A 56750-nucleotide genomic window follows, 5' to 3' on the forward strand; every position below is an offset into this window, starting at 1 on the left:
AACTTCAATCAAAGACACGAGTGGAGGATGTCTTATGTCATTTCTTCCACATGTCAAGGCAGAATCAAGCAGATAGATAGAAGCCACAGTAGTACACTAAGACTAAGAAAGCATCAATCAACATACTTCCTGGATGACCAGTAGTCCTGATTTACCCAGAAATGAAGCCTTTCCCAGGATATGGGACTTTCAGTGATATAACTGGAGCAGTTTGGGAAAACCAGGATGAGGTGACATGACAGCATCCTTCCTTCCTTCCTTCCTTCCTTCCTTCCTTCCTTCCTTCCTTCCTTCCTTCCTTCTTCTTCCTTCTTTCTTCTTTCCTTCCTTCTTTCTCTCTCACTCTACCTTCCTCTCTCCCTGCCTATCTCCTCCTCCTCTTTTACCTCTTCTCTTTTCCTCCTCTGTCTTCTCCTTATAAAAATTGTATCTGTCCACCATCCTTCAGAGTAAATATTGGGTGTGAGGGAAGAAAACTGTAGACTACAGATGATGTCTTGAATATGCCATCATTATAACTTGTATATTAGTGTGTTTGGGACAATTTCTACACACCAGATCTGTATCTCTATGTCTAAGGGCTCTTTTCATGACAGTAGAATGTCATGCTGCCTGTGGGTGCCACACTGAGAAAACACTTAGCCCTTGTTCTGGAGATTTGGCTTATGCGACTTCAGGTCTCTTGCTCCTGAAATAGGGGAATCCCTACATGGGTGTTTGACATTATTTCTGATATATTTCTCAGGATTAAGCTTCATTTGAAAACTGTGACACTGGCCTCCTCTCCATGTCACTGCCTCACACTCTTACCTGTGTGATCTGACCTCCCCAAAGAAACTACATTCACTGGATCTTTTCTTCAGAGTAGCTTCTGGGAGAAACCAAACTCTGACATTACTTTACCCTGCTCAGTCTCAATTTCCTGATCTATACAATGGGAGACTTAACCTACTGTGACATTTCCTTCAAGAATTAAAATTAATGTAAATGAAGCATTTGGTCAATACCTAGCAAGTAGTAGGCAACATGAGTCATGTCAGTTCTTCAGCTGGTCATGGAAACACCCAGTTCTTAAGAACCAGTAGTAGGCAAGTTTGGTCTTAGCAGTCCCTTCAGAGCATCCTGGATACCTAGTCTCCAACATTGACATGTGTCCTGGACATGAGGCTTTACAGCTCATCAGAGGTCCCTCCACTGCTCCCAGGAGGTGATCCAGGGCATAGTCTCATATTCCTCTCAGAGCCTGAATCAAGAATCACATTCCTGAGTGCTGAGGTAGCACCATTAGTTCAGGAACAGAAGCACCAGCCTTCTGTCTAAATGACTTCTATGAATACCCACCTTTTTTTCTCTTTCTCCTTCCTCACATTCTTCTCCCCCCTGCAATAGGCATCTTTATTTTCCTCAAATGCTTCATAGTTCCTTCACAAAATAATGGAGGGTGTTCTGTTCCTTTAGATGGTTCAGAGCTCATGGATTACTCAAAGTCATACATGCCCATTGCATGGTCTCTCAGTCCTTGATTCATCCTTCCTTAATTGTCTGGGTAACATTTTGATCATGATGACAAATTGCCTTATAGTTGGGAAGCATAATATGTTTGGCAGAAAATTACCTCATACCTTTGTACTCTGCAATTAGGTCCTGAAGACCCAAGGAGTCATATAAGAATGTGATTTCCACAATCCAAAAACAAGTGTGTTCAGCTATGTCTCTTTCTCATGAGGATGCCACATCCTCACCTGTATGTGATGCAGAGGAGTGCTGAGGGGCTGGACGGCACCCAAGGCAACAAAGGATCCTATGATCATAAGAGCTGTAAAGGGCAGGTCCCACTGCCCTCACATTGGCTGCTGAAGGCTGATCTGTAGGACATTGATGTCTGCAACTAAGTTCCAGACATCACCTGCATATATAGGAGAACAATACTTCCATGGTCAAAGAAGACACTCGAATGAACATCTTGCTGGTTTTAACACTCAAGGTGTTTTCTAAATCATCTGGAGTTATGAATGTAAGTGCACTTAAGCAAGGTTATAAGACGCAGTCTGAGATAGAAGTCTGTCCATATCAACATATGATATTCCCTGTGAAATACATTCATCTGAAAATGGAGATTAAAATGTGTGGGCGCCTGTATCAGACTCCAACGGACACTGCATGTGATATGCAGTCTATGTATGAATCCCTATATTGGGAACACTGCACAATAAAACAAAGACAATATGGGATGCCGTATGGTATAGGATTTATTAAGAAATATAAGTGAGACTCCCTGCATCTAAGGAGACATTGAAAGAGACCATGACAGGAAGAAAGCAGCATACAAGAACCAAGAGTACACTGAGAAAGAAAACATATTAGAGTAGACTTTTCATAGTTGCAAAAACCTGTATGTCAATTATGAGGATTTGTTTCTCTAAGGTACTTCGAGGGACAGGATGAAGATCTTGACTATGCACTCAAAACAGGCCTCATGACAGGATCAGAATGCATGAAGCTGGCAGGTGACCCATAAGAGGATGGAAGAAGAGAATCAGGGAGAGGGAGTCCACACTTTATCAAGCTGATTCACAAGCTTGTAAAAAAGAGAGATAAATAACAGAGATATTGGGTATTGCATGCTGGCTTTCTGCAACGTTGAGCAGTGACTATTTCCCAAATGGTAAATCAGATGGTGGTTCTTGGCGAGGCAATCAGCAGCAGGAAGGCTGGCAGCAGGATCCAGAGCCCTGGGCTAGGCACCCAGGCAGGCAGCAGCAGGTGGGGTGGTAGCAGGTTCTCGTGCAGTACACAGGGGTACAGCAAACTGGCTGGCAGCAGTGGGACCCACAGCAGTTTTGTCCACAGCCGCTGGACCCACAACAGCTGGGCTGGCAGCAGTTGGTCCTGCAGCAGGTGGTTTGACAGCAAGTTGGGCGGCAGCAAGGCTGGCAGCAGCTGGAACCACAGCCGCTAGACCCACCGCAGTTGTGTCCACAGCCGCTGGACCCACAGCAGCTGGGCTGACAGCAGGTGGTCCGGCAGCAGGTGGTGTGACAACAAGTTGGGCGGCAGCAAGGCTGGCAGCAGCTCGACCCACAGCCGCTAGACCCACCGCAGTTGTGTCCACAGCCGCTGGACCCACAGCAGCTGGGCTGGCAGCAGGTGGTCCGGCAGCAGGTGGTTTGACAGCAAGTTGGGCGGCAGCAAGGCTGGCAGCAGCTCGACCCACAGCCGCTGGACCCACAGCTGCTGGGCTGGCAGCAGGTGGTCCGGCAACAGGTGGTCCTGCAGCACGTAGGCTGGCAGCAAGAGGAGCAGCACGAGTGGGTCATGGTGTCAGGAGTGGAGGGTGGGCAGGTCCTGTCCAGAGGTGAGGTTGTCAGATTTTGGTGCCTCCTCCGGATCTGGGGCTTTTATGGCTGGACCCCCGAAGGTTAGACCAATGGGAAGGACTTTCCTTGTTGGTGTTTACGTTGTTTTCCATAGTCACTGGGGGCAATCATAAACGAGGAAGCTGTTTCCTAAATGTTAGGAATTGTTACAAAATAAGTGTTTAATGTGTTTCCTATTTGAGAATAACAAATAGAAACATTTTCAGATTAAAGGAAATTTGTCACATCAGCAGCATCATTCTTGCTTCAATGATCATTGCATCCATCATGTGATCAAGTTCTGCTGGTCTGGGTAGGGTCAGAGCAGTGTTCCCTCCCCAGCCTTGGTCTTTATATTATATTTGGTTTGGGAGTATCCCCAAGGTGAGGGGCATGATGCTGATATGCTCACTGGGACAGATTTAGTAGATCCCTGAGCCCAGGTTGGTTTCCCCACAGAAGCCTGATTCAAGACTCCCACAGGCATATCTGTCTCTTGTAACACTCTACCCCACCTGTGTATCCCAGTTCAATCAAAGACTCTTGGGTGAGATGTCTGGCATCATCTCTTTCATATGGCAAGGTATAACCAAAGTAGGTGGGTAGAAGCAGCAGCAGTTTACTGGGACCAAGTAAGCATCAGTTAATGTATCTCCTCATGACCAGTAATTTTGATTTATCTTGGAACAAATGGTTTCCCAGGATTTGCAGACTTCAGTTAAATAACTGGGTCAGTGAGCCAACCAGGATGAGTTGGCAACTTTACTTCTAACCTTGTTAACCAGCAGAGTGTGTGGCCTCACCTCACTGATAGCACATTTTCAGTTAATATTTGTTGTTTACATTTCTTTTTTATTTGCTTTCATTTGATATGGGAATTGGATTAGTTAAGGTGATACTTATTTTATCTTTTGGATCTAATATGTTTAAAAATTTTTAGGTATACCATTCATTTAAAAAGTGTGCAAGTTATTAATCCATCTTGATAGATTATCACAAAATGAACACACCCATATCAATATGACCAGAGTAAGAAATAGAAATTAAATTCAGTCTCTCTAATTTATACTTCTTCACTTATCCCCAAAGGTGACTAATCACTGTGTTGACTTGTAACCGTATAGGTCAGTTTGGGCTTTTTAAAACCTTCATATGTATGAAATAGTATAGAATTGGCTCCCTTTACATTATGATTGAGAGACTACCAATGTAATTATTTGTTGTTTATTCTTTGTCATTGCTGTTTCTTTCACTGAATGAATATGACATAATTAATTTCTTGACTTTCCTGTTGATAAACATGTAAGTTTTTTGAAGTTCGGGACTATTAAAAAATAGTGCTTCTATGAATGTTTCTTTGCAGGTTGTTTGGTAAGCATATACAAACATATCTTTGGAATCCACCTAGGAGCAGATTGCAGATAGAATTGCTTGGTCAAAATATTTATCTCATTTCTGTTTCATGTGCATGTCAATCTTTTGATTTTTCTGGAAATTTTTCTTATTTCTTTCCCATTATGGATGGGCCAAGTTGAAGGCAGAAACCTTCTTTAAAAGACCACAATTATTATATTTGCAAGTTTTACCACAAAACACATTGAATCCATTGTGCTTATTTTTAGTAGAGAGTAGTTTCTTTTCCCTTCATTCTTCCTGTGATAATCTGGCATTTTGTCTGTGTTGTTTAACTCTATATCCCTGACTCAACATAAATTGTACTTCAAATTTACAAATTATAAGCCTACATGTTCTCATTCTCCCTCCCAAAGTCCATATATTATAGAGAAAGGATAACAGTATGTGAAAACAATAGTCATTCATATGTCATTGACCATAACATTTTTCCCCTTGGCCTTTTTATGGCATTATATGTAAGCAAGTGCCGAGGTTAACCTCACTAGATAAGGTGTTTTCTAGAAATGCAGTGTTTTGTAGTGGCCTACAGAACATGAACTGAGGATTCTAGAATTGCCTGGTAGACTACTGTGAATAGAGTCAAAAGGTTCAGAGAAACATGAATGGTAGAATGCATTTATTTCATATCAGCCCACAAACTAATCATGTTCCCTGAGAGGTCCCAAAAGAGATTCCTTCACAGAAGCAGTAAAACATATGCATCATTGAAAAGGTCAGTGGTGGTAGTCATCTGTGCCCAGGATTGATGGTATAAACTGATGATGGGGAACTGGGAAATGGGGAATGACAGAGAGCAGAGTTGTAGTAGATATAATTACTAACATAGGAAGAAATGTCAATCAGTGGTCCTTGACTCACAGAGATCTGACTAATAGACTATGGCTTCCTTAAGGGTGAGGTAATTATGCAGCCAACAAGAGTATTACCCTGACACCAGCATATACACTGGAAAAGGGCCAAGGACAGGTGAATCAGAGGCTGCTGTTAGTGACTTCAATAGAAAATGATGACCTCCCATTCAGTTTCCAGACCCAAGTCAGTTCTCAGACTAGAGCCCTTCAATTGAAGGAGAGGGTTAGTCTTCTTGAGAAAGATACTGCAAGAATGAAGTGTGTGTGTGTGTGTGTGTGTGTGTAGCATTGTTTCCCCCTGTCCTTCCACAACGGATTTATAATCATATGCCAAAGTAACTGTACACTTGGGAAAGGTGAGAACCCAGATATATCTAAAGGTGTTGGATTCAGAGTTTGAGCAAACACTGATACCAGGACTCCTTGTGTTAAAATGCATGCATATGGAGGCCAGGTAATAAATGGAGTTCTGATTCATGTCCATCTCATGTGGGTCTAATTAGTATTAAGGTCCACTTTATACTCATTTCCCTTCTACTTGAGTAGGTAGTGAGTGACAGAATCCTTCCATTGTGTATCATTTGTGTCCTCTGAGAATTAGACACTGAAACAGTGGTAAGAATGTAAGAAATTCACTGGGGAGTGATGCCTATGAAAGGTTTAAAAAGAATGGGGGAAATAAGGTGGATTAGACAGCAAAAACCTACAGACTGCCATGTAGATGTAACATCTTTCAAAAAAAGTACGAAAGAGGCAGCATTAGGCAAGGAGGATATAAGACTGCCATGCAGGTCTAACAAAACATTGGTCAACCCAATGGAGATATCCAGAGCAAAGATAGCCATTAACAAGTCTCACGTTGGGAAGAAAATGCTAGGCCCTAGTACCTTCATGGTGTGCAATTATCCAGGAGTTTACAGAAAGAACAGGGCCTTATCTGTAAAGCTGATGTAGATCCTGAAGTTGCTAACAGTTGGAAACTCAGCTACCTGCACTCTTTGCAGCAGAAGTACATCTCCAGACATGTGAAATGAAAACCATAATAGAAACAAAGGTGAAATAAGAGCCCCTAAAAACTCCTCACTTCCTGATCAATGTATTAACCAGAAGCAATAGCAATCCATGGAGTTTAGTGCTTCCCCAAAGACTTAAAGAATACAGGGATGGTAGCTCCCAGCACAACTGTATTTGATTGCATGTCTGGCCCCTGCAAAAACCTAAAGGATCATGGTATATAATTATGGAATACCTTAAATTAAATCAATTGATAGACCCATTAATAGCTATTTTTTTCTACAATAGTTCACCTTCTAACTTATGAGGATAAGGCCCCAATAATAGTGTTGATACTCTTTTAATAAGAGACAGAGACCAAAGCCCTCTCACTCTCTCCTTGCCATTTGAAAATACAGACATAAAGCAGCCATCAGCAAACCAGGAAGAAGGTCCAACCAAACATGTAATCAGCCAGCACTTTGATCTTTGACTTATCAGCCTCCAGAATTGTGGCATATAAATATTACTGTGTGATCCAACCAGTCTATGGAAGTTCATTATAGCACCTGAAACTGACTGGCACAACTAATCATGTATCTTTGATCTCAGTGTGCTCAAGCCAACTTCCAGTTGCCACATATACATCTCTGTGTCTAAGGGGTTCTCTTCATGCAACAGCAGAAAGTCATGCTGTCTGTGCATACCATGTTGAGAAAAACACAACCAATGATTCTGGAGAGTTGTCTATGAAGATTCCATCTCCATTTTCATCAGGTAGGGTAACTCTAAAATGTATATTTTACATCATTTCTGATAATTTTCACTCAGGTATAATCAGTTGCAAACAGCGATAGTAGATTCATGTGCACCCTTACTCACCCCATTTCTTCAATTCTCTGTTAGTGTGCAGTGCACATCCTAAACAAACTGTATTTTATTCTTTTTCTCAAAATATATTCTCTGAGGTTACAAACTATGACTTTAATTTACCTCTCTTGGTCTTAATTTCTTCTTTTCTAAAATATTTAGAATATTTACACTTCCTTGAAAGTTTAATCAGAATTAAAGATAATGTACATAGAGCATTTGTTTAATACCTAACAAGTAGTAGACAACACACGTTGTGTCATTTCCTCATCCCATAACCTAAACACCTAGCTCTTAAGACCCATCGGTAGATACGTTTCACTTTGTCAGTCTTGTCAGAGCATCCCGGATACCTAGAACTCAAACATTGGCATGTGCCCTGGATATGAGGCTTCACAGCTCATCAGAGATCCCTCAACTGCTCCCAGGAGGTGACTCAGGGATTAAGTTACCTATTCTTCTTAGAGCCTCAATCAAGCCTCACATCCCTGTGTGCTGAGGCAGCACCATTAGTTCAGGACCAGAAATGCCAGCCTTCTATCACAACCCCTATGAATGTCCACATCATTTTCTCTTTATCCTTCTTCACATTCTTCTCACTTCCCTGGAGCAGGCATCTTTTTCTCCCCTCAAGTGCTTCACAGTGCCTTCACAAAATACCGGAGGTTGTTCTGTTCCCTTAGGTGGTTCAGAGCTCATGGATTACTCGAAGTCTACATCCCCAAGCATGACCTCTCAATCCCTGATGTCGTCCTTCCTTAATTGTTTTGGTAGCATTTTTTTAAATATGAAATTTATTGTCAAATTGGTTTCCATACAACACCCAGTGCTCATCCCAACAGGTGCCCTCCTCAATACTCATCACCCACCCTCCCCTCCCTCCCACCCCCCATCAACCCTCAGATTGTTCTCAGTTTTTAAGAGTCTCTTATGGTTTGGCAGCATTTTGATCACAATGACAAATTGCTTTACCGTTGGGGAGCAAAATATGTTTGGCATAAAATTACCTGATACATTTTTACTCTGCCATTAGGTCCTGAGGACCAGGAAGTCATACAAGAATGTGATTTCCATGACCCAAACACAATTGTGCTCAGCTGTGTCTCTTTCTCGTGAGGACACTGGATGCTCACAAGTATCTGATGCAGAGGAGTGCAGAGGGGCTGGACAGCACCCAAGGAAACAAAAGGATCCTGTATTCACAAGAGCTCTAAAGGGCAGGTCCCGCTGCTCTGACACGTGGCTGCTATTGGATGATTTGTAGGGAACTGATGTCTACAACTTAGTGCTAGATGTCACCTGCATATATAGGAAAACAGTACTTTCGTGGTCAAAGAAGACACTCAGATGAACATCTTGCTAGTGCTTAGTCCCAGGGTTTTTCTAACTCATCTGGAGATATGAATGTAAGTGCACCTCAGCAAGGGCCAAAGACAGAGTCTGGGATCTTAGTCTGTCCATATCGCTTATGACATTCCACTGTGAAATTTCATCACCTGAAAATGGAGATCATGATTTGTGGAGGACTGTATGAGGCTCTAATTAGACATTGCATGTGATATTCCACCTATGTATAAATCCTTACGTTGGGAACACTATGCAAAAAAAAAAAAAAAAAGACAAGTGGCGCCTTGGTGGCTCAGTAAGTTGAACATCCAACTCTTGATTTAGGCTCAGGTCATGATCTCATGCTCAGCATGGACCCTACTTCGGATTCTCTTTCTCCCTCTCTCTCTGCCCCTCCCTCGGTCTCTCTCTCTCTATCAAAATAAATAAACGTTTAAAAAAAAGACTTGAAAAAATAAAATAAATTTTAAAAATTAAAAAAAAGACATTATGAGATGACAAATGGATTTATTAAAAAATATACGTGAGGCACCTAGGGAGACAATCAAAGGGATCATGACAGGAAGAAAGCAGCATACAAGAACCATCAGTACACCAAGAAAGAAAACATATTAGTGCACACTTCCCATTTTTGCAAAAACTTAAGCATCAGTTATGTGGATTTGTTTCTCCAAAGTACTTGGAGGGACAGGATAAAGATCTTGACTATAGAGTTAGGCAGAAATCATGGCTGTATGAGGATGTGTAAAGCTGGCATGTGAGCCTTAAAGAGGAAGGAAGAAGATAATCAGGGAGAAGTGGTTGACTTTCATCAAGCTGATTCACAAGCTTGTAAACAGGCAGATGAGTAACAGAAATGTTTGTGATTGCATGCTAGTTTTCAGCAATGTTTGACAGTGACTTTGTTTCCCAAACAAAAATCAGTGTTGTGACCAGATGGTGGCTCTTGGTGAGGCAATCAGCAGCAGGAGGGCTGGCAGCAGGATCCACAGCCTTGGGCTAGGCACCCAGGCAGGCAGCAACAGGTGGGGTGGTAGCAGGTTCTCGTGCAGTACACGGGGGTACAGCAAACTGGCTGGCAGCAGTGGGACCCACAGCAGTTTTGTCCACAGCCGCTGGACCCACAGCAGCTGGACCCACAGCAGCTGGGCTGGCAGCAGGTGGTCCGGCAGCAGGTGGTGTGACAGCAAGTTGGGCGGCAGCAAGGCTGGCAGCAGCTGGACCCACAGCTGCTAGACCCACCGCAGTTGTGTCCGCAGCCGCTGGACCCACAGCAGCTGGGCTGGCAGCAGGTGGTCCGGCAGCAGGTGGTCCTGCAGCACGTAGGCTGGCAGCAAGAGGAGCAGCACGAGTGGGTCATGGTGTCAGGGGTGGAGGGTGGGCAGGTCCTGTCCAGAGGTGAGGTTGTCAGATTCTGGTGCCTCCTCTGGATCTGGGGCTTTTATGCGCTGGACCCCCGAAGTTTAGACCAATGGGCAGGACTTTCCTAGTTGGTGTTTACATTTTGTCCACAGTCACTGGGGGAATCATAAACGAGGAAGCTGTTTCCTAAATGTTAGGAATCATTACAAAATAAGTGTTTAATGTGTTTCCTACTTGAGAATAACTCATACAAACATTTTCAGATGAAAGGAAAGTGATCACATCAGCAGCATTGTTCTTGCTTCAATGATCATCACATCATGTGATCTAGTTTCTGCTGGTCTGGGTAGGGTCAGAGCAGCTGTCCCTCCCCAGCTTTGATCCTAGGTTATATGTGGATTAGGAGTATCCCTGAGGTGAGGGGCATGATGCTGATATGCTCACTGGGACAAATTTAGTAGATGTGTGAGCCCAGGCCTGTTTCCCCCCAAAAGCCTGATTCAAGACTCCCACAGGCATATCTATCTCCTGTAACACCCTACCCCACTTGTATGCCAGTTCAATCAAAGACATTTGGGTAGCAGATATCTGACCTCATCTTCTCCATATGGCAAGGCATAACCAAAGCAAGTGGGAAGAGGCATCAGCAGTACACTGGGACTTAGCAAACATCAGTTAGTGTACCTCCTATTGACCAGTAGTCCTGATTTACCTAGGCTTGAGTGTTTTCTCAGAATAAGGGAATTTCAGTGGTATAACTAAGGAAGTATGGGCATACCAGGGTGATTTGGTGACTCTAGTCCTAACCTTGTTAACTAGCCTGCACAGTGCCTTCACTGATGTAACAGATTACATCTTTATTTATGTCAGTTCTTTTTCTTTCTTCCTCCCTTTGTCCTTCACTTGTTTGTTTGTTCCTTTCTTCCTTCCTTCCTTTCTTCCTTCCTTCTTCCTTCCTTCATTCCTCTCATATCTTCCTTCTTCCTTTCTTCCTTCCTTCATTCCTCTCATATCTTCCTTCTTCCTTTCTTTTGTTCTTTTGTTCTTGCTTTTTTATTTCTTTTCTTTCTTTCTTTCTTTCTTTCTTTCTTTCTTTCTTTCTTTCTTTCTTTCTTTCTTTCCCTTTCTTTTCCTTCCTTCCTCCCTGGCTCCCTCTCTCCCTCCCTTCATCACTCTCTTTCCCTCCATTCCTTTCCTTCCTTCAAACTGTTATTTCCTTTCTCCAATTTTCCTTTTATACCTTTCATTCCTTCTTTCTTTTTTGTCTTTCTTCCTTTTCCTCTCTTTTCTTTTCTTTTCTTTTCTGCCCTCCTTCCTTTTCCTGTGTTTCCTCTTGATGCCTCACTACTCCTGTTTCTCCCCTCCATCTTCTATTGTCTTATTGTTCTGTATCTTCAAGAAATTGCATCTGCCCACCAATAGAATTAACAAAATGTTGAACTGAGTGGTGAAAACGATAGATTGCCAAAGGTGTCTTGACTACACCAGGGCTATGTCTTGGATATTAGTATGTTTAGGATAATGTACCTACCATATCTGCACCTCTATGCCTAAGTGCTCTTTTCATGCACAGCAGAATGTCAGGCTGCCTGAGCATGCCACATGGAGAAAAACACTCCACCTGTGCTTCTGGAGAGTTGGTTTATAAAGACTCCTGCTCCCTCATTGCTGAAATAGGAGAATCTCAACGTGTGTGTGTGTGTGTGTGTGTGTGTGTGTGTGTGTGTGTGATTTCTGAGATATCTTTCAGGTTATAGCTTTAGTTGCAAACTGTGATGCTAGTCTCAGAGTGCTTCTTCCCTGTGACACTTCGCTACACTCGGACCAGTGTGATATGACCTCCCCAAAGAATCCACATTCCTGGACTCTTTACTTAAGAGGAGCTTCTGGAAAACCAAACTCTGACATTCCTTTACCCCACTCAGTCTCAATTTCCTCACCTCTACAATGGGAACCTTAATACCTACTTTGCAAATCCCTCCAAGAATTGAAGGGAATGCTCATGAAGGATTTAGTCAACATCCAGCAAATATTCGGAAACATGGGTCGCGTCAGGTTTTCATCTCAGTTTGCCAACACGGCGCTCTTGAGAACCAGCAGCGGTAGGCACGTTTGGCCTTGGCAGTCTCTCCAGAGCATCCTGGGTACCTAGTCTCCAATGGTGGCATGTGTCCTGCATAGGGGCCTTCGAAGCTCATCAGAGGTCCCTCCACTGCTCCCAGGAAGGGACCCGGGGCCCTGTCTCCTATTCCTCTCAGAGCCTGAATCGGCCTCACAGCCCTGAGTGCTGACGCGGCACCAGTGGCTCTGGACCAGGAGCACCAGCCTTCGTCCTCGACTCCTAGGAATGCACACGTTGTTGTCTCTTTTCTCTTCCTCACATTCTCCTCACCCCCATGGAGCAGGCATCGTTTTTTCCCCCCTCGGTTGCTCACACTTCCTCCACAATATACCAGAGCTTATTCTGTTTCCTTAGGTGGTTCAGAGCTCATGGAGTACTCAAAGTCCTACGTGCCCATTGCACGATCTCTCTGGCCCTGACACCATGCTTCATCAACTCTCTGGGCAACATTTTGATCACCATGACAAACTGCCTTACGGGAGGGGAGATACATAGGTTTGGCAGAAAATCACATGATGCCATTTTACTATACCATTAGGTCCTGGGGACGAGGAGGCCAAACAAGAATGTGATATGCACGACCCAAACACAAGCGTGTTCAGCGGCCTCTGTTGCTCACGAGGACACCGCAGGCTCACCTGTATGTGAGGCAGAAGAGTGCTGAGGGGCCGGATGCCACCCAAGGCAACAGGAGCATCCCGTGTTCCCCAGGGCTCTAAGGGGCAGGTCCCGCCGTCCTCACATATGGCTGCTGTGGCTGAGTTGTAGGACACTGATGTCTACAACGTAGTGCCAGTGATGGCCCGCCTGGACAGGAGAGTAACACTTGTGCGGTCAAAGCAGGCCTCGGATGGACACGTTGCTGGTGCTGAGACTAAGGGTGTCTGCTACCACGTCTGGAGATCTGAACGTAAGTGCGCTTCAGCAAGCGCCCGAACCACAGTCTTGGATCCGAGTGTGTCCATGCCAGCTGTGGGACATTCCACCGTGAAATCTCCTCAGCTGAAAATGCGCATAATGACTTGTGGAGGACCGTGTATGGCTCCACATGGACACTGCATGTGATGTAAAATGTACGTACAAAACCTTGCAGTGGAAACAGGGTACAAAAACACAAAGACACTGGATTATCTGTTTTTCGGATGTTGAGTTTGGTAAGTTCTTCATAGATTTTGGATACTAGCCCTTTATCCAATATGTCATTTGCAAATATCTTTTCCCATTCCATCGGTCGTCTTTCAGTTTTGTTGATTGTTCCCTTTGCGGTGCATATGGGTTTTATCTTGATGAGGTCCCAATAGTTCATTTTCGCTTTGAATTCCCATGCCTTTGGAGATGCTTTGAATAAGAAATTGCTGTGGCTGAGGTTGAAGAGGTTGTTGTTGCCTGTTTTCTCCTCTAGGGTTTTGATGTTTTCCGGTCTCATATTTAGGTCTTTCATCCATTTTGAGTTTGTTTTTGTGTATGGTAAAAGAAAGTGGTCTAGTTTCATTCTTTTGCATGTTGCTTTCCAGTTCTCCCAGCACCATTTGCCAAAGAGACTGTCTGTTTCCCATTGAATACTCTTCCCTGCTTTGTCAAAGATTAGTTGGCCATACATTTGTGGGTCCAATTCTGGATTCTCTATTCTGTTCCATTGGTCTCTGTGTCTGTTTTTGTGCCAATACCATAGTGTCTTGATGATTACAGCTTTGTAGTAGAAGCTAAAGTCTGGGATTGTGATGCCTCCCGCTTTGGTTTTCAGTATTTCTTTTCAGTATTACTTTGGCTCTTCAGGGTCTTTTGTGGTTCCATACAAATTGTAGGACTGTTTCTTCTAGCTTTGAAAAGAGTGCTGGTGCAATTTTGATTGGGATTGCATTGAATGTGAAGATTGCTTTGTGTAGTATTGACATTTTAACAATATTTATTCTTCCAACCCATGAGCATGGAATGCTTTTCCATTTCTTTGCATCTTCTTCAATTTCCTTCATAAGCTTTCTCTAGTTTTCAGCATACAGATCTTTTACCTCTTTGGTTAGGTTTATTCCTAGGGATTTTATCATTCTTGGTGCAGTTGTAAGTGGGATCAGTTTCTTTATTTCTCTTTATGTTGCTTCACTATTGGTGTCTAAAAATTCAATGGATTTCTGTACATTGATTTTGTACCCTGCGACTTTGCTGAATTCATGTATCAGTTCTAGGGGGTCTTCTTTTGGAGTCTTTTGGGTTGTCCATGTAGAGTACCATGTCGTCTGCAAAAAGGGAAAGTTTGACTTCCTCTTTGCCAATTTTCATGCCTTTTATTTCATTTTTGCTGTCCGATTGCTAATGCTAGGGCTTCCAACACTATGTTAAACAACAGTGGTTAGAGTGGACATGCCTGTCGTGTTCCTGCTCTCACGGGGAACACTCTCAGTTTTTCCCCATGGAGGATGATATTAGCTGTGGGCTTTTCATATATGGCTTTTATGATGTTTAAGTATGCTCTTGACACAATGGACAGAAGACACAAATAGACACTTTTCCAAAGAAGACATTCAGATGGCCAACAGACACATGAAAAGATGCTCAGCATCACTCCTCATAAGGGAAATACACATCAAACTACACTGAGATACCACCCCACACCGGTCAGAGTGGCTAAAGTGAACAAATCAGGAAACTACACATGCTGGCAAGGATGTGGAGAAACGGAACCCTCTTGCACTGTTGGTGGAAATGCAAAGTGGGGCAGCCACTCTGGAAAACAGTGTGGAGGTTCCTCCAAAACTTAAACATAGAACTACCCTATGACCTAGCAGTAACACTTCTAGGAATTTACCAGTGGGATACAGGAGTGCTGATGCTGGGGGCACATGACCCCAATGTTTCTAGCAACGCTTTCAACAATAGCCAAAATATGGAAAGAGCCTACATGTTAATCAACTGATGAATGGATAAAGAAGATGTGATTTATATATACAATGGAATACCACTTGGCAATGAGAAGAATGAAATCTGGCCATTTGCAGCAACATGAATGCAACTGGATGCATTACGCTGAGTGAAATCAGTCAGTCAAAGAAGGACAGATCTCCTACATTATCACTCATATGTGGATCTTGAGAAACTGAACAGAAGTCTGTGGGGGAAGGCAAGGGCAAAAACAATAGTTACAAACAGAGAGAGAGGGAAGCAAACCACAAGAGACTCTGAAATACAGAGAACAAACTGAGGATGGATGGCAGGGGTGAGGGAGAGGGGAAAATGGGTGATGGGCATTGAGGAGGGCCCTTGTTGGGATGAGCACTGGGTGTTGTATGTTAGCCAATTGGAAAATAAACTATATTAAAATAATAAAATAAAATAAAATAAAATAAAATAAAATAAAATAAAAAACAAAGACAATAGGTGATTCCAAATGATAGAGAATTTATTAAGAGATACAGGTGAGACTCCCCACGTCTAGGGAGACATTGAAAGGGAACATGACAGGCAGCAAGAGGCATACAAGCTTCTCGAGTACACCGAGAAAGAAAACATACCCGTGTGGGCTTTCAGCAGTTTCCACGAGTTATAGGTCATTCCTGAGGAGTTGTTTTGCTAACGTATTTAGAGGGACAGGATAAAGTTCTTGACTATGGAGACCAAACAGAGATCCTAACTCTGTGTCAGGATGGGTGAAGCTGGCACATGACCCAGAGGAAGGAAAGAAGAAGCGAATCAGGGAGAAGCGGTCCACAACTTGATCCGGGCCGGTTCACAAGATGGTAGACAGGCAGGCGACTAACCGAGATGTTGGGGATTGCGGGCCGGCTTTCCGCAACGCTTGGCGGTGACCAATTCCCAAGTGGCAAGTCAGATGGTGGTTCTTGGCGAGGCAATCAGCAGCAGGAAGGCTGGCAGCAGGATCCAGAGCCCTGGGCTAGGCACCCAGGCAGGCAGCAGCAGGTGGGGTGGTAGCAGGTTCTCGTGCAGTACACGGGGGTACAGCAAACTGGCTGGCAGCAGTGGGACCCACAGCAGTTTTGTCCACAGCCGCTGGACCCACAACAGCTGGGCTGGCAGCAGGTGGTCCTGCAGCAGGTGGTTTGACAGCAAGTTGGGCGGCAGCAAGGCTGGCAGCAGCTGGAGCCACAGCTGCTAGACCCACCGCAGTTGTGTCCACAGCCGCTGGACCCACAGCAGCTGGGCTGGCAGCAGGTGGTCCTACAGCAGGTGGTCCTGCAGCAGGTGGTGTGACAACAAGTTGGGCAGCAGCAAGGCTGGCAGCAGCTGGACCCACAGCCGCTGGACCCACAGCATGTGGGCTGGCAGCAGGTGGTCCGGCAGCAGGTGGTCCTGCAGCACGTAGGCTGGCAGCAAGAGGAGCAGCACGAGTGGGTCATGGTGTCAGGAGTGGAGGGTGGGCAGGTCTTGTCCGGAGGTGAGGTTGTCAGATTCTGGTGCCTTCTCCGGTTCTGGGGCTTTTATGCGCTGGACCCCCGAGGTTTAGACCAATGGGCAAAACTTTCCTTGTTGGTGTTTACATCGTTTTCCGTAGTCACTGGGGAATCATAAATGAGGAAGTTGTTTCCTAAATGTTAGGAATCGTTACAAATAAGTGTTTAATGGTTTCCTATTTGAGAATAACTCACAGAAACATTTTCAGGTGAAAGGGAGGTGGTCACAACAGCAGCATCATTCTCATTTCAATGACCATTGCATCATGTGATCTAGTTCCTGCTAGTTAGGGTTAGAGCAGTGGTCCCTCCCCAGCTTTTATCTTTAGGTTGTATGTGGATTGGGAGTATCCTTGAGGTGATGGGCATGATGCTGGTATGTTCACAGGGACAAATTTAGTAGCTGCATGAGCCCAGGTCTGTTTCCCCACAAAAACCTGATTCAAGACTCCCACAGGCAAATCTGTCTCCCATAGCACCCTACTCAACTTGTATCCCAGTTCAACCAAAGTCTCTTGGGTAGAGGATGTCTGGCATCATCTCTTCCATGTGGCAAGACAGAACCAAAGCAGGTGGGTAGATGCAGCAGCACTACACTGGGACTAAGCAAGCATCAGTAAGTGTGAGTCCTTTTTGACCAGTACTCCTAATTTACCTAGATTGAATGCTTTCACAGGATGTGGGTCTTTCAGGTGTTATAAGTGGGGCAGTATGGGCAAACCAGGGTGAACTGGTGACTTAGTCCTTACCTTGTTAGCTAGCCTTGTCAGTGTCTTCACGTAGCTGATTACACTTTTATGTACATTTGCTCTCTTTCCTTCCTTCCCTTCCCTTCCCTTCCCTTCCCTTCCCTTCCCTTCCCTTCCCTTCCTTTCCCCCTCCTCTCCTCTCCTCTCCTCTCCTCTGTTCTGAAGTTTCTTTCCTTTTCTTTTTCCTTTTCCTTTCCTTTTTTCTTTTCTTTTCTGTCTCCTTCCTTCATTTCTTCCTCTCTCCTTGCCTCCTTACTCCTCCTCCTCCCCTTCCCATTCATCCTCCTCCATCTTCTCTTTGTTTCATCCAGAAAATGTATCAGCTTATTAATCAAATTAAGAAAATGTTGGAAAGAATGATGAAAACCATAGATTGTCCAAGATGTATTGAATACACCAACCATATATCTCAGAAATTTGTGTGTTTAGGACAATTTCTACCCACCAGATCTGCATCTCTGTGCCTATGGGCTCTTTTCATGGACAGCACAATGTCATGCTACCTGTGTGTGCCACACTAAGAAAATACTCAACTCTTGCTTCTGGAGATTTGGTTTATAAAGACTCCAGCTCTGGGGGTGCCTGGGTGGCTCAGTCAGTTAAGTGTCTGACTTCAGCTCAGGTCATGATTTCATGACTCGTGGGTTCGAGTCCCACATCTGGTTCTGTTCTGACATCTCAGAGCCTGGAGCCTGCTTCAGATTCTGTGTCTTCCTCTCTCTCTCTACTCCTCCCCCACTTGCACCCTGTCTCTCTCTCTCTCAAAAAATAAACATTAAAAAAAAAAGAACCAGCAGTAGGCAAGTTTGCCCTTGACAGTCTCTCCAGAGGATCCTGGATGCCTAAGCTCCAACGTTGGCATGTGTCCCAGACATGACCCTTTGTAGCTCATCAGAGGTCCTTCCACTGCTCCCAGGAGGTGACCTGGAGCATAGTCTCATATTCCTCTCAGAACTCGAATCAAGCCCCACTCTCTGAATGCTGAGGGAGCACCATTATTTCAGGACCAGAAGCACCAGCCTTCTGTCCATCATGACTCCTATGAATGCCCACATTTTTTTCTCTTTCTTCTTTCTCACATTCTTCTCAATTCCCTGGAACAGGCATCTTTTTCCCATCAAATGCTTCATGGTTCCTTCACAAAAAAAATGGAAGGTGTTCTGTTCCTTAGATGGTCCAAAGCTCATGGATTTCTCAAAGTCATACATGCCCATTGCATGGTTTCTCAGTCTCTGACATTGTTTTTCCTTAATTGTCTTGGTAACATTTTGATCATGATAACAAATTGCCTTACAGTTGGGAAGCATAATATGTTTGGCAGAAAACTAACTAATACCTTTTTACTCTGCCATTAGGTCCTGAGGACTAGGAAGCCATACAAGAATGTGATTTCTTGCATGTGATTTTTGCTTCACATGCAAAAACAAGTGTGTTCAGATGTGTCTCTTTCCCATGAGGACACCGCCTGCTCACCTATATCTGATGCAGAGGTGTGCTGAGGGCCTGGGCAGCGCCCAAGGCAACAAAGCAATCTTGTGTTCACAAGAGCTCTACAGGGCAGGTCCCGCTGCCCTCATATGTGGCTTCTGATGTCTGAATTGTAGAACACTGATGTCTACAACTTTGACCCAGAGTCACCTGTATATACAGGAAAACAATACTTATGTGGTCAAAGAAGACACTCAAATGAACATCTTGCTGGTGCTCAGACCCAGGGTGTTTTCTTTTTTTAATGTTTTTATTTTTTTTTTTTAATTTACACCCAACTTAGTTAGCATATAGTGCAACAATGATTTCAGGAGTAGATTCCTTAATGCTCCTTATCCATTTATCCCATCCCATCTCCCACAACCCCTCCAGTAACCCTCTGTTTGTTCTTCATATTTAAGAGTCTCTTAAATTTTGTCCCTCCCTGTTTTTGTATTATTTTTGTTTCCCTTCCTTTATGTTCATCTGTTTTGTCTCTTAAAGTCCTCATATGAGTGAAGTCATATGATTTTTGTCTTTCTCTGACTAATTTCACTTAGCATAATACCCTCCAGTTCCATCCACGTAGTTACAAATGGCAAGATTTCATTCTTTTTGATTGGCAAGTAATACTCCATTGTATATGTATACCACATCTTCTTTATCCAGTCATCCATCGATGGACATTTGGGCTCTTTCCAAATGACTTTGGCTATTGTTGATAGTGCTGCTATAAACATTGGGATGCATATGTCCCTTCAAAATAGCACACCTATATCCCTGGGATAAATGCCTAGTAGGGCAATTGCTGGGTCATAGGGTAGTTCTATTTTTAAGTTGTTGAGGAATCTCTATACTGTTTTCCAGAGTGGCTGCACCAGCTTGCATTCCCACCAGCAGTGCAAAAGGGTACCTCTTTCTCCGCATCCTCGCCAACATCTGTTTTTGCCTGAGTTGTTAATGTTTGCCGTTCTGACAGGTGTAAGGTGGTATCTCATGGTGGTTTTGATTTGTATTTCCCTGATGGTGAGTGATGTTGAGCATTTTTTCATGTGTCGGTTGGCCATCTGAATGTCTTCTTTGGGGAAGTGTCTATTCATGTCATTTGCCCATTTCTTCACTGGATTATTTGTTTTGGGGGTGTTGAGTTTGATAAGTTCTTTATAGATTTTGGATACTAACCCTTTATTTGATATGTCATTTGCAAATATCTTCTCCCATTCCATGGGTTGCCTTTTAGTTTTGTTGATTGTTTCCTTTGCTGTGCAGAAGCTTATTTTGATGAGGTCCCAGTAGTTCATTTTTGCTTTTGTTTCCCTTGCCTCCGGAGACGTGTTGAGTAAGAAGTTGCTGTGGGCAAGATCAAAGAGGTTTTTGCCTGTTTTCTCCTCAAGGATTTTGATGGCTTCTTGTCTTACATTTAGGTCTTTCATCCATTTTGAGTTTATTTTTGTGTACGATGTAAGAAAGTGGTCCAGGGTCATTTTTTCTGCATGTTGCTATCCAGTTTTCCCAGCACCACTTGCTGACGAGACTGTCTTTATTCCACTGGATATTCTTTCCTGCTTTGTCAAAGATTAGTTGGCTATACGTTTGTGGCTCCATTTCTGGATTCTCCATTCTGTTCTGTTGATCTGAATGTCTGTTCTTGTGCCAGTACCATACTGTTTTGATGATTACAGCTTTGTAGTATAGCTTGAAGTCTGGGATTGTGATGCCCCCTGCTTTGGTTTTCTTTTTCAAGATTGCTTTGGCTTTTCAGGATCTTTTCTGGTTCCATACAAATTTGAGGATTACTTGTTCTAGCTCTGTGAAGAATGCTGGTGTTATTTTGATAGGGATTGCATTGAATATGTAGATTGCTTTGGGTAGTATTGACATTTTAACAATATTTGTTCTACCTACCCAGGAGCATGGAATCTTTTTCCATTTTTTTTTTTGTGTCTTCTTCAATTTCTTTCATAACCTTTATATAGTTTCCATTGTATAGTTTTTTCACCTCTTTGGTTAGATTTATTCCTAGGTATTTTATGGTTTTGGGGGCAATTTTAAATGGGATCAATTCCTTGATTTCTCTTTCTGTTGCTTCATTGTTGGTGTATAGGAATGCAACCAATTTCTGTGCATTGATTTTATATCCTGCAACTTTGCTGGATTCATGAATCAGTTCTAGCAGTTTTTTGGTGGAATCTTTTGGGTTTTCCATATAGAGTATCATGTCATCTGCAAAGAGTGAAAGTTTGGCTCCCTCCTGGCCGATTTGGATGCCTTTTATTCCTTTGTGTTGTCTGATTGCTGAGGCTAAGACTTCCAATACTATGTTGAATAACAGTGGTGAGAGTGGACATCCCTGTCGTGTTCCTGACGTTATGGGGAAAGCTCTCAGATTTTCCCCATTGAGGATGATATTAGTGTTGGGTCATTCATATATGGCTTTTAAGATCTCAAGGTATGATCCTTCTATCCCTACTTTCTTGAGGGTTTTTATCAAGAAAGGATGCTGTATTTTGTCAAATGCTTTCTCTGCATCTATTGAGAGGATGATATGGTTCTTGAACTTTCTTTTATGATGAACTTTAATATGATGAATCACATTAATTGTTTTACAGATATTGAACCAGCCCTGCATCCCAGGTATAAATCCCACTTGGTCGTGGTGAATAATTTTTTTAAGTATTGTTGGATCCAGTTGGCTAATATCTTGTTGAGGATTTTTGCATCCATGTTCATTAGGTAAATTGGTCTATAGTTCTCCTTTTTAGTTGGGTTGGTTTTGGAATCAAGGTAATGCTGGTTTCATAGAAAGGGTATGAAAGTTTCCCTTTCATTTCTATTTTTTGGAACAGCTTCATGAGAATAGGTGTTAACTCTTCCTTAAATGTTTGGTAGAATTCCCCTGGAAAGCCATCTGGCCCTGGACTCTTGTTTTTTGGGAGATTTTGATTATTAATTCAATTTCTTTACTGGTTATGGGTCTGTTCAAATTTTGTTTCTTCCTGTTTCAGTTTTGGTAGTGTATATGTTTCTAGTAGTTTGTCCATTTCTTCCAGATTGCCCATTTTATTGGCATATAATTGCTCATAGTATTCTCTTATTAATGTTTTTATTTCTGCTTTGTTGGTTGTGATCTCTCCTCTTTAATTCATGATTTTATTTATTTGGGTCCTTTCCTTTTTCTTTTTGATAAAACTGGCTAGGGGTTTATCAATTTTGTTAATTCTTTCAAAGAACCAGCTTCTGGTTTCATTGATCTCTTCTGCTTTTTGATTGCTATAGCATTAATTTGTGCTCTAATCTTTATTATTTCCTGTCTTCTTCTGGTTTTGGGTTTTATTTGCTGTTCTTTTTTCAGCACTTTAAAGTGTAAGGTTAGGTTGTGTATCTGAGACCTTTCTTCCTTCTTTAGGAAGGCCTGGATTGCTATATACTTTCCTCTTATGACCATCTTTGCTGCATCCCAGAGGTTTTGGGTTGTGGTATTATCATTTTCATTGGATTCCATATACTTTTTAATTTCCTCTTTAACTTCTTGGTTAGCCCATTCATTCTTTAGTAGGATGTTCTTTAGTCTCCAAGTATTTGTTACCTTTCCAAATCTTTTCTTGTGGTTGATTTCGAGTTTCATAGTGTTGTGGTCTGAAAATATGCACGGTATGATCTCGATCTTTTTGTGCTTGCTGAGGGATGATTTATGTCCCATTATGTGGTCTCTTCTAGAGAACATTCCATGTGCACTGGAGAAGAATGTATATTCCACTGCTTTAGGATGAAATGTTCTGAATATATCTGTTAAGTCCATCTGGTCCAGTGTGTCATTCAAAGCCATTGTTTCCTTGTTGATTTTCTGATTAGATGATGTGTCCATTGTTGTGAGTGGGGTTTTGAAGTCTCCTACTATTATGGTATTACTATCAATGAGTTTCCTTATGTTTGTGATTAATTGATTTATATATTTGGGTGCTTTCACATTTGGCGCATAAATGTTTACAATTGTTAGGTCTTCTTGGTGGATAGACCCCTAGATTATGATATAATGCCCTTCTGCATCTCTTGATACAGTCTTTATTTTATTTTATTTTATTTTATTTTAATTTTTTTTAACGTTTATTTATTTTTTAGACAGAGAGAGACAAAGCATGAACGGGGGAGGGTCAGAGAGAGGGAGACACAGAATCTGAAACAGGCTCCAGGCTCTGAGCTGTCAGCACAGAGCCTGACGCGGGGCTCGAACTCACGGACCGCGAGATCATGACCCGAGCCGAGGTCGGCCGCCTAACCGACTGAGCTACCCAGGCGCCCCATACAGTCTTTATTTTAAAGTCTAGATTGTCTGATAGAAGTATGGCTACTCCGGCTTTCTTTTGCGTGATAGATGGTTCTCCATCCCCTTACTTTCAATCTAAAGGTGTCTTTAGGTCTAAAGTGGGTCTCTTGTAAACAGCATATAGGCGGGTCTTGTTTTCTTATCCGTTCTGTTACCCTATGTCTTTTGATTGGAGCATTGAGTCCATTGACTTTTAGAGTGAGTACTGAAAGATGTGAATTCATTGCCATTATGTTGCTTGTAGAGTTGGGGTTTCTGGTGGTGGTCTCTGGTCCTTTCTAATCTTTGTTGCCTTTGGTATTTATTTATTTGTTTGTTTGTTTGTTCATCTTTTCTCCCCTAAGAGAGTCCCCCTTAAAATTTCTTGCAGGGCTGGTTTAGTGGTCACAAACTCCTTTAATTTTTGTTTGTCTGGGAAACTTTTTATCTCTCCTTCTATTTTGAATGATAGCCTTGCTGGATAAAGAATTCTTGGCTGCATATTTTTCTGATTCAGCACATTGAATATATCCTGCCACTCCTTTCTGGCTTGACAAGTTTCTGTGGACAGGTCTGCTGCAAACCTGATCTGTCTTCCCTTGTAGATTAAGGACTTTTTTTTACCTTGCTGCTTTCATGATTCTCTCCTTGCCTGAGTATTTTGTGAATTTGACTATGATATGCCTTGTTGGTGGTCGGTTTTTATTGAATCTAATGGGAGTCCTCTGTGCTTCCTGGATTTTGATGTCTGTGTCTTTCTCCAGGTTAGGAAAGTTTTCTGCTATGATTTGCTCACATAACCCTCTACCCCTATTTCTTTCTCTTCCTCTTCTGGGATCCCTGTGATTCTGATGTTGTTCCTTTTTAATGAGTCACTGATTTCTCTAATTCTTAAATTGTTCTCTTTTGCCTTAATCTCCCTCTTTTTTTTTTCTGCTTCATTATTCTTTGTAAGTTTGTTCTCTATATCGCTGATTCTCTGCTCTGCCTCATCCATCCTTGCCGCTGCAGCATCCATTCGAGATTGCAGCTCAGTTGTAGCATTTTTTACTTTATCCTGACTAGGTTTTACTTCTTTTATCTCTGCAGAAAGGGATTCTAATCTATTTTCGACTCCAGCTAGTATTCTTATTATCATGATTCTAAATTCTGGTTCAGACATCTTGCTTGTATCTGTGTTGGTTAAGTCCCTGGTTGTCGTTTCTTCCGGCTGTTTCTTTTGGGGTGAATTCCTTCATTTCATCATTTTGAAGGGAGAAAAGCAATTAACGAGGTAGAAAAAATTAAAATGAAAATAAAAAAATATTAAAATTAAACACACAGAAACACAAATCAAATAAATGATGGTAGATCCTAGATGTGTTTTGGTCTGGGTGTTGCAAGTGGCTTGATAAATTAAAGAAAAAAAAGGAGAAAAAAGAAAAAAAATAAATTGTTTGAAAATTTGAAAAAATGAATACACTGAGGTAGACTAAAATGAAATTATGGAAATAAAATATATTTTGAAAAACTTTACACAAAGTAAAAACTATAGTAGAAAAAATTAAAGAAAAATATGTTTAATAAAAATTGAAAATAAAAATGAATTTTTTCCCTTTCTGTATTTAATAAAAATAAAAGAAATGAAAAAGAGAGAAAAAAAGAAAGAAAGAAAGAAAGTTGAATAGGTAGACCAGCTAACAGACTGAAATATGACTGAAATTACTTCATTTTTCCCTAGAAGTCAAATTATGAAGTACTTCATAGTCCGTGAACTTAGCAGGCAGTGAGACTTGTGTTCTTGGAGAGCGAGGTTGGCCCAGTTGGGCGGGGCTTAGTGTAATGGCTCCGTTCTCCACTAGATGGCGCTGCTAGCCTACTGGGGTGGATTGTGGTGCTTGTAGGTACGTATGCGCATGGGCGGGAGCAGTGAAAATGGTGTTACCCAGCTACCCAGTCTCTAGTATGGGAACTCTGTTCTCCCCAATCAGCAATCGCGCACCTGTCCTTCGTCTTTGGCTTCCGTCCACTCTCTGCTTCCACACTGTCTATGACTGAGCCCCAGGCAGCACCTCCCTCCTGAGTTTTGTCTCAGATGCAGCTGCCTTCCCTGGCCCCCCACTGCTGAGGGACTGTGGCTTTGACCCTCTGCGGAGGATCTCACCAAGCAATGGCTGGGTGTCAGCTGCACCCAGGGACGCTTGCAGGACTTTGCTGCTGCCAATGCCCAGAGACTGGGGCCAGGTGCCAGCCCACCCCAGAAAAAGTTCATGAGACAGTGTAGCAGCACCACCTCAGGGATTATGGCAAATCACAACACACATCTGGCACCAGGCTTCACCCCCAATGACATCGTACCAGCACCAGCGAATGTGGCCGTTCTCTGGGGTCTGCTGGGCCCAGGTGGCCTCACAGCCTCTACCAAATGTCCTACCAGCAGTGGAACCGCTTCTCCCCATGTGGCGCAAGAATGTCCCAGACCCCACTCTGCTCCTGAGGATTCGCCCTTCCCACCAGAGCACCTCCAGGTATTGAGCTGCGGAGTTTCAGACTCTGCACTCCCCTGTTTACAGTCTTAATGGAATTTAAACCCTCTTCTTTCTCCTTTCTCCCTGTTTAGTTCAGTCCTTGCAGCTGTTTCCACTTTTCCGCTTTCTCTCCAGCTGCTTTTGGGGAGGGGTGCTTTTCCCGTATCCACACACCTCCTGCTGTCTCCATCCTCTCTCCACATGCAAAAGCTGCTCCCTGCTCTCCAAGGCTTCTCTCTCCCCAGGTTCACCTCTCCACACCGTGTACCTGCTGAGTTCTGTGGTTCAGGTTGTGCATATTGTTGTGTTAATCCTCAGATCGGTTTTCTAGGTGTGCAGGATGGTTTAGTGTTGGTCTGGCTGTATTTCATGGATGCGAGACACACAAAAAACTTCCATGCTGTGCCGCCATCTTGGCTTCTCCACCCAGGGTGTTTTCTAACACGACTGGAGATATGAATGTAAGTGCACTTCAGAAAGGGAAGGAGATGTAGTCTGGGATCTGAGTCTGTCCATGTCAGCTACGACATTCTGCTGTGAACTTTCCTTATCCAAAAGTGGAGATAATAATTTGTGGAAGACTATATGAGGCTCCAAATGGACATTACATTTGATAGGCAACTTGTGTATAAATTCTCACATTGGGAGCACTAGACAAAAAAAAAAAGAGAGACAAAATGAGATTCAGAATAGAACAGGATTCATTAAGAAATATAAGTAAGACTCTCTGCATCTAGGGAGATATTCAAAGTGATCATGACAGGTAGAAAGCATCATAGGAGGACTGAAATATAAAAATGATATGAAGTCTTTCATTATTTGGTGACACCCATGTATGAGTCATAAGGATTTGTTTCTTTATCTAGATACTTAGAGGGACAGGATGAAGACATGAGTCAAAGACCTGGAGTCAAAGCAGAGATCATGGCTCCATAGCAGGATACATGAAGCAGGATCAGGGCATGTGATTCACAGGACATAAGGAAGAATATAATTTTAAAAAAGTGGTCCATACTTCATCAATCTGATTCACAAGCTCTTAAATAGGCAGATGAATAACAAAGAAGGCTTGCAGCAGCTGGACACAGCAAGGGCAGCAGCATGTGGTCCTACAGCAAGTGGACTGACAGCATATTGGGCAGTAGTCAGGCTAGCAGTGGCTGGATCCACAGTCCTGGGCTAGGCACCCAGGCAGGCAGCAGCAGGTGGGGTGGTAGCAGGTTCTTGTGCAGTACACGGGGGTACAGCAAACTGGCTGGCAGCAGTGGGACCCACAGCAGTTTTGTCCACAGCCGCTGGACCCACAGCAGCTGGACCCACAGCAGCTGGGCTGGCAGCAGGTGGTCCGGCAGCAGGTGGTGTGACAGCAAGTTGGGCAGCAGCAAGGCTGGCAGCAGCTGGACCCACAGCCGCTAGACCCACCGCAGTTGTGTCCGCAGCCGCTGGACCCACAGCAGCTGGGCTGGCAGCAGGTGGTCCGGCAGCAGGTGGTCCTGCAGCACGTAGGCTGGCAGCAAGAGGAGCAGCACGAGTGGGTCATGGTGTCAGGGGTGGAGGGTGGGCAGGTCCTGTCCAGAGGTGAGGTTTTCAGATTCTGGTGCCTCCTCTGGATCTGGGGCTTTTATGCGCTGGACCCCCAAAGTTTAGACCAATGGGCAGGACTTTCCTTGTTGGTGTTTACATTGTTTTCCATAGTCACTAGAGGAATTGTAAAAAAGGAAGTTGTTTCCTAAATATTATGAATTTTTACAAAATAAGTGTTTAATATGTTTTCTATTTGAGAATAACTCATAGAAACATTTTCAGATGAAAGAAAGTTATTCACATCATCAACATTGGTCTTGCTTCAGTGATCATCACAGCATGTGATCAAGTTCCCACTGAGCTGGGTAGGATCAGCACAGTTGTCCTTCCCCAGGTTTGGTCCTTATGTTGTACATAGAATGGGAATATCTCTGGGTTGAGAGGCATGATGCTGACATGTTTACACAGATGAACTGAATCATGCCTAAGCCCAAGTCTGTTTCCCCCACAGAGCCTGATTAAAGACTCCCATAAGCATCTGTCTGTTGTAGTACCCTCTGCTACCTACATATCCCAATCCAAGGATCTTTGGGTACAGGATGTCTGGCATAATATCTTCCATATGGGAAGGCAAAACCAAAGCAGGTGGGTAGAGGCAGCAGCAGTACACTAGGACTAAGCAAGCATCAGTCAGTTAACGTCCTGAGTGATAAATGGTCCTGATATACCCAGAACTGAGGGCTTTCCCAGCACGTGGAATTTCATTGATATAACTGGGGTAGTTCGGGGAAAGCAGGATAAGTTCATGACTTAATCCTAATTCATTTTTTACATAGTCATTGACCTCATATAACTCATTATATATTTTTTTCTCCTACTTTCTTTTAATTGAAGGAGTAGTCTAGGTAAGATGACACCTAAGGTATTTGTGAGTTCTAAAATGTGCAAATGTTTTTAGAGCTTAATATTCATCTTATTTATTTTTTATTTATTTAAGTCCAAGTTAGTTATATAGTGTAATACTGGTTTTAGGAGTAGAATTTAGTGATTTGTCACTTACATATTACATCCAGTGCTCATCCCAACAAGTGCCCTGATAAATGGGTCATGGACATTAACATTAATTTTAAAAAGTACTTCAATTGAGATGCCTGGGTGGCTCAGTTAGGTAAACAACTGACTCTTGATATCAGCTTGGGTCGTGATCTCTCTGTTGTGATCTCTCTGTCGTGATCTTGTGGTCATGAGTTGAGCCCCACGCCGGGCTCTGCTCTGAGCATGGAGCCTGCTTTGGATTCTCTCTCTCCCTCTCTCTCTTTCTCTGCCCATCCCCTGCTCATACTCTTTCTCTCTCTCTCAAAATAAATAAACATTAAAAAAAATTTTAAGTTCTTCAATTTTTAAATTATAATGCATTAAAGTTAATCGTTTTAAATATGATAGAATATCACCAAATGAACATCCATGTCACTAATACCAGGTTAGCAAATAGAATTTTACTTCATCCCCTTCAAATTATATCCTTCATCATACCCAAAGGTAGGTTATCGTTCTATTGACTCACACATTGTATATGTTAATAGTCACTTCAAATGTTTTTAGATTTTTTTTATAAAGGAAATATAGAATTGGCTACTTTTACTTTATATTATGAATATGAGATTTATATAGGAAATTCCTTCAATTCTGTTTCTTTATAATTTTCCAATGAATCAATATGATATAATGTATTTGCTTATCTACCATTGATATATATTGTGGTACATATATATGTATATTTATACCATTGATATATATTGTGATATATATTGTTGCAGCTGGGAACTATCAAAAATATTACAAATATTAAAATGTTCTATTAATTCTATTGTATGAGTCTTATATATATTCATTATTTTTTATTATTTTAAAGTTTTATTTATTTAAATTCAAGTCAATTAACATATAGTGTACTGTTGGTTTCAGGAGTAGAACCAGTGATTTGTAACTTACAATATAACACCCAGTGTTCATCCCAACAAGTCCTCTCCTTGAGATCTATCACCCATTCAGCCCATCCCCCCATCCACCTCCCCTCCAGCAACCCTCAGTTTGTTCTCTGTGTTTAAGAGTCTCTTATGGTTTGTTTCCCTCTCTGTTTTTATCTTATTTTTCCTTTCTCTCCCCTATGTTCATCTGTTGTGTTTCTTAAATTCCACATATGAATGAAATCATATATTTGTCTTTCTCTGACTGACTTATTTCACTTAGCATAAGTGAAGTTCCGTCCACATTGTTGCAAATGGCAAGATTTCATTTGTTGATTGCTGAGTAGTATTCCATTGTATATATGTATACAATATATACATATATGTATAGATATGTATATAGATATGTGTATATATGTATAGATATGTATATATCTATGTATGTATCTATATCTATATCTATGTCTATGTCTATCTATCTATCTATCTATCTATCTATCTAATCCATTCATCAATTGATGGACATTTGGGCTGTTTTCATAATTTGGCTATTTTTTTTTAAGTTTATATGAGACAGAGAGAGGGAGAGAGAGAGAGAGAGAGAGAGAGACTCCTAAGCAGGCTCTGAACTCTCAGTGTGTGAAGCCCAGCGCAGGGCTTGAACTCATGAACCATGAGATCATGACTTGAGCTGAAATCGAGTCAGATGCTTAACCAACTGAGCCACACAGGTGCCTCCATAATTTGGCTATTGTTGATATCGCTGCTATAAACACTGGGGTGCATGTGCCCCTTCAAATCAGCATTTTTTAATCCTTTGGATAATTACCTAGTAGTGCAATCACTGGGTCATAGGATAGTTCTATTTTTAATTTTTTGAGGAAACTCTATACAATTTTCCAGAGAGGCTGCACCACTTTGCATTCCCACAAACAGTGCAAAAAGCGTTCCCCTTTCTCTGCACCCTTGCCAACATCTGTTGTTTCCTGAGTTGTTCATTTCAACCATTCTGTCATGCTTGAGGTGGTATTATGGTTTTGATTTGTATTTCTCTGATGATGAGTGATGTTGAGCATCTTTTCATGTGTCTGTTAGCCATCTGGATGTCTTCCTACGAAAAGTGTCTATTCATGCCTTCTGCCCATTTCTTCACTGGATTATTTGTTTCTGGGGTGTTCAGTTTGAAAATATCTTTATAGATTTTGGCTATTAACCCTTTATGTGGTATGTCATTTGCAAATATCTTTTCCCATTCTGTTGGTTGCCTTTTAGTTTTGTTGATTGTTTTTTCACTGGGCAGAAGCTTTTTATCTTGATGAGGTCCCAATAGCTCCTTTTTGCTTTTATTTCCCTTGTCTCTGGAGACATGTCAAGTAAGAAGTTGCTGCGGCTGAGGTCAAAGAAATTGTTGCCTGTTTTCTCCTGTAGGATTTTGATGGTTTCTGTCTCACATTTAGGCCTTTCATCCACTTTGAATTTATTTTTGTGTATGGTGTAACAAAGTGGTCCAGCTTCATTCTTCTGCATTTTGCTGTCCAGTTTTCCAATGAAACTAAAGGCTGGTTTTTTGAAATAATAAACAAAATTGATAAACTCCTACCCAGACTTCTCAAAAAGAAAAGAGAGAGGACCCAGATAGATAAAATCACAAATGAAAGAGGAAAGATCACAACCAACACCACAGATGTACAAACAATAATAAAAGAATATTATGGAAAACTATATGCCAACAAACTGGACAGTCTGAAAGAAATGGACAAATTCCTAGAAACTAACACCTACCAGAGCACAAACAGGAAGAAATAGAAAATTTTAACAGGGCCATAACCAGAAAATAAATTGAATTAGTTATCAAAACTCTCCCAACAAATAAGAGTCCTCAGCCAGTGGCTTCCCAGGAGAATTCTACCAGACATTTAAAGCAGAGTTAATACCTATTCTTCTCAAACTGTTCCAAAAAGTAGAAATGGAAATAAAGCTTCCAAACTCATTATGAAGCATTACCTTGATTCCAAAACCAATCAAAGACTCCACTAAAAAAGAGAATTATAGGCCAATATCTCTGATGAACCAGGATGCAAAAATTCTCAACAAGATACTAGTAAATCGAATTCAACAGTACATTAAAATAATATTCACTGTGATCAAGCAGGATTTATTCCTGGGCTGCAGGACTGGTTCAATATTTGCAAATCAATCAATGTGATACACCACATTAATAAAAGAAAGGATAAGAACCATATGATCTTTTCAATAGACGCAGAAAAAGCATTTGACAAAATACAACATCCTTTCTTGATAAAAATCCCTCAAGAAAATAGGGATAGAAGAAACATGCCCTAACATCATAAAAGCCCATATATGATAGGCCCACAACTAATATCTTCAATGGGGAAAGACTGTTCCTCCTAAGGTCAGGAACACAACAGGGATGTCTCACCACCTTTGTTTAACAGAGTGTTGGAAGTCCTAGCCACAACAATCAGACAACAAAGAGAAATAAAAGGCATACACATTGGCAAAGAAGACGTCAAACTTTCACTCTTTGCTGATGACATGATACTCTACATGGAAACCCCGAAAGACTCCACAAAAAAAAACCTGCTAGAACTGATGCGTGAATTCAGCAAAGTCGCATGATATAAAATCAACATACAGAAATTGGTTGCATTTCTATACACCAATTATGAATCTGCAGAAAGAGAAATCAAGGAATCTATCCCATTTACCATTGCATTATATATTCATTATATATGTACTTATTTATTTATTTACATGTTTTTGTTGGAGAAACACCAACAGGTGAATTGCTTATGTTATTTCTCTATCAGAATGTTTATATTATAGGAGCACCTAAAAATACAAAGTGAATATTAACATACCTAAAGGGAGGAATATACAACAATACAATAATAGTAGAGATCTTCAATACCCTACTTTTACCAATGGGTAGAAGATCCAGACAGAAATCAGTACGGAAACATGGGCTTTAAACAATGTTACAACAGATGGGGTTAACAGACATATATAGAACATTCCATCCAAAAACAACAGAACACATATTCTTCTCAAGTGCACATGGAATATTATCCAGGACAGATCATATATTAGACCACAAAGCAAGTCTTAATAAATTTAAGAATATTAAAATAAGGGACACGAGGGTGGCTCAGTTGGTTAAACATCCTGACTCTTGGTTTCGTCTCAGATCATGATCTCACAGGTTGGTGAGTTGGAGCCTGCACTGACATGGGAAGCCTGCTTGGGATTCTCTCTTTCCCTTCTCTACCCCTCCCTTACTCATGCTGTCTCTGGCTCTCTCAAAATCAATAAATACAACTTAAAAATTTTATTAAAAAATAATATTAAAATCATAACAAGCATATTTTATGACAAGAGTCGAAACTGTATAAATCAATTAGAAAAAGAACACTGCAAAATTCACAAATACGTGGAAACTAAGCAACGTGCAGTGTACAACCAACGGGTTGAAGAAGGATTCAAAACAGAAATCAAAAACTACCCTGAGATAAATGAAAACTGAAATACAATGGACCGAAAGTTCCACGATGCAGCAAAAGCAGTTCTCAGAGGAAGTTAATAGTGATAAATGCCTACATCAAGAAACAAGAAAAATCTCAAATAAACAACCAATTTTACACCTCAAAGAACTTTAAAAATGAACAACAACAACAACAAAAACCAAAGTTACAATAAAGAAGGAAATAACAAAGATCAGAGAAGAAATAAAGGACACTTCCCATCTAACTATGCCCAAAGGAACATAGCAGGCAAAGGACACTTGTTCTGACCTTTGCTAAGCCAGCAGAAACTATCACATGACCACATCATGTCAAATGACCAGAAATGTAGCTGGTGTTGATTCCTGACTTTCTTATTTCTGGAAAAGGTTCTTATGTAGTATTCTCAATTAAGAAAGTGACAAAGACTAAATTATTGAAGCCTCAAAACACTTTAAAGGAACAACTTCCTCCTTGACAATTCTCCAGTTACTACAAAAACAAACAAACAAACAAAAAAACATGTAAACAACACAGAAAGTCCTGTTCATTGGTCCGAACTTTGGAGACGCCAGTGCATAAAAATCCCAAAACAGGAGGAAACATCAAAATCTGAGAAACTCACCTCTGAACAGGAACCCATACTCCATGCCTGACACCATGACCCACTCGTGCTGCTCCCCTTGCTGCCAGCCTACATGCTGCAGGACCACCTGCTGCAGGACCACCTGCTGCCAGCCCACATGCTGTGGGTCCAGCTGCTGCCAGCCTTGCTGCTGCTCAACTTGCCATCATACCACCTGCTGCAGGACCAGCTGCTGCAGGACCACCTGCTGCCAGCCCAGCTGCTGTGGGTCCAGCGGCTGTGCACAAAACTGCTGTGGGTCTAGCGGCTGTGGGTCCAGCTGCTGCCAGCCTTCCTGCTGCTGATTGTCTTACCAAACACCATCTGCACATAACACCCTCCTGTTAACTGGCTTGCCATTTGGGGGCCAAATTTCCTTTCTAGATTTTGGTGAAAGCCAGCATGCAATCACCAACATTTTTGTTTCTCATATATGTTTATAAGCTTGTGAATCAGCTTGATGCTGTGCAGAGGACTTCCTCCAAGTCTCTCTCTCCCATGTATGTGGCTCATGTGCAGCTTCAGAAATTCTTGGTACTAAGTTATGGCCTTGGCTTTGATTCTGAAGTCAGGATCACCTGCTCCCTCAAAGTAACTTAAGAAAACAAGTTTTCATGTTTTTTTCATAGATTCCTGCAACTGATTAATAAACTTGATAATCATATTTTCAATGTACTTATGATTCTTTCTCCTTTCATTTTTTTATAATCATTTGAGTCATCTCGTTAGATGCAAGTGTTTTACATGCCTTATATGCCTCTTAATAAAGTCTATACCCTAGTTCTCCCCATATTGTTTTGTTTTACTGTATTGATATCAGAACTTGTATACATATTGGGTACCATATGTATCATCAAACATGAGCTACACAGCAGCCTAACATGAATTGTATTCCACATTTTTAGGTGAGAATATTTCACTGTGTAATTTCATATAGCCAATAATGGACAGACTCAGATTCAGGACTGGATATTTTTTTTTCCTGCTCAAAGGCAACTACTTTTACATGTCAGTAAAAGTAGCAATAATATTTAGTACTGAGGACTAGTAAGCTGTGCAAATGAATTTCTCCTTTAACAATGGAGGAAATAACCCCTCATATATGCAGATAACATCTGTTCAAAAATCAGTTTCTCACAACTCAGCAAGCAGCAGATACATGTGAGGGCAGGTAGGACTGCATTTTGGAGCTGTCAAGAAAACAGGGAGCCTTTCCCATCTCCATATGTTCAGCCACACGTGCAATTTGTCACCATGAAATCTTGTTAGCATCCATTGCGTCCTCACAATAGAGTCTCATCTAAACTGACTAATATCTTTGTTTCGTGCAAATCCAATTCAGAATAACCTCCTTCTACTAAACATCTACCACCAGAATGAGAAAATAAGTAATTCCCTGTAATAAAAAAATGGAGCATATATTGCACTCTCCTTAATGTTATGGCCATTTGTCATCCTGACCAAAATGCTATTAAGAAATTTAAGAAAGGGTCACCTGGATGGCTCACTCGGTTGAGTGCCCGACTTCAGCTCAGGTTATGATCTCACGGTTTGTGAGTTTGAGCTCTGCATTGGACTTGCTGCTGCCAGGGCAGAACCCACTTCAGCTCCTCTGTCCCCCTCTCTTTCTGCCTCTCAGTCTCTCTCTCTCGAAAATGAAAAAACATTAAAAAAAATTCTTAAAGAAATTTAAGACAAAATTAAAGACTCAGAGACTGTGCAATGAGCACATATGATTTTCTGAACCATCCAAGAAACTAAACAACCTCCTGTATTCTGTGAGGCAACTCTGAAGGATTTGAGGGGAATTAAGAGTGTGTTCCAGGAGGGTGAGAAGAATGTGAGGAAGAAGACAAATAACACAATGTGGGCATTCATAGGAGTTATAATAGAAAGTTGGCACTCTGGTCCTGAAATAATGGTGCTTCCTCAGAACTCAGGGATGTGAGGCTTGATTTGGGCTCAAGACTTAGGAACATTAGGCCCGAGTCACCTCCTGGGAGCAGTGGAGGAATCTTGATGAACCGTGAAGGTTCATTTCCAGGACACATGCCAACATTGTAGACTACATATCTGGGATTCTCTGAAGAGACTGCCAAGACCATGCGAGCCTAATACTGCTTCTTAAGAGCCAGATGATTGGGTGATGAGATGAAAAACTGACACAACCTAGTTCCTACTACTTGCCAGGTATTGACCAAATCCTTCATTATCTTTAATTCTTTAAGAAGAATTGAGAATTAGAAATTAATAATTTCTATGAAGAAATTTTCAACATAGGTATTAAGGTTCCCATTATGGAGATGAGGAAATAGGACTGAGAAGGGTAAAGTAATGCCAGACTTTGGTTTCTCCCAGAATCTACTCTGAATGATAGAGTCCAGGCATGTAGTTTCTTTGGGGAGGTCAAATCACACTGGTAGAAGTGTGGGGAAGTGACACAGGGAGGGGGCACTTTAAGGCCAGTGTCACAGTTTGCAAGTGAACATTAAACCTGAAAAATATATCAGAGATGATGTAACACACACATGATGGGATTCTCCTAATAGCTACAAGGGAGCTGGAGTCTTTTTAAATCAACTCTCCAGAATCATTGGTTGAGCATTTCTCTCAGTGTGGTACACATAGAAAGCATGGCATTTTGCTGTTGCATGAAAACAGCCCTTAGGCATAGAGATGCAGGTCTGGTAGGTAGAAATTGTCCCCAACACACTTAGATCTATGACATACAGTGGGCATATTCAAGATATTGAGAAACTATGGTTTTCACCAGTCACTCCAATATTTTTTTCATCAGAGTGGTGGACAGACACAATATCTAGAAGAAAAATAAGACTGAAGAGAAAACAGAGGAGGAGAAGCAAGAGGAATTGAAAGGGTAGAAGGAAAGGAAGGAAGGAAGGAAAGAGAAAACAAAGAGGGAAGAAAAAGGAAGACAAAAAGGGAAATAAGAGAGAGATGGACACAAAGCAGAGAAAGAAGAAGGAAGGAAGGAAGGAAGGAAGGAAGGAAGGAAGGAAGGAAGGAAGGAAGGAAGGAAGGAAGGAAGGGAAGAATTAAGAATTAAGAACAATTCAGCACAATAAAGATGTACTCTAAACATGAAGTCACTGACTAGGCTAGTTAACAAGGTTAGGACTAGAATCATCCAACTCACACTGGTTCGTCCATACTGCCCCAGTTACACCCCTGAAAGTCCTACATCCTGAGAAAGCACTCAATCCTAGGCAAATCAGCACTACTGGTCAACAAGGATGTACATTGACTGATGCTTGCTTAGTCCCAGTGTACTGCTGCTGCTTCTACCCACCTGCTTTGGTTATGCCTTGCCATGTGAAAGAGATGATACCGGACATCTCTACCCAAAGGTCCTTGGTTGAACTGAGTTACTACAAGAGATGGATATGCCCGTGGGAGTCTTGAATCAGGCTTTTGTGGGAAACAGACCTGGGCTCACGCATCTACTAAATTTGTCCCCATGAACATATCAGCATCATGTTCCTCTCCCCAGGAATACTCCTAATCCACATACAATCTAAGGACCAAAGCTGGGGAGGGATCACTGCTCTGTCACTACCCAGTCAAACTGGAAATGAATACATGATCTGATGATCATTGAAGCAAGAACGATGCTGCTGATGTGACAAATTTCCTTTAATCTGAAAATGTTTCTATGAGTTATTCTCAAATAGGAAACACATTAAACACCTATTTTCTAAAGATTCCTATCATTTATGTAATGTCTTCTTCTACAAGCCCCCAGTGACTATGGAAAACAATGTAAACACTAACAAGGAAAGTCCCACCCATTGGCCTAACCTTCGGCGGTCCAACACATAAAAGCCCCAGATCAGGAGGAGGCACCAAAATCTGAAAACCTCACCTCTGCACAGGACCTGCCCATCCTCCACCCCTGACACCATGACCCACTCATGTTTCCCCTCCTGCTGCCAGCCTACGTGCTGCAGGACCACCTGCTGCCGGACCACATGCTGCCAGCGAACATGTGTGACTTCCTGCTGCCAGACCACATGCTGTGGGTCCAGCGGCTGTGGACAAATTTGCGGTGGGTCTACCTGCTGCCAGTCATGCTACCACCCAACTTGCTACCACACCGCCTGCTGTAGAACCACCTGCTGCCACCCTTGCTGTGTGTCCAGCTGCTGCCATCCTTCCTGCTGCTGATTGCCTTGCCAAGAGCCACCATCTCCATGCAACATGGTTTGCCATTTGGAAAACAAAGTCACTGCCAATCATTGTTGAAAGTCAGCATGCAATCACCAACATTTCTCTTATTCATCTGCCTGTCTACGAGCTTATGAATCAGTTTGATGAAGTGTGGACCACTTCTCCCTGATTCTCTTCTTCCATCATCTTATGAGTCATATGCTAACTTCATGCATCCTGGTACCGAGTCATGATCTCTGCCTTAACTCCACAGTCAAGATCTTCACCCTCTCCCTATCAGTAACATAGAGAAAGAAATCCTCAGGATTCATACATAGGTGTCTGCAACTACTGTAAGTCTTCAAATTATGTTTTCTTTCTCAGTGTACTCACGTTCCTTGTATCCTGCTTTCTTCTTTGCATGATCACTTTGAAGGTCTCTCTAGATATAAAGGATCTCATCTATATTTCTTAAGAAATTCTGTACCATTCTGAATCCCATATGATCTTTGTTTCCTTGTACAGCATTCTCAATGTAAGGATTTATACACAGGTTGCATATCACATGCAGTATCTATTTGGAGCCTCGTACAGTCCTCCACTAATTATTGTCTCCATTTTCAGATAAGGAAATTTCACAGTGGATGTCATGTACCTGACATGGACAGACTCATATCCCAGACTGTGTCTCCTGCCTTGATGAAGGGCACTTACATTCATCTCTCCAGACAAGTTAGAAAACATCCTGGGACTGAGCACCAGCAAGATGTTCATCTGAGTGTCTTCTTTAACCACAGAAGTAATATTCTCCAGTATATGCAGGTGACATCTGGGACAAAGTTGTAGACATTAGTATCCTACAGTTCAGCCATCAGCAGCCTCATGTGGGGGCAGTGGGACCTTCCCTTTAGAGATCTTGGATCTTTTTGCTGGAGCCTTGGGCTCCATCCAGCCCCTCAGCACTCCTCTGCATCAGATACAGGTGAGCATGCAGTGTCCTCATGAGCCACAGACGTGGCTGAACACACTTGTGTTTGGGTTGTGGAAATCACATTCTTGTTTGGCCTCCTCGTCCTCAGGACCTAATGGCAGAGTTAAAAGATATCAGACAATTTTATGCCAAACATATTATGCTCCCCAACTGTAAGGCAATTTGTTATTGTGATCAAAATGTTACCAAGACAATTAAGGAAGGACAATGTCAGGGACTGAGAGTCTGTGCAATGGGCATGTATGACTTCAAGTAATCCATGAGCTCTGAACCATCTATAGAACAAACACTATCCATTATTTTGTGAAAGAACTATGAAGCATTTGAGGGAAATAAAGATGCCTGTTCCAGGGTGGTGAGAAGAATGTGAGGAAGAAAAAGAGAAAACAAGGTGGACATTCATAGGAGTTGTGATAGACAGAAGGCTGGCGCTTCTGGTCCTGAACTAATGGTGCTGCCTCAGCACTCAGGGGTGTGAGGCTCGATTTAGGCTCTGAGAGGAAAAGGAGAATTAAGCCTTGGGTCACATTCTGGGATCAGTGGAAGGACCTCTGATGAGCTGTGAAGGCTCATGTCCAGGGCACTTGCCAACGTTGATGCCTACGTATCTGGGATGCTCTGGAGAGACTGCCAAGACTAAACTTTCCTACCTCTGATTCTTAAGAGCTGGGTATCTGTGTGACAGGATGAAGAACTGACATGACCCATGATCCTACTACTTGCTAGGTATTGACCAGATGCTTCATGTACATTATCTCTAAATCTTTCCTTTTATTAAGTTTTTATTTTAATTCCAATATAGTTGATCTACCATGTCAAATTCATTTCAGGTGTACAATATAGTGATTCATCGTTTCCATACAGCACCCAATGCTCATCACAAATGCACTCCTTAATCCTCGTCACCTATTTCAACCATTCCCCCACCACTGTCTCCTCTGGTAACCATTGGCTTGTTCTCTCTAGTTAAAGAGTCTGTCTCTCTTTTCCTTTGCTCTTTCATTTACTTTTTTAAATTCCACATGAGTGAAACCATATGGCATTTGTCTTTCTCTGACTGACTTATTTCATTTAGCATTATACTCTCTAGTTCCATCTATGTTGTTACAAATGTAAGACTTCATTCATTTTTATGGCTGAATTATATTCCATTGTAGATATATACCACATCTTCTTTATCCATTTGTCTATCAGTGGACACTTGGGCTGCTTCCAAATACTGGCTATTGTAAATAATGCCGCTACAAACATAGGGTTGCATGTATCCCTTTGAATTAGTGTTTTTCTATTTTAGAGGTAAATACCCAGTAGTGCAATTACTGGATCATAAGGTAGTTCCGTTTTTAACTTTCTGAGGAAACTCCATACTGTTTTCCACAATGGAGCCACCAGTAGTACAGGAGAGTTCCCTTTCTCCACATCCTCACCAACAGCTGTTGTTTTTTGTTGTTGGTTGTAGCCATTGTGACAGGTGTGAGGTGCTATATCTTATAATTTTGAATTTCATTTCCCTGATGATGAGTCACGTTGAGTATCTTTTCATGTGTCTGTTGGCCATCTATAAGTCTTCTTTGGAGAAATGTCTGTTCATGTCTTCTGTCCATTATTTAATTGGGTTACTTTTTTGGAGGTGTTGAGTTGTGTACGTTCTTTACATAATTTGGATACTGACCCTTTTCAGATATGTCGGTTACAAATTCTCCCATTTCGTAGTTTGCCTTTTAGTTTTGTTGATTGTTTCCTTGGCTATGCAGACACTTTTTATTTTGATGTAGTCCTGATAGATTACTTTTGCTTTATTTCCCTGGCCTCAGGAGACCTATCTAGAAAAAATTTGCTATTATCAGTATCAGAGACATTACTGCCTGTGCTGTCTTCCAGAATTTTTATGCTTTCAGGTCTCACGCTTAGGTCTTTAATCCATTTAGAATTTATTTTTGTGTATGGTGTAAGAAAGTGGTCTAGTTTCATTCTTTTGCCTGTAGCTATCCAGTTTTCCCAACACCATTTGTTAAAGAGATTGTCTTTTTCCCATTGCATATTTTTGCCTCCTTTGTCAGAGACTAATTGACCATATAATTCTTGGTTTATTTCTGGGTTTTCTATTCTATTCCACTGGTCTGTGTGTCTATTTTTGTGCCAGTTCCAAACTGTTTTGATTATTATGGCTTTGTCTTGAACTGTGATAACTCCAGCTTTGCTTTCCTTTTTCAAATAACTTTGGCTATTTGGGATCTTTTGTGGCTCCATACAAATTAGAATTATTTGTTCTAGTTCTATGAAAAATATGCTGTTGGTATTTTGATTGGGATTGCATTAAATTGGTAGTATCTTTAATTCTTGAGGAAATTTTCAACATAGGTATTAAGGTTCCCAATTGTGGAGATGAGGAAATCAGGACTGAAAAGGGTAAAGTAATGTCATAGTTTGGTTTCTCTAGCAAGCTACTCTGGGGAGGACAGATACACTGGTAAGAGTGTGAGAAAGTGACACAGGGAGGGAGCACTTTAAGGCCAGTGTCACAGTTTGCAAGTGAACCTTAAACCTGAAAAATATATCAGAGATGATGTAACGCATACACACATTGGGATTCTCCTAATAGCAATGAGAGAGCTAGAGTCTTTATAAACCAACTCTCCAGAATCATTTGTTGAGCATTTCTCTCAATGTGGTATGTATAGGAAGCATGACATTCTGCTGTTGCATGAAAACAGCCCTTAGGCATAGAGATGCAGATCTAACACACTTACGTCTATGACATATGGCAGGCATATTCAAGATATCATTGACAATCTATGGTTTTCACCAGTCACCCCAATATTTTGTTCATCAGATTGGTGGACAGACACAGTATCTAGAAGAAAAATAAGACTGAGGAGAAAGCAGAAGAGGAAGAGCAAGAGGTATTGAAAGGGAGGAAGGAAGGAGGGAAGGAAGGAATGAATGAACGAACAAGCGAATGAATGAGTGAATGAACAAAGGAGGGGAAAGGGAAGAAAAGACAGAGAAAGAGAGAGACAGACATAGCATAAAAAGGAAGAAATGAAGAATGAGAGACAGGGAGAGGGAGGAAGGAAACAAAAGAATTAAAAATTAAAAACAATTCAGCACAATAAAGTTGTAGTCAGCCACATTAAGTCACTGACTAGGCTAGTTAGTAAGATTAGGACTAGAATCATCCAACTCACCCTGGTTTGCCCATACTGCCCCAGTTATACCACTGAAAGTCCTATATCCTGCAAAAGCCTTCAGTCTTAGGTAAATCAGGAGTACTGGTCAACAAGGATGTACATTGACTGATGCTTGCTTAGTCCAAGTGTATTGCTGCTGCTTCTACTCACCTGCCTTGGTTCTGCCTTGCCATATGGAAGAGATGATGCCAAACATCCCCTACCCAAGGGTCGTTGGTTGAACTGGGATATACAAGTGGGGTAGGGTGCTACAAGAGACAGATATGCCTGTGAGAGTCTTGAATCAGGCTTTGGGGGGAAAGAGATTTGGGCTCAGGCATGAATTTAATTCATCCCTATGAACATATCAGCATCCTGCTCCCCTACTCCAGGGATACTCCCAATCTACATGCAACCTAAGAAACAAAGCTGGGGAGGGACCGCTGCTCTGACCCTACCCAGCCCAGCAAGAACTTGAATACATGATCTGATGATGACTGAAGAAGAATGACACTGCTGATGTGACCACTTTCCTTTAATCTAAAAATGTTTATATGAGTTATTCTCAAATAGGAAACACATTAAATATTTATTTTCTAAATATTCTTGAAATTGTGGAACTTCCTCTTCTACAAGCCCCCAGTGACTATGGAACACCATGTAAATACCAACAAAGAAAGTCCTTCCCATTGGTCCAAACTTTGGGGTCCAGTGCATAAAATCCCCAGAACAGGAAGAGTCACCAGAATCTGAGAAACTCACTCCTCAGAAGAAGCCCACTCTTCACTCCTGACACCATGACCCACTCGTGCTGCTCCCCTTGCTGCTGGATCACTTGCTTCCACCCCACGTGCCATTAGCCCACTGGCTGTGGGTCCAGCTGCTGCCAGCCTTGCTGCCACCCAACTTGCTGTCAAACCACCTGCTGCCAGCCCAGCTGTGGGCCCAACAGCTGTGGACAAACCTGTAGTGGGTAGAGCTACTGTGGGTCCAGCAGCTGCCAGTCTTGCTGCAGCCCAATTTTCTGTCAAACCACCTGCTGGAGGACCACCTGCTGTCAGCCCCGTGGCTGTGGGTCCAACTGTTGCCAGCCCAGCTGCTGCCAGCCCTGCTGCTGCCCAACCCATTGCCGCACTACCTGCTGTAGGACCACCTGCTTCCACACTTGCTGTGTGTCCAGCTGCTGCCAGCCTTTCTACTGTTGATCCACATACTAAATCATTGTGTGACAGAGACCAAAGTTCTCTCAATCATCAGTTCTCCAATTACTGTCCCAAAGTCTACTACCAGGCTTCATTGGCATCCAGCATGCTGCCACCACCTTTATTAGTCATACTCGTGATTAAAAGGCTCTGCTAGTATGCATGTTGCTGCAAAGAACTTCAGTCTTATAGCCTTCGTCTTTATTTGCTGTTTATCTCTGATAGCTGTAGGCATTCTTTCTCCTTGACCAAAGTCATTGTGGCAGCCTTGCAAAATGATCACCACTTTCCCTCTCAATATCGCAAAGCACGAATTTATGATTTTTTTTGTTTCTTCCTTGTTTACTATTTCATTATAATCATTTTTATATACTTCTTCTTCTTCTTTCTTGCTTCCACCTTTCATAATTACTCTGCATTGTCTTCCCAGATGTGGGAAAGCTTTCCTGGTTCCTTTCTAATAAAGTCTTTGCTATCTTCCAGCCTATATTATGATTTTGCTTTTTGTAACCCATTTATTTTAATGCCAAGCATTAATAGTTCATTTCACAAGTATTTTCTATGCTAAGCCTGACAATGACCTCTAAACTGGCAGAACTAGAAAGATCACCTCCCTTTTACAGATGAATAATGGCCACTTGGCTAGTTATGGACAGGATTTGGTCAAGGGCTATAGCCTCTAATTCTAGCTCCAGGGTCTTACATTTGCAATGTACAAGAAAAACAGTGGTCTGTGCATTGGAAAGACGTTTGTCTTGTATGGCATGTATATTACTGAAAATAAACCTTTCTGTGTGCAAATGATTTTTCTGTTCACAAATGTATTTTCCCACCTATTCCCCAAAGCTCAATGACCACTTGTACATGTAAGGGCAGTAGGCAGGTTTTAAGAGCCATCCGACATGTTTAAGCATCCATTATATTGCTGGCAGTGTGCCAGCATACTGAAGCCTAAGGCCTAGGTACAGATCCCTGTTGTTTGATGTCAGGGAATGGCATTCTGGCATGGTCTTTTTCATCTGGCCACATGTAGTGTGGAACATAGAAAAGAGATCAGGTAAAACCATAGCCTCAGCCATAGTTCATGGACCTCTAAACTTCCATTCCATTTTTTCTCATATCCAGAACATGGACACAGCACTGGGAATTGAGCTAACCACACCATGGAAATTTTACCTTTGAGCCATCCACAATCTCTACAAAGCACCATGCTTGAGTTTTATCTGGTATTCTCTGAAGAGATGCCTGATTCATAACAGGGGGCAGAGATAAATCAAGGTAACAATATTTGTTAATTACTTTTATATGTTGGTCTCAATTAGTGTTCCTAAACCTTGGCACTATTGACATTTTGGGCCAGATAATTATTTGTTGGCAGAGTGGAGGTACTGCTTTGAGCTCTGAAGCATGTTTAGCCGCATGCTGGACTCTACCCACTAGATGCCAGTAGCAACCCTTCTTACTTGTTTCAGACAGAGGTAAGATGGGGACAGAGAGTGGATAAATGGTAAAAACTCAAGAGTGGATTATTCTTCTATAAGAAGAAGAATTGTCTAAATGTATAAAATTGGATAATAATAAAACATGACATCAAAACTCATGGGATGCAATAAAAGCAGTGTTCTGATTCTAATTTGTATGTTTAAATCTTTATATTAGAGGAGAGGAAACCTTAAAATTAGAGTTAAATGGCCTATCTTAAGAAGCTAAAGGAAAGCAATAGAATTGTCCCCAAACTACATAGAAGAAATTAAATACTTAAAAAAAAAAAAGAGTGGAAATTAATAAAACAGAAAAGAAAACAAAAATAATGAAGTCCAATAAAGCTGAAAGTTTGGTCTTTATTTTAAGTTTTTTTTTTTTAGTTTATTTATTTATTTAGAGGGTGGTGAGGGGAAGGACAGAAAGAGAGGGAGAGAGAGAGAATCCCAAGGACTGACAGTGCAGAGCTGGACACAGGGCTCGAACTCACGGATCGTGAGATCATGGCCTAAGCCAAAATCATCTCAGAGCTCTTGTCGGACGCTTAACCAACTGAGCCACAGGTGCCCCAAAAGTTTGGTCTTTAAAAGGTGAACAAAATAGATAAAACTGTGGGAAGATTGATCAGCTAAAAAACGAACAACAAAAAAAACAAAACAAAAAAATAAAAATGGTATGTAAGGAAAATTTTGGCATAAAATATAGATAGAACGGATTTTTATTTTTTGGATATAATTCATTGTCAAATTGGTTTCCATACAACACCCAGTAAGTACCCTCCTCCCTGCCCATCACCCACTTTCCCCTCTCCCCGACCCCCCCATCTACCCTTAGTTTGTTCTCAGTCCTTAAGAGTCTCTGATGGTTTGCTTCCCTCCCTCTCTGTAACTTTATTTCCCCCCCTTCCCCTCCCCCATGGTCTTCTGTTAAGTTTCTCAAGATCTACATATGAGTGAAAACATATGGTATCTGTCTTTATCTGCCTGGCTTATTTCAGTTAGCAAAATACCCTCCAATTCCATCCACGTTGCTGCAAATGGCAACAAAATAAAATTATTTTAATTATCTGTTGCCATGTTACAAACTACTACTGAGGAACAACAATTGTTTACTATTTCTCATGACTCTGGGGCTGAATGAGCTCAGTTCTTTTGTCCCTCAGGGTATTGACTGGGAGAAAATATTCACAGTACATAAAAGGGACAAAGGATCAGTCTCAAGAACCTGTAAATAACTCCCACAAACTGGTGCACATAAACAACCTCATAGAAAATTGGGTAATAAAATTTTTTTAATAAAATTGGGTAAAAGAAGTAGACAGGAATTTTATATTAGAGAAAATGCAAATAGTCAATAAACATGAAAAAAATCAAAAGTGTAAGTGATCAAGAAATACAAATCAAGGGGCGCCTGGGTGGTTCAGTCGGTTAAACGTCCGACTTCAGCTCAGGTCATGATCTCACAGTCTGTGGGTTCGAGCCCCGCGTCGGCTCTGTGCTGACAGCTCAGAGCCTGGAGTCTGCTTCAGATTCTGTGTCTCCCTCTCTCTCTGCCCCTCCCATGCTCATGCTCTGTCTCTCTGTCTCAAAAATAAATAAAAACGTTAAAAAATTTTTTTTAAAAATACAAATCAAAACCTCAACAAGATTTCCAATTTACACCACTATATTGGAAAACAATTTAAAATAATCTACGGCAATCCCAAGAAGCAGAAAGGATGTGAATCCACAGAATCTCTTGCACGTTGTGGAGGGGGTGGAGGTGTGGATGTAGGTGACACAAATTTGTACCAGCCACTTAGGGAAACCAAGTGGCTTTTTCTACTAAATGATGGACCTGTCAATCAAACTTGCCAATAAACTCACTCCCTCAGCTTTGTTGACAACCAAACATTCTATTAATAATCTTGTTAAATCGTGAGCCTTCTTAGTGGAATGCAGCCTGCTTCGTTTTGATTTTTTCCTTCGGTATTTCCTGTGGATGCGTCTGCCAGCTGCTGGTCTGCTTCATGTATCCTTGATGTAAAATCATGATCTCAGCCTTAGAAAATGGCTCATCCCCTTTTCCTGTAAGAATCATAAAAAGCAAATTCTTTGAACTGTTCTCTTAAGTTTCTGCAACTGATCAATCTTTACAAATGATCGGTATCAACCCTGTTACATCAAGACACCCATTATTCCTGTGCCCAGCTCCTCTCTTTCATGATCACGTAAAATCATCTTCCTAAAGTCTTTACTGTTGTAGACCATGCACTGGGATTTTGTTTTATATGGCTATTCCTTTAAAGGTCCCTGCATGTGTATCGCATTTCATATTATTGCTTCTAATCTCACAGTAATCCCACAAAGCTGGGCAAAGCAAGAACCATCATTTCCATGGTACAAGTGAGAAGTTACTTGCCTTATGTCATACAGCTAGTAATTGACAGAATTAGGTCTCATAGCTAGATGGTCTGACTCCTGACTCAGGACATTTTATTTAGATTTTACTGCAAGTAGAAATAACTCTGGTGACTGAGGTTTGGGAAGGTGTACAATTTTAGTTTCTTGTCTCCTGATAGAAATAAAACATCTTGTACATGCAGGTCATTTATCTTCCTAAAACAGCAGTTTCCAACTCCACTTCCCACAAACCTAGGAACAATAGTAGTTGGTTTTAAGGACTAGGGTAAATGAAGTGAGCCTTTCGTTATCTCAGAGTTCTGGTCTGCCACTGGCCAATTCATCTCCACCAAGTATTTTTAGTATTCGGTATTTAGTTCCCGGCACTATTCCTAGGACATTAAGAAGGACGCTCACCTAAAAATGTTTTTTTCTTCTATGTCATGGAAATGGCTGTCTTGCTTGGTCTCATTCACTGGTGTCACGGTTTGTATTTTCCAAAATCGACCACAACAGTAGCTACAGTCCCCCTGACTCTCCAGAGACTTATCAGATTCCCCCTGTGAATCTCAGCAAGGGTTGTGATTGTTCTGATAAAGAGAGGATAGAAGAAGGATGATATGTAACTTCCTGGCTAAATCATTAGAAAGATGTCATTTTGTCTTGGCTGTCTGCCTCTTTGAGGAAGCTCGCCCTGGGGGGAGCCAGCTACCATGCTATAAGGAAAGAGAACACATGGAGGAAAAACTCAGCTCCCTCCTCCCCCAGCTGACAGCCAGCACAAACTGCCACACAGATGAATGAGCAAGCTTTCAGATGATTCTAGCCCCCAGACTTTGAGTCTTCTTTTAAAAGAAAAAATGTGGGGTTTTTTTGAGAGAGAGAGAGGAAGAGAGAGAGAGACAGAGTGAGAGACAAAATCCCAAGCAGGCTCCCTGCTGTCAGCCCAGAACCTGATGCAGGGCTCAATGTCACAACTGTGAGACCATGACATGAGCCGACATCAAGAGTCAAATGCTTAACTCACTGAGCCAACCGGGTGCCCCTGAATCTTCTAGCTGAGGCCCCAGACATCACGAAGCCTCACAGTCTGAATTTCCGATCTGCACAATTTATGAAGACAATAAGCAGTTGTTTGTACCATTAAGTTTGGGGGTAACTAGTTATGCTACTTTAGACTAAAAAAAACTCTGCAAAGCACTCAAGGTACATTTTCAGTGCCTCCAAACTACATCAATTTAACTTCCTGATCAAAGCATTCTAAGGAGGTTATACGTCTGTAGAATCCTAGGAATTGAAGTAACTGAGCAATGGGTGTATAACCCTCTGATCCAACCTGTTTCCGGATTTGGTGAGGCAGAGATGAAGCTGAAGAGATTCAATATCAGAGTGTTAGCAGAAAGCAGGATTTGCTGAAGAAAAAAGGAAGCCATCATCCATGATGGGTGTAGTTCTCCAGAGTAGAAGCCAGACTTTCTGAAAAAGAACTGAACAATGAAGAGACAGCCAGATATTTGCTGGAAGAAGACCTAATATGGGCTCTGGGAGGAAAAGAATAGTTTGTGGCCAGAGCCATCTCCTTCTGGTTAGGTCTTGGGAGACCTACCACTGCAAAGGGATTCTTGGAAGAGGCTTGCTAAGGGCTGGTTTCCCTGATGCATGACTTTAGGGGAGGGATGAGCTGAGGGGTTGTCATTCACTGAATGACTACAAATATTAGACTTGATATTTCTCATCATTTCTAGTTCATAACCCAGCAAGTTTTAATTATCCGCACTTTATAGATGAGGAAACAGAGGCTGAGAGATGAACTAACTTGCTCAAAGAGGCACCACTTGCCAGTGGTTTACCTGGCCTCAAACACTGGGCTGTTTGTACCTGTGAAAATCAATATAAGGAAACCTTGTTTAAAATGAAGTCAACAATGGGGTGCCTAGGTGGCTCAGTTGGTTAAGCGTCCAACTCATGGTTTTGGCTCAGGTCATGATCTCACGGTTTCGTGAGTTTGAGCCCTGTGTTGGGCTTTGCACTGAGAGTGCAGAGCCTGCCTAGAATTCTCTCTCTCTCCCTCACTTTCTGCCCCTTCCCCACTCACACTGTCTCTGTCTCTCTCAAAATAAATAAATAAACTTAAAAAAAATAAAATGAAGTCAAGAGCACATGAAAAGATGCTCAACGTCACTCATCATCAGGAAAATGCAAACCAAAACCACAGTGAGATTTCACCTCACACCTGTCAGAATGGCTAAAATCAACAACACAAGAAACAACTGATGTTGTTAAGGATGTGGAGAAAAAGGAATCCTCCTGCACTGTTGGTGGGAATGCAAACTGGTCCAGCCACTGTGAAAAACACTATGGAATTTCCTCAAAAAGTTAAAAATAGAACTACCTCATGATCCAATAGTTGCACTACTGGGTATTTACCCCCAAAATACTAATTCAAAGGGATACATGCATGCTTTTGTTTATAGCAGTATTATTTACAATAGCCAAGATATGGAAGCTGCCCAAGTGTCCATTGACAGATGAATGGATAAAGAAGATGTGGTATGTATATATAATGGAATATAATTCAGCCATAAAAAAGAATGAAATGTTGCCATTTGCAACAACATGGATGGAATGAGAGAATATAATGCCAAGTGAAATAAGGCAATCAGAGAAAGACAAATTCATATGATTTCATTCATATATAGAATTTAAGAAACAAACAAAAAATGAGCAAAGGAAAAAAAAGAAAGACACAAACCAAGAAATAGACTCAACTGTAGAGAACAAATTGATGGTTACCTGAGGTGGGGGAATAGGTGAACTAGGTGATGGGCTTAAGGAGTGCACTTGTCCTGATGAACAATAGGTGATGTCTGGAATTGTTGAATTGCTATATTGTATGCTTCAAATTAATATAACGCTGTATGTTAACTATGCTGGAATTATAATTAAGTAAGGTTAGGTAAGGTAAGGTAAAGTAAAGTAGAGTAAAGTAAAGTAAAGTAAAGTAAAGTAAAGTAAAGTAAAATCAAGTCAGGAGGCCATAGAGGGGAGTTCTACCACTTTTCATCAATTGCAAACCCCATAAGGGAAGAGACATATCTTGCAAGTACCTTGCAAATCCATACTTTAGCTACTTTACTACCCCAGCAGGAGGAAGAAAGGTTTTCCTACCCCCCCAGCAACAGCCCAGCCAATGAGAGACCATCACGGTTCAGCCAATGAAAAGCCACTGTACTTAAAGCTCCCAGTTTGCTCTAATGTTTGCCCTTTTTGTTTACAACAGCCCTCCCAACTTCCCTCTTTCTTCTCAGGACTTGGCTATGGTTTTGCCCTAGCTTACTTGTCCCAAATTACAATTCTGCTATATCTGAATAGACTCATTTTTGCTGGTAAGATAACTGACAGTATTTTTTTAAGTTTATTTATGTATTTTGAGACAGACAGAGACAGCGCAAGTTGGGGAGGGGAAGAAAGAGGAGATAGAGAATCCCAAGAAGGCCCCACGTTGCTAGCATGGACCCCAACGCAGGGCTCGAACTCACAACCAGGGAGATCATGACCTGAGCCACAACCAAAAGTCAGAAGCTTAACCGACTGAACTTCCTCTGACAGTTTTATTTTTAAGGTTAACGTGCCAAACTCACTGTGTGCCTATACTCTCTCCCCACCAGGCTGGGGAGAGAACATGGCCTACAAAGCCTTGAACATGAAAACAAATTGCTTGGTACTTTCACACATTGCCATGGAGTTACATCTAGATATTTAATTCAACAAACAAGAGTTACTGAGTATTTACTTTGTGTTAAGTGCTGTGTCAGGTCCTGGAACTACAGAAGTGAACAAGACATTCCAGGTCCTCACCCTCACTGTGCTTCTAATGGAATACAAACAGGAGATGAAATTTATACACCAGAAGTAGGATTGATGAGTCTTTGCCATGGAGGATGTAGGAAGAATGGGTTGAGAGGTCTATACGTATGCAGGATTGTGTCTGGCCAACCCAGTCAGGAAGGGAAAGAGAAAAATTCCATATGGAACTCATGAATCAATTTACAATGTAGGACAGAAGGAGTGATATTGAAAGAAGAATTCAGGCACGACAGGAACTCCCCAACAATGTCTATGCCAAAGACAATGAAAGATAGTTGGAATATATTAAGTAATTTTCCCAAAAGCCTACAGAACACTAATGATGTGAATACTCATCTACCTGATTTAAATCCTCATGGCCCAGCCTCTCCTGTCTTCTTCTGTAGTGGAGAAACTATGGATGAACATAGGAGAGATGCATAGATGGGTTCTCGTTATGTGGGCATGTGATAGCCTGCTGGCCAGACACAGAAAATTGATGATGCCTTGAAAATGCAGATCACAAAATGGCTAGGAAAAGGGATACAAGGAAAAGGGATGAAAGTACATCCAAATCTCTGGGGATTGCAAGAGGGATCTCAGTGTAACTAAAACAGAATAGAAAATGCTTAAGCATCCAGATAAACCACTCTGAACTTGATTTTTAACAAGGAGGAGGATCTGGTGGGCAAAGTTAATGATGATAAACGTGCTACAGAAGGACTATCTTAAAATATGTGATAACCAGTCAGGGAAATGTGTGCCTGACTGAAACTACATTCTACAGAGCAGAAAGATAATTGCCATGTTTAGAGGAAAAGGAACGTGATTTCCTGGCACAAGGCACTGAAATGGAGAGCAGAGCTAATAAGGGTGGGGAAGTGCTCAGAAATGCTATTCTGATTGTGCAGTCACAGATGCTTCCTATGCAGGAAAAGTGCAGAGAGCCAAAGTGAACATAACGTAAAATGTGGAGACACTCTCTAAAAGAACTTCCCAAGGATGGGATGGACCACCCTGGGTTTATGAATGTTTTATTACCAGACATTCAAGCATGGGAACTGACAACCACTTGGCAGCAAGTTTATCAGGATTCCTTCCATGCCGAAGATTCTTTGAGGTCCCTAAACACTCTCTGCCTTGCCCCATCATTATTTAATTGATTGCTCACTAACATGTTGTCCTTCTCTGAGGTCCACAATGCTTTAAAGAAAACACGCTCAGGGCGCCTGGGTGGCGCAGTCGGTTAAGCGTCCGACTTCAGCCAGGTCACGATCTCACGGTCCGTGAGTTTGAGCCCCGCGTCAGGCTCTGGGCTGATGGCTCGGAGCCTGGAGCCTGTTTCCGATTCTGTGTCTCCCTCTCTCTCTGCCCCTCCCCCGTTCATGCTCTGTCTCTCTCTGTCCCAAAAATAAATAAACGTTGAAAAAAAAATTAAAAAAAAAAAATAATAAAGAAAACACGCTCTGTGATAATAGGCATTCCCTTGGAGGCTGTTTTCCGAAAGGCATTCAGGGTAGAATTCGTAGCCTTGACAAAGTTAGCTATCAGGGACCTGCCTTGAGCCTTGCAGTCTCTAAGACCTGGGCTTGTTTACATCCTATGAGTGAAGCCACCTCTTGGAGCAGACTCATGTTAGCAAAGCCCATAAAGCAAGGACGCCTATTTATGAACTTACAGAGAATTAACTGTAACAGGAATTTCTCAACCACCCCACGAGCAAGGAATCAGTACAGAAATTAAAGGAACTAAATGTCAGATGGCATTCAATGCCTCCATCAAATTTTTATAAAATTTTTACAATTTTTACAAAATTCACAGTCCCAGACGAACTCTCCATCTCCCTTTGAACAGTGCTTGGTGGCACACTGCCAATGTTTGCTTCAGTGCTTGTCCTAACCCTTGAGTTTCCATGGTTCACCAACACCCTCAGTTAAGCTTCATATTTCTTACATCTTCAGTCAGATCTGAATCAATTGCCCAGACTTTGAAGATATCCTTCTTTTAAAAAAATTTTTTTAATGTTTATTTATTTTTGAGAGAGAGCAAGAGAGAGAGAGAGAGAGCGCACAAGCAGGGGAGGAGCAGAGAGAGAGGGAGACACAGAATCCAAAGCAGGCTCCAGGCTCCGAGCAGTCAGCACAGAGCACAACACAAGGCTCAAACTCACGAACTGTGAGATCATGACCTGAGCCAAAGTCAGCGGCTTAACCAACTGAGCCACCCAGGTGCCCCAAAGATATCCTTCTTTTTAAGATGACTTCACATAACAATGTAGATTCTGAGGCTCGGTGGTATGGCTTTGTAAGTCCTTGTTCATTCATCTTCATTTATATCACTGTATTGTGAGCATCCAAGATGACATTTCTGTTTTTGTTCACTTCTACCACAATATCTATTGGCTGTTTAAGATATGTCTAATTGTATTTCAGGATGACTTTGGATTTATCTGCCTTTCTCTTCTCTACCAATTGGGAAAAAAAGAATCCTCAGTGATGTACAGTTATCATTAAAATGTTGCATTGACTCTTATTTTTGTGTGTCTTTGTTCATTGGGTTATAATCTAGCATGACCAGCTTGCTATGAATGACACACCCATCGTATTCCTTCCTTCCCTCCTGTGAGTTACACCAGTGCTCACACTGTAGTTCATTTACTCTTCTTGTGATTTAGATAGAACATGAAAGCCAATCCCTAAGTGAGGCACTCTAGTGCAATGTAATACTGTTTAAGAAGGAACAGGGGTTTATTTCAGAAAAACAGTCTCAGTCTTTGCTCTGTTCAAAGGAGGGGAAAGCTTGGCTCTTTCATCACTGAAAACCTTCTCCTTGGGATCTCTCCCTAATGGGATCATGGTTCAGAAATTGTACTTTAGGATTTTTTATGTGTTATGTGCTTGAAATTACAAAGAATGTTAGATCTGAAGCCCAAACTCTGAAATAGGTTTAATTTAAGGAGAACAAGAGAACTTTTAGAAACAACACGAAAGAAGCGATTTAAAAGCCAAATTTGTCACAAAAGAAATAGGAAATCTTACAGGCTTGGAGGTAACTTACATAGAAAATACAAGATTAAGAATCAGAAATAGGGGTGCCTGGGTGGCTCAGTCGGTTAAGCGTCCAACTTCGTCTCAGGTCGTGATCTCACGTTCTGTGAGTTTGAGCCCCGCGTCGGGCTCTGGGCTGACAGCTCAGAGCCTGGAGCCTGCTTCCGATTCTGTGTCTCCCCCTCTCTCTGCCCCTCCCCTGCTCATGCTCTGTCTCTCTCTGTCTCAAAAATAAATAAAAACACTAAAAAAAAAAAAAACTTAAAAAAAAAGAATCAGAAATAAAATTAAATGATTCCCACTTCAATAAATATAAACATTAATCTACGAAAATGAAGGGTATTCTTCAAGGAGAAAATACAGATTATTAAGAATCGTTAGTTGAGGGGCGCCTGGGTGGCGCAGTCGGTTAAGCGTCCGACTTCAGCCAGGTCACGATCTCGCAGTCCGTGAGCTCGAGCCCCGCGTCGGGCTCTGGGCTGATGGCTCAGAGCCTGGAGCCTGCTTCCGATTCTGTGTCTCCCTCTCTCTCTGCCCCTCCCCCGTTCATGCTCTGTCTCTCTCTGTCCCAAAAATAAATAAAAAACGTTGAAAAAAAATTTAAAAAAAAAGAATCGTTAGTTGAAATTGATCAGAGAAATATTCACAACATTTTAGGCTTTATGTCGCCCCAGCTCAGGTGGTTAGAATCTTTTGTAAATGATGACAAAATCTACCGTCCCAATGAGATTCCAGCTCAGTATTTTAATATTTCTTTAAAAGCCATTTCTTAGGGGCTCCTGGGTGGCTCAGTCTGTTAAGCATCTGACTCTTGACTTCAGGTCAGATCATTGTCTCGCAGTCGTGAGATTGAGCCCCACATTGGGCACTGGGGATGGAACCTGCTTGAGATTCTCTCTCCCTGTCTCTCTCTGCCCCTCTCCCATTTGAGCTAAATAAATAAATAAATAAATAAATAAATATTATAAGGACACTGACATTTAGAATGGATGAAAACAGTGACCAAAATAATAAAAGTAAATTAAAATAAAAGTTAAAAAATAAAAGCCATATCTTCAAGGCTGATTGTTCAGGCCCTAGCAAGTGTAATTGCTCAACATTTCCACAAAACAATGTTTTCCTCAATTGCTTCACTATTCTTATTTCTGTTTTCCTTTCTCTTATCATAACTTCGAGCAGTCTTCCTAGCTATAGTTGGACTTTTCTGATTAATTTCCTAATCATCTCTACTTATCTTAAAAATTCTGACTGATATTAGCCCTGAGTAATTTATTTATTTGTTTATTTGAATTCCAGTGTAGTTAACATACAGTGTTATATTCATTTCAGGTGTACATTATAGTGATTCAACACTTCCATATCTCAGTGCTCATCAAGATAAGTGTACTCTCTTTTAAATTTTTTAATGTTTTATTTCTTTTCAAACATGAAATTTATTGTCAAATTAGTTTCCATACAACACCCAGTACTCATCCCAACAGGTGCTCTTAATCCCTTTCACCTATTTACCCATTTCCCCACCCACCTACCCTCTGGTAACCATCTGTTTGTTCTGTATAGTTAAGAGACTGTTTTTTGGTCTGTCTCTTTTTGAACTCTGAGTCCTTTATTTTTTATTTATTTAAATTCAAGTTAATTAGCATACGATGTAATATTGGTTTCAGAAGTAGAACCCAGTGATTCATCACTTACATAAAATACCCAGTGCTTATTCCAACAGGTGCCCTTCTTAATGCCCATCACCCATTTAGCTGAACCCCTTATGCACCTCCCCTCCAGCAACCTTCAGTTTGCTTTCTATATTTAAAAGTCTCATATGGTTTGCCTCCCTCTCTGTTTTCACCTTATGTTTCCTTCCCTTCACCTATGTTCATGTTGTGTTTCTTAAATTCCACATATGAATGAAATCATATGATATTTGTCTTTCTCTGACTGAATATAAATCTAAAAAGCCTAAATTGTACAGTGAGAACTCAATAGGAAAAGCCTGCAGGCTTCACTTACCCTTTATTCCCTCTGTGTTAGCAGGGGTCGTGGCTCCTCCCTTGGCCAGAAAACCTTCAGGGCCTCTTTCTAAACCAAAGCATTCTTCATCCAAGATAAGGGCCTAATAAAAACTAAGCAAGTGGTGCTGGGAAAACTGGACAGCAACATGCAGAAGAATGAACATGGACCACTTTTTTACACCATACACAAAAATAAACTCAAAATGGATGAAAGACCTAAATGTAAGACAGGAAGCCATCAAAATCCTTGAGGAGAAAACAGGCAAAAACCTCTTTGATCTTGCCCACAGCAACTCTTACTCAACACGTCTCCGGAGGCAAGGGAAACAAAAGCAAAAATGAACTACTGGGACCTCATCAAAATAAGCTTCTGCACAGCAAAGGAAACAGTAAGACTAAAAGGCAACCCACAGAATGGGAGAAGATATTTGCAAATGACATATCAGATAAAGGGTTAGTATCCAAAATCTATAAAGAGCTTATCAAACTCAACACCCCCAAAACAAATAATCCAGTGAAGAAATGGACAACAGACATGGATAGACACTTCTCCAAAGAAGACATCCAGTTGGCCAACCAACACATGAAAAAATGCTCAACATCACTCATCATCAGGGAAATACAAATCAAAACCACCATGAGATACCACCTTACACCTGTCAGAATGGCTAACATTAACAACTCAGGCAACGACAGATGTTGACGAGGATGTGGAGAAAGAGGAACTCTTTTGCACTGCTGGTGGGAATGCAAGCTGGTGCAGCCACTCTGGAAAACAGTATGGAGGTTCCTCAACAACTTAAAAATAGAATTACCCTATGACCCAGCAATTGTCCTACTAGGCATTTATCCCAGGGATACAGGTGTGCTGTTTTAAAGGGACATATGCATCCCAATGTTTATAGCAGCACTATCGACAATAGCCAAAGTATGGAAAGAGCCCAAACGTCCATCGATGTATGACTGGATAAAGAAGATGTGGTGTGTATATATACATATACATATACATGTATATATATATATATGTATGTATACACACACACACACACACACACACACACACACACAATGGAGT

General features: G+C 41.6%; 3 protein-coding genes across 3 annotated transcripts; all 3 read right to left on the reverse strand.

Annotated features, from left to right (window-relative positions):
• Positions 1 to 2536: 2536 nt before the first annotated feature.
• On the reverse strand, positions 2537 to 3387 carry LOC123382018 (keratin-associated protein 9-8-like). Its single transcript, XM_045044965.1, has one exon. It carries the CDS (start codon positions 3315 to 3317, stop codon positions 2697 to 2699), a length of 621 nt encoding a protein of 206 aa, XP_044900900.1. The 5' UTR covers positions 3318 to 3387; the 3' UTR covers positions 2537 to 2696.
• A 12306-nt stretch (positions 3388 to 15693) lies between these two features.
• Positions 15694 to 16712, reverse strand: LOC123381918 (keratin-associated protein 9-2-like). The gene is made up of 2 exons (XM_045044545.1): positions 16458 to 16712; positions 15694 to 16355 (listed from the first exon to the last, which is right to left on the reverse strand). Exons 1-2 carry the CDS (start codon positions 16664 to 16666, stop codon positions 16163 to 16165), a joined length of 402 nt encoding a protein of 133 aa, XP_044900480.1. The 5' UTR covers positions 16667 to 16712; the 3' UTR covers positions 15694 to 16162.
• A 10183-nt stretch (positions 16713 to 26895) lies between these two features.
• On the reverse strand, positions 26896 to 27351 carry LOC109494366 (keratin-associated protein 9-9-like). Its single transcript, XM_019817865.3, has one exon. The coding sequence runs from the start codon at positions 27284 to 27286 to the stop codon at positions 26897 to 26899; it is 390 nt and encodes a 129-aa protein (XP_019673424.3). The 5' UTR covers positions 27287 to 27351; the 3' UTR covers position 26896.
• Positions 27352 to 56750: the final 29399 nt, after the last annotated feature.

Source organism: Felis catus, chromosome E1 (genome assembly GCF_018350175.1).
Source record: "Felis catus isolate Fca126 chromosome E1, F.catus_Fca126_mat1.0, whole genome shotgun sequence".
Lineage (NCBI taxonomy): Eukaryota > Metazoa > Chordata > Mammalia > Carnivora > Felidae > Felis > Felis catus.

Coding starts and splice junctions, on each gene's coding strand:
- LOC123382018 (XM_045044965.1), bottom strand. CDS start 3,317: ATGACCCACTCGTGCTGCTCCTCTTGCTGCCAGCCTACGTGCTGCAGG.
- LOC123381918 (XM_045044545.1), bottom strand. CDS start 16,666: ATGACCCACTCGTGCTGCTCCTCTTGCTGCCAGCCTACGTGCTGCAGG. Junction 16,356..16,457: donor TGCCAGCCCAGCTGCTGTGG/GTCCAGCGGCTG, acceptor CACCTGCTGCAG/GACCACCTGCTGCCAGCCCA.
- LOC109494366 (XM_019817865.3), bottom strand. CDS start 27,286: ATGACCCACTCGTGCTGCTCCTCTTGCTGCCAGCCTACGTGCTGCAGG.